At 37.7% G+C, this 72089-nt stretch overlaps 2 protein-coding genes and 1 long non-coding RNA gene across 4 annotated transcripts; 1 reads left to right on the forward strand and 2 right to left on the reverse strand.

Annotated features, from left to right (window-relative positions):
- Nucleotides 1-16144: 16144 nt before the first annotated feature.
- Nucleotides 16145-19476, reverse strand: LOC120078266. 2 transcript variants are annotated; one of them, XR_005481964.1, is made up of 5 exons: nucleotides 19172-19473; nucleotides 18445-18650; nucleotides 18166-18224; nucleotides 16703-16831; nucleotides 16145-16381 (listed from the first exon to the last, which is right to left on the reverse strand). It is a non-coding gene; the product is annotated as an uncharacterized LOC120078266 (long non-coding RNA). The 2 variants fall into 2 exon arrangements; XR_005481963.1 differs by having other exon boundaries at nucleotides 18445-19476.
- Nucleotides 19477-20731: 1255 nt separating this feature from the next.
- LOC120078495 (acetylserotonin O-methyltransferase-like) lies at nucleotides 20732-22676 on the forward strand. Its single transcript, XM_039032767.1, has 2 exons — nucleotides 20732-21499; nucleotides 22331-22676. The coding sequence occupies exons 1-2, from the start codon at nucleotides 20732-20734 to the stop codon at nucleotides 22625-22627; spliced, it is 1065 nt and encodes a 354-aa protein (XP_038888695.1). The 3' UTR covers nucleotides 22628-22676.
- Nucleotides 22677-38863: 16187 nt separating this feature from the next.
- LOC120077399 lies at nucleotides 38864-39259 on the reverse strand. Its single transcript, XM_039031282.1, has one exon. It carries the CDS (start codon nucleotides 39257-39259, stop codon nucleotides 38864-38866), a length of 396 nt encoding a protein of 131 aa, XP_038887210.1.
- Nucleotides 39260-72089: the final 32830 nt, after the last annotated feature.

Genomic DNA, 72089 nt, shown 5'->3' on the forward strand with positions numbered 1-72089 from the left:
GATTTTCTTATTTGTTTATAGTTTCATTGTTTCCAAAAATTACAAACTCAAACTCCATTTCCAATCCTTAGATAAATTTGACACAATTCTAAAATAGATAGACAAAATTGAATTTGATCTCTGAAGACGGTACTCAATCTTTCATGTCGTTTGCCTTTTGGTAACTTGTAGAAATACAAGTTATTGCTCTCTCAAAGTTGGAATAATTAGGATTAAAGTGATGTAAACGCATTAGTAATAAAAGAGAAATGCATGAAATTGTATATATATGATAAACTCATGCAAAAGAATCCTTTAGGTAAATCATGGAATTGTATTTCACTACCACTGTGCTCGCATGGGCTTGTTATTTTAACTAAGAAATCAATACATACCCCTTAATGCATGATCCATTCATCCACGTACCCTCTTCCCCTCTATCTAAACTCCTACTTCCTCTTGGAAGCGTGCTAAGTAGTTTAGTGGACATAACCAACACATATAGACTAATTAGTAAACTATTACAATAGATCAGTAGACCATCTTGCATTAGTCTACACTAGATTCTCCACGTTCGACCCTAGGCTTACTAGAACACTTATGTGAGATATATACTTGTGTCTAGCTTAAGAAAACTTGTATAAAACTGGCAAAGTGTGCTTGGATATAAATCTATCATCTGTCCAACGTATATCATCATATTGTTACCAAGAGATAGATCATTCATTCTCACTATCAAACATCTTTAAAAGCACACAACCAGAGCAAATACAATAAGTTTTTGGCATTGTAGCTGGGGATTCTAGCAATGTAGCTAATTTAAATTTTGTCATTGTATCTTTTTGTAGGACTTTCAATTGAAGGTGTATTACAAGTTAATCCTAGACTTGTAAATGTTTTATGAACTGAGCGAGAGCTCTGGAACTCAAATACGACCTATAGATAGAGAGGACCTTCAGACAGAGAAACATGTTAAATAAACGTTGAAGGTTAACACAACAACAAATGAAAAACAACAAAGATAACCAAAATTTGGCTCAACAACTAACCAATGTTGCCGCAAATCGAATCCCATGGTAAACAACAACATGCGTCTGATGCGTGAATATGTATCGCCCGTGTTGTCTGACTTTTCGCCCTGGATCATTTATCCAACGCTTGACGGGACCCGATTTGAAATGAAATCTATCATGCTATAAATGTTACAGACCGCAAGACAATTTGGTGGTGCCTGCGACGAAGACCCACACGCTCATATGATATGCTTCCTGGAGACCTATAATCCATTCGTGATTCCTGGAATCGAGTCAGAAGCAATTAGACTATCTTTGTTCCCTTATTCTCTCAAAAACGACGCCAAGCAATGGGCAAGCTCCTTGGAGCCTAGTGAGATAACGACGTGGGACAAGCTGGTAAAGAAGTTCATGCAAAAATACTTCCCTCCCACAGTCAACGCAAGGAGGTGTCGGGGGATTATGAAATTTGAGCAAAGAGACTCTGAGACACTCAAGAACGTGTGGGAAAGATTCAAAAGGTTGGTAAAAAACTGCACTAACCATAGATGGATACTTTCTATGAAGGATTGAATAGATCATCTTAGATGGCAACAGATGCAGCCGTCGTAGGCAGCCTTATAGACAAATCCTACAATGAAGCTAAAGAGATTTCAGATAAAGTGGGTTAACAATACATATGATTTCAGAACAGACAATAAAAGGCGACAACAGAATGTGATCGACACTAACGTAGTAACTAATCTTTCAATACAGATGGCTACAATGAAAAACTTGCTGAAGAACTTAACAATGAACAATGCAGACTAGACGCAGAGCGTGCATCAAATCGACGCATTCGGGCAACCCATGATAAGCTATGTGGTTGCAGAGAGCGCGTGCCTATAATAATTACCCCTAAAATTCACAATCAGTTTGTTTTGTGAAGAACAACCCATATTCCAATATATATAACCTTGGATGGAAAAACCATTTGAACTTTTCTTGGGGTGGTCACCAACAGAATTAAGATCAGACTGGAATGCATCAGCAACACAAGCAAGGACCATTGCCTTGCTTCCAGCCCATGCAATAGCCACCACAGCATCGGTCATTCAACCAATTAGGCAATGAGTTGAGTTCGTCTTCTCCGCTTAAGAACTTGTTGAAAAAGTACATAGCCCAAATGATGCGTTATTGAATAGCCAAGCATCATCATTCAGAAATTTGGAGATGCAAGTTGGATAAATTGCAAGTGAGCTGAAGAGCCAGCCACATGGCTCCTTTCCCAGCAACACCGAAGCACCTAGACAGAACAATGGAAAGGAGCAATTTCAATCAGTGACATTGCACAGTGGTAGACCACTAATGGAAGAAAGGAGAAAATACCCAAGAAAAGATAAACAATATTCTTCAACGCCTGCAGACACACCTGTACAAACACCTTAAGCAACTACGACACCTGAAAGAGTTGAATCAAAAAGAGCATTTGGCTCTATTAGTCATTCTTAACCAAGCACGTCCAATGCAGGGGTACCTGATGTGCGTCTGAATGCACCTTCCCCTGATGCCTATAGAAGAATGATGAAAACTAGTTCAAACACTTCCTCGATGTCTTAAGCAGCTACATTAACATTCCTTTCATTGAAAAGTTAGAACAAATGTTGAGTTATGTGAAGTTTCTGAAGGATATTTTATCAAAGAAAAGGAAGATCAACGAGTTTGAATCTGTGGCATTGACTCAGGAGTGTAACACACTGATCAACAAAATATTTCTGAGAAGCAAGGAGACCTAGGCAGCTTTACAGTCCCATGCTTGATTAGAGGAATATATGTGGGTCATGTGTTATGTGACTTGGAAGCTAGTATCAACTTGATGCCCCTCTCAATTTTCAAAAAGTTTGGGATTGGTGAAGTAATGCCTACCACGATAACACTACAGCTTGCTGAAAGATCCATCATATACCCTGAGGGGAAGATCAAAGATGCATTAGTAAAGGTTGACAAGTTTATTTTTCTGGTAGACTTTATTGTTCTGGACTATGAAGTTGATAGAGACATCCCAATCATTCTTGGATGCCCATTTTTAGCTATCGACAAAGTCTTGATTGATGTACATAAAGGGGAACTAACCAAGCGTGTAGATGATTAGGAAGTAAAATTCATTGTGTTAAACACATTGAAGTTCCCCGATGATGCAAAATCTTGTTAGTTCATTGAATCAGTTGAACTACTTGAGGAAGAGGAGAACTAAGAAGTGGATCAAGGATGTAAGGTCCATGCGTTGAGTGAGGGCACAAGGAAATTTGAGCCACTATGTCTGGATGAGTGGCAATCAAAGCCAATGCTCCCATCTTTGGAGGAGCCACCAATACTTGAATTTAAACCTCTTTCAGACAATCTTAAATAGGTTTTTCTTGGCAACAACAATACTTTACCTATTATAATTTCATCTAAACTTTCTCCTACTAATGAAAAAATTTTATTGCAGATACTAGAGAAGCATACGCACGCAATAGGTTAGACACTGGCTGATATCAGAAGGATCAACTCATCATACTATATGCACAAGGTCAGATTAGAAGAAGGAAAAACATGATCAATTGAGCCCCGACACAGACTCAATCCTCTTATGAAGAAGGTAGTGAAGAAAGAAATCATCAAAAGGCTTGACTCAAGGGTTATCTACCCCATTTCTGATAGTAGCTGGGTAAGCCCAATGCAACGCTGCCAAAGAAGGCAGCATGACTGTGGTCATTAATAGCAACAATGAGCTAATTCCATCCAGAACTGTTACTGGATGGCATGTTTGCATGGACTACAAGAAATTGAATGCATTAACCAAGAAGGACCATTTTTCACTCCCTTTCATTGATCAAATGCTAGAGAGTGATTGCAAAGTTGCCTGCCCTACAAATGTCAAGGCCCTGAGAAGCTTTTAGGCCATGTAGGTTTCTACCGGAGATTTGTCAAAGGTTTTTCCCAAAGCGCACGTCCATTGAGCGCATTGTTATAACATAATAGATCTTATGTATTCGATGAAAACTGCCAACCTGCATTTGAAACTCTAAGGTACGCATTAATAACAACTATATTGGTGGCTCCTGATTGGACACAACCTTTCATTTTAATATATGATGCTAGCGATGTAGCAGTTAGAGCAATGTTCAGTAAGAAGAAGAGAAATCTTATACACCCTATCTCCTATGCGTCCAAGATGCTTAACGTTTCACGAGAACATTATACAACCATAAAAAAAGAAATGTTAGTACTGGTGTTTGTAATTGAAAATTTTTTAGCATATCTGGTTAGTGCGTCTACAACCATTCATACTGACCATTCTGCCATTAAGTTCTTGATGGATAAGAAGGACGCTAAAGCCTAGACTCATTCGTTGGCTACTGCTATTACAAGAATTTGACTTGGAAATTAAAGATAGGAAAGGGATAGAGAATTAGGTGACTAACTTTCACACCCCTTCCCAGATTACCCTCTTAATCCGAGAAAAGACGTGAAGACTGTAGTTACCTTCCCTCTTGTGACATCAACTGCCCAACATACTCCTGTGAACCTGTATCCTTAACACCTATTAAACTTGATTAGTAGTTTATAATTCTCTAGAACTTAACATATAATCTCAACAACAGCTCAAACCATACAAATTACTGTTAATTATAATATCAACTTCAACATACTTAGTAGTTTCAGAAAATAAAAGCCTAATTGCAACATCAGTTCGACACAAGTTCTACCCTATCTCTCATGACATGTGCAGATAAAATTAGGATTTAAATCAGACATAGTGGACCACCTAAACTCAAATTTACTGAGGTTCTGAGAAGTGATTGACTGGCAGAACTGCTAGACCTCGGGACGTCAACTGTTACCTGGTGAGGAAAACATTAAAAAAGGTGAACGGGAGAAGCCCAATAAGTGACTTCTTTAAAACACTTAGAAAATATTTTGAAAACTAGTCACTCACTGTCTTAAGCTACATATCAAAGGGGTCTGTAGGCCTCTCTTATTTACGTCTACCCTGAAATAAGGAAAGGTCCCTTGGTCAATATAATTAGCTCTCTTTTGAGTTTAACGCATAAACTTAACTTGATCGCATACCATTAATTCATTGCATCACAATTAAGTTCGACACATAATCAACCACCTTCACCACATCAGCTATTCTTAGCCATCTTACCTTATGACTTGGCTGAAAATCGGAAATCTTGCCTTAAGGTGCTCGGATAAGCACTGAAGCACCTTCTTAGCCTAGGTGATGAATGTCTACTGTGCGACGTACTCAAAGCGCCTTAGTTGTGAACTATGTCTATGCCCATATGCGTCAATTGGTCAATTGCTTGCTTGTTCTTCGTATGCAGCTGTGTACTTTCATCCACAACACCATTTCAAACTCGATCTTTCAGATTTCATAACTTTATTTCCAACATTCATTTAGCTAAACTCCGTTCAACAATTTTCTTATAAACATCTTAAATTTCACTTACCTAAGAAATTGAGCCTTACTTCCCTTAGTCGTAATAAACATCCTAACTTTCACTTACCTTAAAAATTGTTCACACTTTTAAGTCTTTAGATGGCAAAAACATTCCTTCCCTTAGTCGTAAGAAAAATTTTGGCAAACTATTTTCCTTCTTCACCAAGTTAATTTATACTTAGGCTTGCTTGACATCCCAGCTTAATTAAATGCCATCTGACATACTTATCTAAGACTGCCACTTGATTGACATCTCTAAGACTGCCATCTGACTTACTTACCAGTTATCTAAGCTAAACTCCCAGCTTAACTTCATTGCATGGCCTTGCGGCCACTTAAGCCTTTTCCTGTCAGCATATACTTAAACTCATCGTCATATCCTATGAGTGACACCTTCAACGCATGATCCTTTTCCACCCCATTTGTCAACGTAGCCTTAACATTGGCAGACGAAGTTGGTTGCATACTTCCCTCATACCACATTGTTCAACTAAACTGGCCGGATGGCACCTCATAGCTCCAATGCGTGGAATCCTCTACTTTCTCTAAGTTTCCTTCCTACTTCACTCTAGAGCTCAACACTCCACACTCAGCACATTTTCTTGCCCTTTTTCCAGCTTGTCTTTGTTTAAACTTAACTTTCTATGCGTCGACTGTTCTTATAACTTGAGTGCATATACTCGTAACACTTAGAAAATTTTCCTTCTCTTCACATTACAAATGCATCAATCATTAAACATTCTTAGCTTACTTTTGCATTAATGTTAATACACATCTTTAACATATAATTAAGAGAATTCAAACTTAATTAACTAGTAAAACAAGTTTAGGGGTTTACACTAACCACCTATCAGGCTTGGAGAAGAAGGAATTTTAGTTGGGGCTGGCAGAAATTGAAGAAAAATTTCCTGACGAATGCTTGTTGAAAGTTGAAAATCGAGAACCTTGGTATGCTGACATTGTCAAATACATAACCACCAAATAGTTTCCTGAAGAGTTCAACTCCCAAAAAAGAAAAAGGCTCATAAACGAAAACAAGTTTTACTTTAAGGATGAGCCAATCTTTTACAAGAAAGGCCCTGATTTGATCATGCGTCGATGTATTCCCCAAGTTGAGGTACAACACATACTATCTGAATGCCATGACAGCCCTTATAAAGGACACTTCAGAGGACAAAGGACTGATGCAAAGGTCCTTCAAAATGGGTACTTTTGGCCTATGCTATTCAAAGACGTACGAGACTGTGTAATCGAATGTGACCGGTGCCAATGCAAGGGTAATATATCAGCTAGAAACGCAATACCCATTAACAACATACTTGAAGTGGAACTATTCGATGTTTGGGGTATTGATTTCATGGGGTCGTTTCCTCCCTCATATGGTTAGTAATAGATTATGTATCAAAGTAGGTTGAGGCAACAGCTTATGCAAAGAATGATGCGGTGACTGTTTCGAGATTTCTGAGAAAGCACATCTTCACAAGCTTTGGATGCCTAGGGTGTTAACTGGCGATGAAGGTACGCATTTCATAAATTGTAATATTTCTAAGTTACTTGCTAAATATAATGTTAGGCACAAGGTCGCCACCGCCTACCACCTATAAACAAATGGGCAAGCTGAAATTTCAAATAGAGAAATTAAAACAATTATGGAGAAGGTAGTCAATTTGTCGAGAATGGATTGGGCGTAGAGACTTGATGAGGCACTCTAGGCATACCAGGCCACATTCAAAACACCAATAGGAATGTCTACTATGCCTTAGTGTTTGGGAAAGCATGTCATTTTCCACTAGAGTTGGAACACAAAGCTTTCTGGGCAGTCAAGAAGCTAAACTTAGACCTCGATGCCGCTGGAGAGAATCGAAAGCTACAACTAAACGAGTTGGATGAATGATGGCTGAACGCATATGAAAATGCAAAGATATACGAGGAGAAGATCAAGCATTGGAATGACCAACTCATCGGTAAGAAAGAATTATTTGTCGGTCAAAATGTCTTGTTATTAAACTCATGTTTACGCTTGCTCCCAGGAAAACTAAAGTCTAGGTGGTCTGGACCATTCATTATCAAGAAAATTTTCCTCACGAAGCTATTGAACTCACTCAAGAGAATGGAACAAACGCCTTCAAAGTAAATAGGCAAATAGTCAAGTCATACTTTGATGGGGATGTGGAGCATTGTAAAACATCTATCGATCTACGCGAGCTTGCTTGAAGCTTGTATTGGAGCTGTCCTTGCATGCAATCAGATACTTATATCCTAGGGACACCTTCTTTCCATGCTTTATTTTTTTTTTCTGTATATTATACTTTCTTTAGGTTCTTATTTGAATTCATGTTTGGTAGCAAATTTTTTTGAGTTTGTGTCTTTTGATTGTGTGTTTGACATTGCTTGTTGATAAAAACATCCAAACTCATGGTTACCTTAAATTAGGAGACTTGAATTGGTGCATTAGAGTTTGGCCAATACATGAGCATGTATTGGAATAGGAAGAGTCGTTATATTGGGAGGTAAACCACTCGAGTATTTGAGTGGCCCTATGTGTGTCTTTTCAGGTCTACATTAAATGCGCAGACGAAACGTCACATGTAGCTAACACGAGTCACATTTGTCCCCTCTCTCTCCTCATGTATCTTTCTATCAAAGCTTAGGTCCTCTCTCTGAGTCTTCTTCTTCCTCGTGATCTTCTTTTACCCAAAGACTTTTTCAGCTTCCTTATCGTCTGTTTGCACTATTGTGGTCACCATCTTTCAAGAATCTCCATGTTTTTTCCCCGAAAACCATGTTAGATGCTTCTGATAGCTAAAACGACTCCACAAGCTTCGCTGGAGACAGCCTGGTAAGTTATTTCTCTTCTTTGTTTGGTCCACTTCTTGACCTTCATCCTCATCCCCATTGTCGAAGGTTGGTACCACTAACCGCCGGCCAACCGCTACATCTTCCTCCAGAAAAGCCACTACTCCACCCAAATCTACAACGTATGTACGACCCTCCAAAAAAGTAGTGTCGATGAAAATCTCCATCTCCCAACGACTGTCCGTCTCTTCCAAAACCCCTTTAAAATCCAGTTCTTCCATCTACTCTAAATCCAAAAATCATAAGTTCGTAACTTCCTCCAACCCGTCGTGGCAGCCTACGTCGAAAGGCCCAACCAAAACATCTGTCACCAACCCCTACAGACAATCGGCTCCCCCACTAATCATCCCAACCATCACAACCACAGCACCGACGCATGACCTTATGTCTTAACACTTAAGAATCGCACCATCACTTGTCATTCATCCGACAATACCCCTAGCCACTGAACCCTTAGCCACCATCTTCCCCATTGAGGCAACCTCTCTTTCTCCCGCATCCTCTTTAAGATCACCGCATACACCCTGTGACCCTCACTCTATTATACTACCACCACCATTAGTTGATCCATCAAGGTACAACAGTCCTGCATTGGAGCCTACTAAGCAGTCTGAAGAATCTTAGCCTGGTCTTAGTGAGTTGGCTCGAAGAGATGAGCAAGAGGTCTTTGGACCTATTTTAGCTAGCCTCGACCAAAGACAATTTCTGAAGTTGGATTAACCTATGCTCGAGAAGTGAAGTCGCATTGGCTACATATGAGCAAGAAAAAGAAAGAAATGGAGGTGCATCAACCCCAGTAGAGGAAGAACTAGATGAAGCTGATCGCGATCCTCTTAAATTGGAAGCGAAGATGGCCACTGAAGAAAATCAAGAAAGGCTACAAGGGTTTAGCCCTATAACAACTAACCCTAACGCATCCTTATCACGACCATCAAATCCAAATGAGGGGTCTTCAGTGTAGGCTTTAAAAAGAAAAAAGAAGGTTGATAATAGAAGAAGAAGAGAAGAAGAAGGAGAGGAATGAAGAAGTTACAACTAGCTCTGTGGTTGCAAAGCAGGAAGAAAGCTCGTCTGATTCAAACAAGTTGGAACGTAGGCTTGAGGAATATAGGCCTACAAGACATGAATAAAAAAAGGGAGCGCTCCAAAGAGAATTGGAGGAGGAGAAGAGAGCGTTGGCCCGAGAGGCTGAAAGTTATAAGAAGAACGAAAAGAAGAAAGGAAAAAGAATGGCACCTACATAACCCAAACAAACATGAGCATGGAAGCATCAGCTCAATGACATCTTCGTAGAGAATGGATTTTCCCCCAAAACATAGTCCCTTGCCAGAATACATCACAGACATCATCGACGCAATGGGTTGGTGTAAACTATGTGTTAGCCCATCAAGAATCTAGCCCTGTCTTATCAATACATTCTACAATGGCAAGTTCGATGAAGCAAGGAATGCGGCATTGGTGGAAGACTACGTTGTTCACTTCTCCCCTAGAATTATTAACGAAGTGTTCAATGCACAAGATAACTCTGATGTTGAGGGTAACCACAACATAAAGCAACCAACTCCAAGTCAATTGGAAAATGTAGTTAAAGTAATGGCCAAGCCCGGGAGCACATGACAAATTTCAAGATCGGGTGTCATGACCATGATACCCAAAAATCTTCTCCTCAATGCCAACCTGTGGCTATACCTAATTAAGAACCATATCATGCCCACAACGCATGATGAAATTGTATCGCAGAAGAAGGTCTTAGCCACCTACTATATAATGCAATGTATACCCTTGGATGTGGGACAACCCATTGTTGATTAGATTAGGGCGTCAAAGGGAAGCCACGCGAGCAGCTATATTTTCCATAACTTATTTGTGCATTGTGCGAACGCACTGGCAACCCAATGGGGATGATTTTGAGAAAGTTGATTTGATGGACATTAACCTCACCATACATTTAATAAGAGGGTCGCCCAATCAACCTAGCTTGCTTCTCGAGCCAATAACTTCTAGGCCTCAGCCTTCACAGTATGGAAAGAAGAAAGCACGCATCAACACTTCTGAAGATGAACCAAGCAATAAAGCCTCACAGCCCTAACATCTTCTGTTAATGAACCAACCGGTCCAGAGCATCATGATGAAACGCATAGGGACCAGATTAGTGAAACAATGAGCCCTAGGTGTTTTCCTCACCACTCTCCCTTGCTTCATGCCTTTGACCCTCCATTAGTCATCTATGAGCCAACTGGATTGGGAACAAGTAACGCTCACACATCTAACAATCCAATTGAGGAAATGCATGAACCACAACAACTTTTCCCTAGCTCCCAGTTCAACGCACCTACACTTGCTATTGCACCTGTCAATATGAATGATCTCAAACAGTTCATCCAAGCCTAATTCTGACCCCTAGCTGCATCTGTGGAAGCTCTTCATTTGCAGCAAGCGACTCTGCAATGCCAAAATGTTATGTTGAGGGATTACCTGTGTTAGCAAACACAAAGGAGTCAAGACCAGTTTGACTTCATGATGCAGTATATTAATCAAGTCTTAATGGGAATGTTTACCCTGCCTCCACTATCATAGCACTTGAGATATCTCTTTAAATTCATGGATGAAGACACTACCCCTAAATGTAGGGACAATGCACCGATCTTGTAATCAAATTTGGGGGTGTTGTCTTTTTTATTATATTATTTTTGTTAACTTTTGTATGTGTTTATCCATTTCGAATTTCATATACTTATCTTTTTCATGAATACAATATATATCATTTTGATCCTTGCATTTGTCTTAAATATTCCCTCTATTTTTCCTTATTATTATTCATTTGTCCTGCGTCGTGCATTGATACCTTGATGATGACACAAATTTCTGTTAACTTAAAAAGTGTTTAGGATAGGCATTAGAAATCTATGTTTAGAAACTTCACTCAATGAAACATATCTTTGATTTCCCATGTATGTAAGCCTCACTCAAACCTCCTTTTGAGATTTTCTAAGGCATCCTTGTAGTTCTTTTTCAGTAATGAAGACCTTGTTGATCTCCAAAATTTGGAGGTGGGGAGGTTTGAGTTGATGTGTTCTCCCGTTTATAAAAATCTTCACAATTTCACTTATTTAAAAAAGAAAAAGAAAAAGAAAAGGAAAGAGATAAGAGAGAAAAATGAGAGTTTTTGAACATAATAACAAAACTCCACCATTAGTGCTGGGTAAAACCCAACTTGATATGAGTTAAGTTAGGAATGTCACTTACTCATAGTTGGATGTATTCATGACACCTGTGAGAACAAGCCAAAACGAAGGTAAGTAACTAGGACCAATGCATCCCAACTCCACTGTCTAAGCCCATGGAAAGGAGAAAACATAAAGCTTAGACAAGGGTTTAGTCGTGAAGGATACTTGCTCGTAGTTGGATGTTTGCATGACATCCGTGGGGAAAAACCAAAATGAAGGTGAGTTACCTGATCGAAGCAAGGGTGATCAATAAGACATAAAAACTTACATTGAAAAATAGTTTTTATAAGGAGAAAACTGTCTAACGCATTATTAGACTTAAAAGATGAAAATTTTTTAGAAAGCAAAAGAACTTTTGAAGAATGTGCTTGCCTCATAAAAGATTGAGGATATATTTCTTTAGGAATGGAGCAAACATACCCTTCTAAATGCTAATCTAAGACATTCTTAGGTTAAATGATATGATGAGAGGTGGAGCTAGCTGCGTTGAGGCTATGTGAGTATAGTAAAGAAATATTTTGGGAATGTTTGAGGATAAGCATTGTTCAAAATTTGGAGGTGTGATAACTTGTAGAAATACAAGTTATTATTCTCTCAGAATTGGAATAATTAAGATTAAAGTGATGTAAATACATTCGTAATAAAATAAAAATGCATGGAATTATATATATGTGATAAACTCATGCAAAAGTATCCAAACTTATGCAAAAGTATCCTTTAAATAAAAATTGCATCACTAACTAATGTAGAAATCATGAAAACTTACTAACTGTTGCAGACAAAGCCAACGTAAGGAGCATGCGTCCAATAGGTCCGGCGCATGGTAGATATATTTAGCTCGTGCAATTAACGTCAAATCACAACTTGCAAGCATGAGCGTCTGATCAAGGTAGAATGGCAGGCAGCTGTCTCAAGGTATGTAACTTAATGCAATCACATCACCAAGTGGCTAAGTTGATTGTTTATATAAAGAGAAGTTGTCTGTAATTGAAGGAGTTAGTCAGTTAGAAGTTAGAGTTAGACATTTAAAAAATTTGTAGATCATTCATCTCTACTAATTGCAATAAAGAAAGAGGAGGAACGATTTCCATCTTCCACCGCTGGTAATGACATACTGCCAGAGAAAAGCTTGAGAGAGATATCTCCTTCATCCCTTCTACATGGTTGTCAATAGCAAGCACAAAAATGAGCCAAAAGGGACAAGAGATTAAACCCTACGAATTGACTTTTCTTCTTTCTTTAGAATTTTCATTCATTGTCTTACTTGATTGAACTGAGATTCTATGTATCAAAACATATTTCTTTAGTTTAATCTCCATTTCAACCATTTCCATATCTCCATGTGTTAAATTATTAAGTTGTTTGTGTATGTGAAGTTTACTTGCTTGATATTTGCATAAAGTTTGTTGCTTGAGTCCACTTGATCAGTTGATTGAAGTAAAAATCACTTAGTTACTAAAGAGAGTAGTTATTTGTGGAACTCATCAAGTTAAGGCTTCGAGTAATTTTAGAGATAAAGTTGTTTATGTCATTTGTCTGTTCATTTTGACTAATGCATGAAACCTAGAGATAGGATAAATGTGGCATTCATATCATGTGGCATTCACATCGAAAGATGTTGAACCTAAATCAGAGAACAGACTCTAAGTGCATCACACGCATACACCTAGATTCTAGCAGGAATCTTTACAATCTCCATTTCACTGTCACTGTGCTCATATAGCATTATTGTTTTAATTAAAAAATCAACGCATACCCTCTAACACATGATCTTATTCATCCATGTACCCCCTTCCCCTTTAGAACTCCTACTTCCTCTTGCAAGTGTGCTAAGCTAGGAAGCACAGATACTTCTAATTGTGCAGAGGATCGGTATCAAATACGAATACGATATGAATACGTCCAGATACGTGTCTGATACGTGATTTGAAGTATCTAATTTTTTTATTTTGATTTTTAATTTTCAGATATGCATATCTACTTTCAGATACGTGAATGGGATACGTGGGTCAATTTATTTTTCAAATTTAAGTCTAACCACCTAAAAAGCCCAACCCACAACCCATTTTATTTTAGTGCATGTTTAGGAGAGATTTTAAAATCATCAAAAATCACTTTTTTCATTTTTAAAATCACTCAAAAACACACTTTTAATTACTCAAAATTAATTTAGTTTTCAATTTTACACTTTTAAATACAATTTTCATATCATCAAAATTAGTTTTGAAGAATTAAACATGTTTCACAGTGATTTTGAAAATGACAAAAGTGCTTTCAACCATTTTAAAATCACTTCCAAACATAAAAGTCCACTTAAATCGAGCAATCCAAAACAAAATAAACTAAAAATAATAAAAACATAAAAAATTAAAAAAAAACATGAAACATAATTAAATCTTCATTCTTCCCTTCTCTTTCACTATTTAAATCATGATTCACATTTTCTTCATCCACAACTTCATCCTTCAATCTTCTTATTCTACTTCTTTCCTACTGTCTACTCCAGTTGCTCAACAATCACTCGACGTTAGTAGATTATTTTTCAAGTTTTTACTCTCTTCTTGAATATATTTTAATATAACTTAAAATAAGTATTATAACAATTAACTAGACATTATATATGTGTGTATGTGTGTGTGTGTGTGTGTGTGTATAAAACACGCATCTTCGATGTATCTGTATCTTATTTTTTTAGAAATTAATGTATCGCCATATCGTATCGTATTCGTATCATGTATCCATATCTGTGTCTGTGCTTCTTAGGTGATAAGTAGTTTAGTGTATATAACCAACGCATATCGACTAATTAGTAAACTACTACAATAGATCAATAGACCATCTTACGTGAGCCTACTCTAGATTCGTTGCATTCGACCTTAGGCTTACCAAGACACTTAAGTTAGATTTATATTTGTGTCTAGCTTAAGAAAACTTGTATGCAACTGACAAAGCGTGCTTGGATATAAATCTATCATCTATCCAACACATATCATCATATTTTTACCAAGAGATAGATCTTCGTTCTCACCTTCAAGCATCTTCAAAAGCACAAATACAAGCAAACGAAACAGCTTTACTATAACTTGACCATGTGCGCTTGTGTGCTTGCATCAAGGATTTGCTCATAGCTGCAAAGTCCAATTCTGATATCCAAAAGTTGAAGGATCTTCTCAGTGCCCAGTTAGAATTTGGATGTTGCTTAGAAAATTTTGGGTATAGGGATCTGTAGGGACAGAGATCAAAACAAGCTTTTCTTGTCATAGAAAGGCTATATTCAAATGATATTGCCCTAGTTTAGTATGTCATCAGCTAAGCTTATAAACACTCCTAGTACTACAAATGCCCGTTTATCCTCTATGCCTTCACCATTTTTCGAATTTGAGAATAAGTATATCTCTCGATTTTCATATGCTTGTGTAGTAAAAGGTTTGATGTATGTTATGGTTTGTACTAGGCTTGATATCACGCATTCTATTAGTATTGTCAGCAAGTTCATGGTTCAACCAGGAAAGGAAGATTCGCAAGCTATGAAGTGATTTTTTTATACCTTAAAGATACATCTGATGTTGGTCTCATTTATGAGAATGATACAAAGTATTTAGTGACTGGTTATTGTGGATTATGATTATGCAGGAGATGTTGATAGTAGGAGGTTTATGATTGTTCACTCTGGATGATTATGTTGTTAGATGGAATGCAATCTTGCAACCTACAATTACTTTGTCCACTATTGAAGCAGAGTACATGGCTCTGACAAAAGCTGCTAAAGAGAGAATATAGTTAAAATGATTAGTTGGTGATCTTGGTTTACATTATGATCAGGCTATTGTGTATTATGATAGTTTGAGTGCAATATGCTCAACAAAGGATCAAGTTCATGACGAGAGGACTAAGCACATAAACATTTGATATCACTTCCTCAGTGGGTCAAAGTGATGAAAATTGGTACTACTGATAATGATGCTGATATGTTCACTAAGCAGGTTCCACATGGCAAGTTTCAACATTATTCGGACTTGTTGAATGTTTTGAATTGTTAATGGCCCTTTCTGGGATGTTTAAAAGTATGAAAGACAAATCTAGGTACATCTACCAATGTATGTTTTTGTTGCATTTGGTACATCTATTATCTATGAGAGAATTAAAGTCAAGACACTACTACAAAAATTGTAGTACTTGTTTTTCACAGTCAAGTATCAGTGTTACTTGATGTTTTTAAAAGTGTTGAATAATCCCGTGTCTAGAATGAGAGAAAATTTTTTACGGACTAAAAGTGTCAAGCTGTAATTTACATGATATATTATAACTGTCAAGTATATGAGATTTATTAACTTATTTTAAGTGTCAAGTATTTAAATTCTTGACATCTATTATGGATCAAGACTTTCATAACTTAACAATTTTTACTTGTCAAATGTAATTTCTTCTTATACCACAACTTAAGGAATACTTGATAAGTTGCTTGTCAAGTTCGAATGTGTTCTTTTAAAAAAATACTATTAGAAATTACCTATATAATTGCTTCTGTTTTAAGGTCCAACAATCACAATTATATATATAAAACAAACAATATTAATCAACCAAATAAACAGCACACATATTTCCAATCTTGTCAAGCATATAAATAAATAATACATATTCAAAATTTTATGTCTACAACGTTACTAAACTAACATTTATATGAATAATTCCAAAATTACAATTCTACATAAATACAATTCCAGTACATGTAATAATAAGAAAGAGAGACAACACCCACCTCCAAGTATCACAACACTCTTAGGTGACTCCAAAGTCAAAGCTATCATTAGATGTTATCCTCAACTTTTTGAGATCTACCAACAAAAATAGAAGAGTATTAAAATCAAGAACTTTAAGTCTAAACAATGCCTAAGCTCCCGAGAAATTTTTAACAAAATCTTATGAACTAAAAATTTTCTCATTTCTCGAACTTATTAAAAAGGTTATATAAGTCTGGATGAATTAAAACTTATTAAAGGAATCAATAACGCCTTTTCCAATTAACATATTTCACAATATATTAATTATTAAGTAGGCTAAAATATTCTATACAAGTCCAACATTTTCAACCCGACAATTTTTATCTTTTTCATTTCCATCCATAGGTCTAAAACTCTCACGTGCAACCAAATTACCTTATATAGAATCCTTTCATTTTATCATTCAAGATTCTTTCAAAGTCCATACTCAATGTTCCTCATCAGTCACCGGTAGCGTCTCTGCAAACTTCAAAACTAAAATTTGGTGCCTGAAGGTTGGACAACCTGCACCAGCAATTGTTTGTCAAAGAAGCTCCAAAAGGAATTTTCAAATAATTTCAGATAAAATAGAAAATACATAAAAAAAAAAAATTACAAACTTTCATAGGAAACGCACGACTGGCAATCACTTTTCTTTAGAAAACATATTGAACTACTGTTCACATGACTTGTAGTCGACAGGACAGTTGATGGGTTTTATATAGCCCATTAACCAACGAAGACATCATTACAGATACCGATTTTCAAAATGCTCAAAGGAAACAATAAAATGGCAAGTAAGAAACAGAAATATTATCCAACAAACAACATTTGATACCTATAATGAACCCAAAAAAGAGAGTAAAGAAAAAAAGTGCGATAAAAATGATTTGGTGATGATGTGAGTTATTGATATATGAATTATGATGACCAGTGAGTGAGTGAATGAGCCAAAAAGAAAAAAAGGAAGCTGTAAAACTTACGGAAAATGACTTTTGAGTTCAAGCTGAAAAGTGATTAAAGGAGCCCAAAACTAATCCAAAACTACAAATAGAAACTTCAAGTGCATGCGATGATTACCATTAAAAAATCTTGAATCTGTTCACCTACAACAACTGAATCATATGTTCTCTAGGTGCATCCAAACATGATTACATGCTTTTCATTTGTACCCACTAATGTATAAATTCAAGAGCTCGATTTTTTACCATTGAAAGTTTGTACAGAATAAGTGTATCGATATTTTCAAAAAAGTAAAGGGGGGTTGGCGTATTATGTTAAGGAAAATAGAAAAGAGAAAAAAAGAAGAAAAGGAAAAGAAAATACCTGGAGGGAGTGACCTGATGGAATCATAAATTTCATTAAAGCCTAAGGGAGAGACTATTTCTTGGGTTATTATAAATTTCAAATCTGTTACAACTATCTTCTTGATAATAGGGTGCAAATGTCAGAACAATGACTTGAACTAAAGTTCATTAAAGCCAAATTGTAAACTGAAAATACATATTGCAGACATTTATGGAACAAAACCTATAATATTAAGATCTAATAGTCTCAGTGTTCATGTCTTTTGAAGCCATAGCCAATTTAATCCCAACAAACAGAAGAAGAAAACTAAGAACCCCCCCAAAATTGCGAATTGACTCAAAATTTGTGCAAACGAATTCCCAGACAGCAATCCCAAACGCCATAAAGACGTCATAAAACGCCATCAAACAAGAAACAACACTATCAAACAAGAAAAACTCCATCAAACCAAAACGAATTTCAGAAAAGAACAAAAATACAACCAAAAGTAATCCCAGCACAAATGAGAAACAACAATCCAAATCTAATCTCAAATTAAAGCAAAAACTAACCTCAAATCGAAGCTATGTTGGTAAGACCATCAAATTTCATCCTCGTTACTCCTTCAAAGCTAAAATGTATTAAAACAAAACAATCAGATTCTCAACAGTTCTCATTTCCATGGGGGGTTTTACAATCTCAAAACATGTGCAATTTGCTAGTTTTTGGGATAAAATGCACTTAGTCCACAAACAAAAAATTATCCATTCCAAACATTTTAGCCATAACCAACGGTGTAATAACAAAATAAAGAAAAAGGGTTTAAAAAGAAGTTGTTTTGTACTACTAACCTCATCTGACACGTTTCCCAACAAGCACAATATATTGTTGTCCCTTCGATTGTCTCATAAGCCTTTCGTGGAACACCTTGAGGACAGTTTTTGTTTGTCCCCCATAAATGATTGATTTTGATCATTGTTCAGTGACCAAATCTTTTTCAAGTAAATACTTGGGGAATAAGAAAATCTATATGTGTGTATGTATGTGGCACAATGAACTGGAAAATGGGAGAGAAAGAAGAGATAAATGAGTAGAAGAGTTGGTGATGGAATTTAAGGACCTGTGAGTTGCGATGTATGAATTTCTCGTAGCCTTTCTAACAAAAAAAAATCCACAAATTCATGAATTAACATATCAAAATGCTAAAAAAAACACAATTCCAAAGAAACCCTCGATAAAAGAAAAATAACAAATATCAAACTAACATTTGTTGCATTAGGGCAACAATGCAGCGACTAAAATTCCAATGATTCTTCTCAATTCAACAATATAAAGCTATTAGCAATGCAGAAAACCAATTCCATAAAAAATATCGAGAATGCAAAATTGAAAACCAGAAAATGGACTCGAACAAACAATGAAGCGAAAGAAAAATAAATAGGTTTTTGAACCATGAATTGTTTCGGTTCGACCTTTCCAGTTTTGGTATTTGATGGAAAAAGATTGGATAGCGTCCGTAAAATGAAAGGGGTGGTGGCCGGATAGTTATAGGGAGAGCCAGAGATAAAGAGATCAAACCTCAGGTCACGCCAGAGATCAAGGGATCTAGCCAATCTGTGAAGACACGTAATTAATCGGTTGCTGCTGATGCCAAGTACTCACCGGCGAGAGTGGCGACTGTGCTTGAAGGAAAACTAATATTTGATATTTGTTACCAGTCAAAATAACAAATATCAAATTAATCCCACCACGACGGCGTTGCACAACTGACGGCGGAAGTCGGAGGAAGGATGGTTTTGTCTCTGATTGAGAGAAAGAATGGGGGAAGGGGAGGAGAGGGCTAAGGAAAATGAAGAAAGGAGGGAGAAAATTCACATTTGAGAGGGAGAGCAAGAGGCATAGATTTGTTGGAATGTCTTGAATCTAATGTCTAGGACTTCAAACGACCAAGTAGGAGATCTTGCCCCCAAAACCTAAGTCGTATTCATATTTTATCATATTTACGTAATAGGGACTAGAGAAGTGAACTAACTCTAGAGGCAACTCTGATTTATTTACGTCTTTCTCTCTTTTGTGGATGGAGTTATCATATTTTATCATATTTACGTCTTTCTCTATTGTGCAAATCTTTGTATCTATTCTCTACGGTTTATGTTTTTCTATCTTTCTTTATTTGTTGATTTCATAACAAGTATAGTGATTTAGTGTGATTGGTGTCATCCCAAATATTGTTGTTCTAATTTAATAGAAGGTATGTATTATATAATTGAATATCTAAGGGTTTGTTTGGTCGATAATGTGAGTTATGTTTCGTGTTTCTAGATTTTCAATAAATAAGTGTTTAGTAGACAATCTGCATTATATTCTATTTCTTAAAATTATCTTCAGATTATGTAATCCAAATAGTGTAAATTCTGAAAAACTAACATTTTTGTGTTTTTAGTATATCCAGATTAATTTTGAATTTTAAATTTTAAAAAGCATAATTATTATTTTTTTAAAAAAAATTAAAAAGATGTTTTAGAAATATAGTATTTTATATTATAAACTCCTATATATATATTTTTTAAAAAAGTAAGTATTATATATATAATTTTACAAAACAATAATTATATAAAAAATTAACCAAAATGTGTTTATAAACTAATTAGTAATAGTTTATATTCAATAACCTAAAATTTTGTGGGTAAACAGGCCTACCACTAGTTTTACGGTTTATAAATATAGTATCTAACACATTTAAAACAATGTTTTTTTAATTTACAATCAAATTTCTCAATTTGATTTGCTAAATACAATTCTAAAAATATGAAATACAACTTTATTTTTATTGAAACACTTATCTTCAAATTTTCATTTCTGGATTGCCTACCAAATTTTAGCTCTAAATAATTTGACATTAAATTTTGTGACTTATTAATGTCACTTTATAAATTAAAGAATTGATATGTCATTGCGTTCAAAATTCAAAGACTTATCGGACCTATCTTAAAGTTTAGAAACTAATTAAATAAACACAAATTTCATAGAAGCCTTCCTTTTTACACTCCCTCCCATTCTCTCTCTCTCCATCTATATATATGAATGTGAAAGAACAAAAAGGCATATCATTCAAATAGAGAAAAGATACCATCCCAAATGGATTTTGTTTCCAAAGAATCCCTACCAAAGAAAGAAGAAGAAGGACAAGCTCGTGTTCAAATTTGGAAATACATATTTGGTTTTGTGGAAATGGCAATTGTAAAATGTGTCATTGAACTCAAAATTGTTGATACAATCGAAAGCCATGGAAGCTCCATGACACTCTCCCAATTATCTTCAGCTTTGAACTGTTCTTCCTCACTCCTATACCGAATCATGAGATTCTTAGTCCCTCGTGGAATTTTCAAACAAGAAATCACTCAAGAAAATCTCACTAGCTATGCTCAAACACCTTTGTCTAGGCTGCTTGCAAGTAGCAGCAAGAACAGCATGGCTCCATTTCTTCTATTGGAAAGCAACCCAGTGATGTTGGCACCATGGCATGGCCTCAGTGCTCGCATTAAAGGCACTGGAGAAACCCCATTTGAGGCTGCTCATGGCAAAGATGTATGGAGCTTTGCAGCAGCTGATCCAATACACAACATAGTAATCAATGATGCTATGTCATGTACTGCAAGAGTTCTTACTGTGCCTGCAATACTTGAAGATTGTCCAAAGATTTTTGAAGGAATTGGAAGTCTAGTTGATGTGGGGGGAGGAAATGGAACTTGCTTGAGCATGATAGTCAAAACTTGCCCTTGGATTAAAGGCATCAACTTTGATCTTCCACATGTCATTTCTTCTTCACAAGAATACGTTGGTGTACAACATGTTGGTGGGAATATGTTTGATTCCATTCCTAAGGCTGATGCTGCTTTCTTCATGGTTGGTATTCACACACAAATAAATAAATAAATATATATATACACACACGTATACATACACATATATATTATATAGGTTAAATTATAAGTATACTTATTATTCGAACTTCGAACTTTAAAAACTATCTAACATATCTTTAACTTTCAATTTTGTGTCCATAGATTTTTAAATTTTAAAAAATGTTTAATAAAATTCTAGAACTCTTAGTTTTATGGGTATGTGGTATCTAAATTTAATGTGTCTAATAATATAGATCCTCACACTTTTAAATCTTTGTCTAATAGGTCCATAAATTTTTAATTTTAGGTCTAATAGATCTTTGACCTATATTTGGCGTTCAATAAAATTTACAGACCTACTAGACAATAAATAAAGATTAAATTTCAAGGATCTATTGGTCATTTTAATGTTTAGTGGCATTTTTAGACAAAATTGAAAAATAATTATTAGATATAGCCTAGGCTATACCTATGTCCATACAACCCCTCTAATAATAACAATATAATTTTTTTTATAAAAAAAAGCCAAAATATTTTGTCACAATGGTAATTTTTAATTAAACAATTGGAGGGGCAGCATAAAGATAGGTACAGTTCAACGAACACCGAATTGATTTTCAAAATAAAAGTTTAGAGATCTAGTAGATACTTTTTAAAAATTTATATGAACTATATATTATTAGATGCAAATCTAAATTTATGAACTAAACTTTTAATTTAACCTAAAATATTTTAGAAGATGAAAGATTAACTTCCCATTGCATGCATTCTAATATGTGCTGAAATTTATAGATGAAAACTAATATTAATTTTGTGATGTCATTTTATACAGTGGGTCCTACACGATTGGGACGATGAGACGTGCATCAAAATTTTGAAGAATTGTAGAGATGCAATTCCAGAAAAGACAGGAAAAGTAATAATTGTAGAAGCAGTTATTGAAGAAAAAGAAGAAAATAATCTATCGGATGTTGGATTAATGCTAGATATGGTGATGATGGCTCATACCAACAATGGAAAAGAAAGAACAGCTAAGGAATGGGGTTATGTTCTTCACCAAGCTGGTTTTACTCGATACACCATCACACACATTCCAGTTGTCCAATCTGTCATTCAAGGTTTCATTTGATATATCTAGGTCGATAAAGGTCGTTTTTTAGTTCGTACAATAATGTGGAGGTGGGGAGAATTGAAATTCTGATCTAAAAGTATAACGACTTGTATCTACTTATGTTATGTTATGGTTGACTTTTATGAAGGCAGTTGATTATAATAACAACGGTGTAATATGACGAGGAGAAATAAAAGATAATTATTAAGTTTTAGTTAATATTTATGGTGTATTTGGAATATATTTTCGTTATTTAATTTAAAAATAAGTCATTGTGGAAGAAATTGAAGTGTTTGTCAATCATTCAAAATTGTTTTTCAAGTGTATTTAAATCAGTTTTTATCAAAAGTTTTTAAATAAAAATGAGAATTTTGAAAACATTTTTTTCTCAAGTCAATTTCGCCAGCATTTTAAGTGACATCACGCTAGGGATGAACTTCCCAACATAACAAGGTGGCTTATCGATGTAATAGACCAATACCATATCACCTTTTTCATGTTTTTTCTATTCAACATTGTCTTGTGTGAGGGAGGCCCATCCTCGATGCTTTTTCTATAGTCCTATCCCGATTTTAAAATAAAAGGATGATGAATAAATTAAATAGAATCAAAAGTCCGTTCAATGTTTTCGTAGTTTTCGACCGTTGTGCATCTCTTTTTTTCTCTCTCTTTATTCTCTCCACTCATTTCAAATGTCTTCACCCAGGCGTTTCTAAGTAGCTTCGGTTGTGAACCTCTCTTTACTGCGGTGGGTATTTCAAATTTCCATTGTTCTCTTCATCAAACTTAAATGTTGTCTGTGGTACACCTCTGTTAATAGAATTAGCATTTTCAGTTTGCAAGACCTGTGTTGTGCGAAATTATGTGTCTTTTGTTATATGTTTCATGTTTTTTCATATGAAAGTAGGGTGGGGCGGTATCTTAATGCTCATATTTTAAGGCACAATCATTGAGTTAATGGAATCCAAATTCCTTAGTATTCCCTAAATTACTCAATTGTGGTGTCTGTTTGGGTGAATTCTAAGTAATATATGGCACTAAATTAAGAATTTGTCTCCCATTAGGCAAATAAAATGCCCTAGTTGTATGTCAACTACATACTATTCATATTACATTAAATAACCTTGGATATTAATTTACTGGATTTTGAATTATGCAAATAATAGAATACTTTTATTCATGAAATAAACAATTTTCTTATTTATTAATAATTTATTTACAATTACACAGACTACGAGATTTAGGACACAAATCCTAACACGTTTCACCCCAGTAATTACCTCTTTTTCTTAAGTACCACTGATTCCTCTAATGAACAACTTGTTTATGGCCCAACCATAAACTCAGTCTCTCACGCCCCCTGAAATGTTAGGCTTATTGAGTCGGAAACTTGGGTGAGGCCACTTGTTCAAGACTCGAAACCAATATTTAAGGGAACTACTCATTTACTTGCCCTATGCAATAAAGAGTTGAATTCCATCTTATGAAATTATATTCCCAACTTCTCATTTAGTTATGCCCCTTAAAATGTTAGGCTTGTTGAGTCGGAAACTTGGGTCACTCTCACCCATGTAAACCAAAGGACTAACCTCACAGACAGGAGTTCATAAATCACTCAGGATTAAGATCGAGTCCCACATGATTATCCTATGAAATATTAATCTCATTAATTAACAGAGTTATAAAGAGAGATTAAATATTTCATAGTCCGGTACTATACAAACTCTTTGTATAAGATATCTCCACTCACATGTCTCTACATGAACGATCTGGATCAATCTATTTGTAAATATTATAAAGTAGGTCGTATCCATAGTGTCACCAAGATAAGGCACCGAAGCATATCCATATACTATATATCTTTAGGTTATTTCTTGGACATGATCCACCCGTGTGTCAACTGCATACATGTTCAAGACTTCATGCAATAACCTTGGGTTTTTTTGGTTAATAGATAAATTAATATTGTATAATTAATGATTAAATTAGTCAACTAATAAATTAAGATGCTTTAGGACATAAATCCCAACAAAGCTTTCGTTAACACGGTTGGACATATTTAGGCAAACCATCTTTGTATGTTTGCTTGACCTGGACTTGGTTTTCAATTGTCCTCTTATCCATTACATACTTCAAATAGAATGTTTGATGATCGACTAGATGTTATGAGTTTCCTTATAGGTGGCAAAGTTGTCACATTTTGTAAGAAAAAAATTCTACTCATTATGGGATTATGGCAGTCCTCGAATGCTAGTGAAAACATTTTGTTAAGTACAGGCATCGGTTATCTACAAGATCAATACTTTAAAAGCATAGACACCAATGGGTCCGACAGATATAAAAGTCAAATATGTGGAGTTTGGGTTTGATAATGATGAGAGTGTAATGAAGGTGTCTCTTGTGTATCATATTGAGATCCCAATGGTTGGGAAAGATCGTGTGAAAACGAAGCTGGATACATCTTTACCTAGTGTATTAGTTCAATCCAATAAATTAAGATCCAAGGTTATATGATGTCACTTGAAAAGTATGTGGTTGACATACAGATGGTTCATGTTCAAGTAATAACCTAAAAGGTATGCAGTAATGGATGAAGGTTGAGTGCCTTGTCCTGGTAATGCTACGGATACGACCCACTTTATAATTGTTACATGAGATGTAAGTGTTACAAACAAAATGAACCATATTGTTCATGTGAAGACATGTGAGTGGGTGTATCCTATATAAAGGAGTTTATACATAGATCGGACCACGAAATAATTAGTTTCTCTTTATAACACCGTTACTTGAAGAAACTAATATTTCACTAGGATGACCATAGGAGACCTGACCTTAATCCTGGGAGAGTTGTGAACTCCTGTTTGTGACGACAGTCCTTTGATCTGTATGGGTAAGAGTGACCATGATATCTGACTCAATAAGCCTACCATTTTTAAGCTGGGAACACAACTACACAAGATGGAATTCACTTATTCCCATTCATTGGGAAAATAGATAAATTGTTCCCTTAGCTGGTTTCAGGTCTTGAACAATGAGACCTCAAGCTCTCAGTGGTCCAAGAGGTGTTGGTTTATAGTTGGACTATAAACTGTTTGTTCATTAGAGGAATTAGTGATACTTAAGAAGTTAGATATAACTGCAGGTATAAAACTGTATTTTGACCTAGCTGTAGTTATGAACATTTGTAAATGGTCATCGCTCTGTTGATTGGTCATATCCATGAACATAGAAATATATCTACAGTGTGAAGAATGTAGCTATCAGTCTTCAACAAAATGATCGGTAGTTAATGAATATTTGATAAATGGATTAAAGGAGTTTAATCAATTAATCTCATATCTTTGGAGCTTCTAATTTGTACGTCATTGAGGTCCCCTTGTTAGCTCACTAAAGGATAGTAATGTGAAATGATTTAAATTGTTCAAATAAAATGAGGAAATTTTATATTAATGAGTTTAATATATAATGGTTAATTATAGATATTATCTATAATCCAAATTATGCAACAGAGATATATTTGAATAAAATTTGAATATTAGATTTATATGAATTAGATTCATAAAGAGATGTATACATATAAATATGTGATATTTATAACTAAAATCAATAAGAAAGAGTTACATGTAGACTTAGGGTGAACTCATGTTTTAAAAGGGTTTTAAAATTGGATTGAGATAGACCTAAGTTCAAAGGTTCTAATGGGATTAGCAACCAAGTTTAATCTTTTTAAATCGATTTAATAGGATTAAATTGATTGGCATAAAAGATTAAAATTGTATTAAATCTATCTATAAGGGACCTTTTGTCTAAGGCGGGTTCTATCTAGGCTGGGGTACTTAAGCTGACGGAAACGGAACACCCCTACCTGGGAACCTACCTGGAAAGGTGAATTAGATAGATTTTCTGCAAGCATGCGACAGTTGGTCAAGAACTTCGTTAAAGAGTTTAATGGATAATGATCAAAAGTTGTTTCAACTATCGAAGGTAACAGTTACTCTTAGGCAAACCTAAAAAGTGACTTAGTTAAAATTCTTAGCCATGTTTTTTCTAAGTAAACTAAACTCTAAGTTATAAAATACTTAGTGGGAGGAAGAGATGTATCTGATATGTCAATGATTTCACTCACATTTCTCACTGAATGTTCACACCGTGAGATTCATGCTTGGCTTCATGGTGCCCTAGGAGCATCCCCCTTCGGATGGTATTTGCATGAGTCAATATCAAGATGGACAAAGAGTGTATTTGTAGTAAGTGGGTGAAGGTGTGTGTCAACATGTCCTACGGTCTCTATCATTTGTTTGCACCATGAGATCATTCTGTACTCCCTCGTGGCACCCTAGGAGCCTCCCTATTCAGATGGGTTTTATGCAGTTGGTCAAGATCAAGGTGGACTCTAGAAATGGATAGGGTCGCTTTAGGTTTTACCCCAATCCGATTTTTTCCCTTCAGATTGGCTACTTGGGGTAGATCTCTAGGGCCTAAAACCTGTCTCTTATACACATCTAGATGTGTATAAGAGACAGGATTAAGGTGGACTCTAGAAATGGATAGGGTCGCTTTAGGTTTTACCCCAATCCGATTTTTTCCCTTCAGATTGGCTACTTGGGGTAGATCTCTAGGGCCTAAAACGGCAGGTCACACTTACGGAGATTGTTAAGTAAGTTAATGATCTCTTGATCAAATCAATGATGGCTAGTCGTTATAGGAGCAAGAGTTGTTCTGATATTAATAACTGGTTGAGAATTTCTCAATTTAGATAAGGGATAATTGACCTCCCTTCGGTAGCCTTTGTACTAAACATTTGAAGCGTCATTGCGAAACTAGATGTCACACGGGGTTCATGTTAGTTTTGCTAAACCTTATTGGATGTTGTATGTTTTTTCAACGGGTATTTGCTTAAAACCTAACGTAGGTCAATGTGTTTTTCTTTTCAACAACTTTTAGTATTTCCGTGTAATGTCTTTAATTTGACCAATTACATACAGTGGAAAGAGTCTTATAAAATGTATTTCTTGATAAATGACCTCAAATTTCTCATGGTTGGGGAATGTCCTCAAGTCCCGACCTTTGATGCACCACGAAGTGTTTGTAATGCATATGAGTTGTGGATGAAGGCTAATTCATTGGCCTGAATTCACATATTGGCTAGTATACCTAATGTTTTGGCCAAAAGGGTTGAGAACATGGTCATTGCACGTGACATCATGGACTCGATGCAAGATTTGTTTGAATTTCACCTCTTACTTTTCGAGCATAAAGGGATGGATGAAAAAACCAGTAGTTTCAATTCCTAAGTTAAACTTCAGGAAGAGGAAGCAAGTGTTGCTGACTTTGTTACATTTCATAGAAGAGAAGTTTTTTCTGACATGCAACTTGGAGCTTATTTAGGTTCTGATGCTGATCCCACTACTCTCTAAAAGAGGAGGATGTCTAAAGACAGTGAATCTGATTTATTGGTCTTAGAGACGTGTTTGGTATAGAATGATAATTCTGCCTGGATTCTAGATTTGGGTGCTACTAATCACATCAGTTCTTCTCACTAAGGATTCAGTTTCTGGCAAACATTGCCACAGGGAGAGATGACTCTTCGAGTTGAAACTGGCGAGGTTTTTTCAGCTGTTGCTGTAGGCAGGCTGAAGTTATTTTTGGAAAAGAAACGTTATCTGTTACTGGATAATGTTTTTGTAGTTCCTCATATCAAAAGGAACATAATCTCGGTTTCTTGTCTCATTGACAAGGGTATACCGTCTTCTTTTCTAAGAATAAAGTGCTTATTTTCAAGAATGGTATGGAGATTGGTTTTGGTTCAATGAAAAGTAACTTATATGTACTAAGGCTATTAGTCATAAAAGCCTTGTTTAATACTGAAATGTTCAATATAGCGACAACAGTTAAAAGGCCAAAGGTTTCTCCTAAGGAAAATGCCCATCTTTGGCATCTATGGTTAGGTCACATCAACCTCAATAGGACTGAGCAGTTAGTGAAAATTAGACTTCTAAAGAGTTAGAAGAAAACTCCTTGCTGGTATGTGAATCATGCCTCGAAGGCAAGATGACCAAACGACATTTTATTGGAAAAGGTTATAGAGCCAAGGAAGCCTTATAGCTTGTACATTCTGACCTTTGTAGTCCGATGAGTGTTAGGGCTCGAGGTGGGCATGAATATTTCATCTCTTTCATAGATGATTATTCAAGGTACGGGTATCTCTACCTAATGCAACGTAAGTCTGTAGCCCTTGACAAGTTCAAGGAGTATAAGGTTGAAGTTGAGAACTTGTTAGGTAAGAAGATAAAAACACTACGATCTGATCGTGGTGGAGAGTATATGGATATCTAATCCCATAACTATATGATAGAACATGGGATTGCGTCCCAACTCTCGGCCCCAGGTACACATCAACAGAATGGTGTATCAGAAAAGAGAAACAGAACCTTGTTGGACATGGTTTGGTCTATGATGAGTTATGCTCATATTCCAAACTCGTTTTGCAGTTCTGTAGTGGAAACTGCATGTTACATTCTGAACAACATTCCCTCAAAAAGTGTTTCAAAAACACCTTTTGAGTTGTGGAGAGGCAGTAAAAGTAGTTTATGCCACTTCAGGATTTGGGGGTGTCCGGCACATGTGCTTGTGGCTAACCCGAAGAAGTTGGAACTGCGTTCGTAAGTTTGCCTCTTTGTAGGCTACCTTAGGGAAACGAGGGATGGATACTTCTATGATCCGAGTGAGAACAAAGTGTTTGTTTCTATAAATGCTATCTTCTTGGAAGAAGACCACTTGAGGGATCATAAGCCACGAAGTAAGCTTGTTTTACGTGAGATTTCTAGTGAGACTAAGACTACTGAGGGTTCAACAAGAATCGTTGAACAAGCCGACAGATCAATAAGAGTTATTGAGGTCCGTACACCTAGTCAACCAGCTCAAGAGTTGAGACTGCCTTGACGTAATAGAAGGGCTATGAACCCACCGGATCGCTCCATAGGTTTGACTGAAACCCAGAAAGTCACTTCTAATGATGGTTTCGAGGACCCATTTTCTTTTAAGAAAGCAATGGAGAATGTTGACAAAGATGAGTGTATTAAAGCCATAAACCAGTTGATGGAGTCTATGTACTTCAATAACATTTGGGAGCTTGTGGATCCACTTGATGGGGTAAAACCTATTGGGTGTAAGTGGATCTATAGGCGAAAGAGAGGTGTAGATGGAATGGTGCAAACCTTTAAGGCTCGACGCGTGGTAAAGGGTTATACCCAGGTCGAAGGAGTGGACTATGAGGAAACTTTCTCATCTGTTGTCATGCTCAAGTCTATCAGGATACTCCTGTTCATAGGCACATTTTATGATTATGAGATATGGCAAATGGACGTCAAGATTGGCTTTCCTAATGATAATCTTGAGGAGACCATCTACATGACTCAACTAGAGGGTTTCGTAGTTCCAGATCAAGAGAAAAAAGTTTGCTAGCTTAATCGGTCCATTTATGGGCTGAAACAAGCGTCTAGATCATGAAATATTAGATTTGACACCGCGATCAAGTCATTTGGCTTTGATTAGAACATTGATGAGCCTTGTGTTTACAAGAAGATCATCAATAACTCAGTAGCTTTCTTGGTATTGTATGTGGATGATATCTTACTCATTGGGAATGATGTAAGGTATCTAACTAACATTAAAAAATAGCTAGCTGCCCAGTTCCAAATGAAAGATTTGGGTGAGGCACAGTACGTTCTAGGGATCCAGATCATTCAGGATCATAAGAACAAAAGGTTAGCCCTGTCTCAGGCATCATACATTGATCAAATGTTGATCAGGTACAGGATACAAGATTCCAAAAGGGGTTTGTTACCCTTCAAACATGGAATCATTTTATCTAAAGATCAATGTCCTAAGACACCTCAAGAGGTTGAGGAGATGAGACGGATTCCCTATGCTTTAGCTATAGGAAGCTTCATGTATGTAATGTTGTGTACCAGACCCAACATTTACTATGCAGTAGGAATTGTCAGTTGGTATTAGTCCAATCTAGGATTTGATCACTGGATGGCGGTCAAGACGATCCTCAAGTATCTTTGACGAATGAGGGACTACATGCTCGTGTATGGAGATAAGGATCTGATCCTTACAGGATAGACAGACTCTGACTTTTAGACCGATAGAGATTCTCGTAAATTGACATCAGGGTCAGTGTTCACTCTGATTGAAGGGGCTGTAGTGTGATGAAGCACCAAGCAAGGATGCATCGCAGACTCCACTATGGAAGACGAATACGTACCACTTGTGAAGCAATTAAAGAGGCTATTTTGCTGAGGAAATTCCTTACAGATTTGGAAGTTGTTCCAAGTATGAATTTGCCTATCACTATTTATTGTGATAATACCGGGGCTGTGGCAAATTCAAAGGAATCTTGGAGTCATCGTCGGGGCAAGCATATAGAACAAAAATACCACTTGATCAAGGAGATTGTGCATCAGGGTGATGTGATAGTCACGAAGATTGCATTGGAGCACGACGTTGCTGATCCCTTTACAAAGGCTCTCACAGTGTTCGAGGGTCACCTGGAGAGTCTGGATCTGCGAGACATGAGGCATCTTGTCTAGGGCAACTGAGAGATGATACTGGGGTATGCCCTAGTTTATTGTATATTGTACATGTATTTATCTTGTATTGTACATTAGTCTCCCGTGACATTAGGACAAGTGGGAGATTGTTGGGATTGGTGCCCTAATTCTCTCGGAGTCTTGTTGTTTGTAATATATACATATTATTATGAATAAAATAAGAGTTATTTTATCTGACTTTTACTCATATCCAATAAAAGAAGCTCTATGGTTATTGTATGTACTTAAGCATGTATATGAGATATAAAAGTGGATCATGCCTTAAGTAATAACCTAAATAGGTGTGCAAGTGTTAACTTGTAATATAAGAATTAAGGTGGGATACCTAATCCAGGTAACACTACGAATACATACCGCTTTATATAGGTTTGCAAGTGTTGTAAACTACTATAGATGGTAGATCTTGACCATTCATGTGGAGACATGCGAGTAGAGGTGTCTTATACAAAGAGTTTGTATGAGACCGGACCACGAGATGACTAGTCTTTGTATATAACGTCGTTGATACTAGAGACTTACATCTCACCTAAAAGACCATAGGTGACATGACCTCAATCCTGAGTGTTTTGGGAACTCCTGCCTTTGAGGGCAGTCCTTTGATTAGTATGGGTGAGAGTGGCCAGATTGCCAACTCAACTTGCCTACCCTTTTGGGGACTTGACTGATTTGGGAGCTGGGAACTCAGTTACACAAGATGGAATTCACTCTTTCCCCAAAGCAGGGGTAAGTAGATAGATTTCTCCTTAAGGGCTGATTCTAGGGCTTGAACACAGTGGCCACAGATTCTCTTTGGAAGAGAGGACTCAGTCATAGTAGCACTATGACTTATATTCATTAGAGGAATCACCACTCGTTTAGGAAAAGATGGACACATAATATACGTATAGGTCGATGCCTAACTGTTTACGAAAAGCTATGCGATCGTCTAACTAAAGCCATGCGATCGTTTAACTCATCGCTTAGTTGAGTGTCTATCTCCGAAGAACACTCCACGATCATTTAGCTAACTCCAAGATGTCGCTTAGTAAATCTTATTTACTTGACAACTTCCCGTGAGTAATTTCCGAGATTGGAAATCTCAAATTCACTTCTTACTAAAATTAGGAAAACATTTCTCCTTTTTAATTCACGGTTACTATGAAACCACTAATAACCTCCCACTCAATTGTTTATTAGAGAAAAAGAGATAATTATCCAATAATTAATATTATTATAAATATAATGAAAACCAACTTATCATACTATATTTATAACCTATAGTTTTAATATTTAATCTCATGAACATATCAACCATAGATCTTTTTCTATTGCATGGTACTTAATGTAAATCTAATTTACATTAATCCTCCACTAAATGTATCTCATACACCATACCAATCATATCTTATATAATCAAATTACCTCTTGTAAATTTGAACATTTCAAATCAACACCAAGAACTGATCCTCAACTTGAATCCATTGAGCTACCAAGGGGATCTTATGGACATGTAGCTCGAAGCTCCAACGGTACGTGAATAACTGGCTAAACTCTTTAGTCATGGGATCCACCATCTGTTAATTGTCAGGCACTCCACTAAAGACAAACAATTGAACTCTCCCTACCATAGATATATTATGTGTCCATCTTAACCAATCAATAGTGTGATAACCCTTCACAAATCGCTCGTAAGTACAGCTCAGCCAATAACCATTATGCTCTTGTAGTTACATCTAACTCCTTAAGTACCACTGAATCCTCTAATGAACATAAGTCATAATCCTACTATGACTGGGTCCTCTCTTCCAAAGAGAACCTGTGGCCACTATGTTCAAGCCTTGGAATCAGCCCTTAAGGGAGCAATCTCTTTACTTACCTCTACTTCGGGAAAGAAGTGAATTCCATCTTGTGTATTGAGTTCCCAGCTCCCAAATCAGACAAGTCCCTAAAAAGGTAGCATGTTGAGTTGGAAATTTGGCCACTCTCACCCATACTAATCAATGGACAGCCCTCAAAGGCAGCAATTCCCAAAACACTCAGGATTGAGGTCGTGTCACCTATGGTCATTTAGGTGAGATGTAAGTCTCCAGTATCAACGACATTATATACAGAGTCTAGTCATCTCGTGGTCCGGTCTTATACAAACTCTTTGTATAGGACAACCTCGCTCACATGTCTCCACATGAATGGTCAGGATCTACCATCTGTAGTAGTTTACAATACTTGCAAACCTCTACAAAGTGGGTCATATCCGTAGTGTCACCAAGATCAGGTATCCCACCTTAATCTTTATACTACAGACCTATTTAGGTTATCACTTAAGGCATGATCCACTTGTATATCTCATATACATGCTTAAGTTTACATAAGATAACCATGAAGCTTTGTTTATTGGGTATGAGTAAATGCCAGAATGAAATAATAGTTATTTTATTCATAAAACAATGTGTATCATTACAAACAACGAGACTCCGAAAGAATTAGGACACCAATCCCAACAATTCTTCCATTTATCTTAGTAAAGCATGCTGTAATTTCATTTTCATTTTGTGCATAGCCTGTATGTTTTCGTTTCTTAATTGTAATTGTTAATGTTGTCGTAGTATGGGGGGAAGAGACGTATTCGGATTATGTCATGGGTAAATTTGACATCAAGTGGTCAGATGTGGACTTTGTGTATACGGCAACAAACATCGATTAATATTGGATGTTGATTACATTCGATCTAAATAAAGGCCAATTGTTCGTATTCAATTCATTACCATCCATGACATCAAAGAAGAAGCTGGAGTCTTGCCTTGAACCATTGAATTACACCCTAGCATTGCTTCTTCACTATTGTGACTTCAAATGTTGGAAGCCGAATATAGAAACGTCTCATTGAAAAATATCCCGACCTACTGCTAGAACACACAACATGGATCACTAGATTGTTGAATATTTGTAGAAAAATTCTTAGAGCATAGGATGTAGTTGTCATGTCAGCTGTGGACGAACACTCCATATTATTGATGTAATTTTACTAACATGTTATTTAAATTGTCAGTGTAGAACTAACATGAATAGACAAACATTTGAGTAAGATGAATAGATAAACTTGATCAAATTCCAAAAAAAGGTTCATGAATAGACAACCACTTGTTTAAATTTATAAAACGGAGAATGAGATTAGCGAGAGTGAGAATGGCGAGACATTTCCAAGGATTCGTGAATAGACAAACTTGAGTAAAGTTGTGTAAGTGATAGCGAGATGAACCAGAGTGAGACATTTCCAGAGATTCGTGAATAGACAAACTTGAGTAAAGTGGTGTTAGTGATATCGAGATTAGTGAGAGCGAGATCGAGATAGAGCGAGACATTTCAGAAAGATTTTTGAATGTATAAAGAGAAAAAAGTATACATTTGAAATTGATAAGTCTGACTATGTACATTGAGGATTACAAGTGGCACATAGAAAATCACACTCGACCGACATTTGAATCATTTGGATTTAATTTGGTAGGTCACCTGGACGTGAGCGGTTCACTGCAATTTTATCGATTATGCCCATAATTCCCACACCTACCACATTTTATTTGTCGGTGTTCTTCTCTTGATGGTATTCGTCGTACTTTTCATCGCCCGACCTGTACCACTCTTCTAGGAGGTGCAATGTACTTTTCCACATATCTCGGAGGTCTCTTCCATTTAGATATGTGACCTAGTGGATTTACAGGCTCTGTATAAGTAGCCATGAGGGAGTCAACACTATAAAATGGACTGCACAAAACTCGGATGGGGATGTTTCAATCTCGCGCAGCCAAAATTGCATGCAAACATGGTATACCGAATGAGTCAAATTCTTTGCACGTGCATTCCTTCGTATGGAGGTTCACAATACCTTCCAATCAATTGTCCTGCACATGGATCCTATAACAATCAATCGGTTCAACTCGATATCATGTGCCCTTGTCACACTCACTTGCTAATCAATTTTCATAGTAGTCTGAGTGTGATGTCGTTCGAGATGCCTAATAATTTCCTCGTTTATAAAACCATGATTGGATGAGGCCTCGAACATGTAACAATAAGCACATTAGGGACAACTGTTGATATTCTTTGGTCAATGAATTTAAACACTATGCATTATTGGACGTCATGTTATCATATCTTTATTTTGTTTTGTAAACACACGCCCACCATTCAAGATTAATATCCTCCAAATATTTTGATACAACACCATTTCGAAAAGTACGTAGTTGGTCCCAGTGTGATTGGAACTCAGACATGCGAAATGCCCTGGCTGCATCCTTGAACATTCCAACAATCGTATTGTCCTTCAAGTTAGAAAGATTATTATTTTCTATGTGGTATGTACACAATCCATAAAATGTCATAGGAAAAATTACACAAGTTGAATTACCAATAGATACCGCTCGATCGGACACACACACCAAGTTAATGGGTTCTCCAATGGCACAATTCAAATTCAACATAAACCGCTTTCAAGCTTGATCAGTTTCATTGTCCACTATGGCATATGCTAATGGATATACTTGGTTTTTACCATCCATGGAAATGCTTACCAACATGATCCCTTTGTATTTTCCTTTCAAATGCGATCCATAAAAAATTATCATAGGTCGACAACTTGCAAAACCTTTAATACAAGACCCTAATGTCATAAACATGTACTTGAAATGCACATCATTTTCAAGTTTGATTTCAAACCTTGTACTTGGATTCTCCATTTTTAACATTTCATCAAATGCATGTAAAACAACGTACGACTCTTCTAGAGTACCCCTAGCGAGAACATAAGCAGTTTTCCTTGCACGCCATACCTTATCGTAACTTATGTTTACGCCATACTCTATTCTCATATCCTCAATGATGTGACAAGGTTTATAAACACGTCCTATGCCTGTAAACTTCTCTTTGATTAGTTCACCAACTATCACAGTCGTTGCTTGTCTATGGTCATGATTTAAAATTCCAATAGAACATGTGCGCGACCGCATTTACTTCGTGATCTTAAATATGCCATACCCTGAGATTTTCACTGCACGGAGGCTCCAATTATAATTATCCTCAATACATTTGACAGTAAACAAAGACTTAGTTGACTTCCTTACCTTATATACAAAATTATTGTTTATGGACAAAATAGAAAATCTCATTTTTAAGTCACTCTTACTAAAAAAAAAGTTGGTGAACTTCAACATTTGTCTCGGATGAAGAGGTACCATGAATAATCAATTCCCCTCTATAGCATGAAGACATGGAATTCGATCATGTTGATCTCTCATTAACAGCCACTGCAGGTGAAGGAACTCTAAATGTTGAGAACCAATGATTAGAAGTAGATCGTTCCAAATCCAATTGTGAAAGAACATACACATTTACAATCAAATAGAACAGTTATGCATCAAGTCTAAATTACAGCATGCTTCAAAAAATTGAAAACAAAGGATCGAGTAATCATACCTTTGAAGAACATTTTATTCTAGTATTTCCTTGATCAATCAACAAAGCATCCAACACCATGAACGCAGTGAGCCTCTGGAAAATCCTCAATAAACAACGAGTGAAACTCGATCCTCGACCCTCGAACAGAACTTGACACCACAACTCGGTTACCTTGGTATTCTCGGTGTAAGAATCCAGGAGTTGTGGGCTCTAAATGGATTTGGAAGAGGGATGGAGGAACTGGACAATCGAGTAGACGATCAAGTAAGTGGGAGAAGGAAGAAGTCTATCGTTTAGACCTGGGTACTCGATCGATTAGTAACGAGTATCTATCATATAGAAAAACTCGATTGATCGTTTCCTCTCTCAACCAAGCTATCGTATAACTTGATGCTTTTTGCACGCGGAGAGACAAAATGAAAACAATTTTAACTTTTATCCATTTGATTGCCATAAACTTACTAAAACCACCCACTAAGGTGGTTATTTGGAGAAAAACCGAAATTAATTACCTTATAATTAATTTATTATAAATAAATATAATAATTAATTTATCATATTATATTTATAAGCCATAGTTTCAATATCACATCATATGCAACATATAAACCATAGTTCTTTTTCTCCTTTATCGCATTTAATATAAATCATATTTATATTAATTCCTCCAATCAAATAATGTATCAAATACATTATATCATATATCACATATTTTTGAATTAATTTAATTATACCACATATAATCAAATTCCCTCTTGTTAATTTAATTATACGATCGCTTAGATAATAGCGATGGTGTAATCGGTATGCGATTGCTTAACAATGCCATATATGTAAGCGATTGAGCAGTCACTATCGTATAGGCATTAATTTTCTAAATGATGACACTATCTTTTCACAATGTTCGCGTACCCTTGTCTCTTGCACACCGTCAGCTATTTATATCCGTTATTTAGAATAGAAAAGGCACCTTCCTATTTCCTTTATAACCATCTAGTTAATGTGATCTTATCACATTCATAGCATATAATTAATATCATATATTGATTATAATATTTTCCTCTACTAGATATAAATCATAAAGTTAATTAACTCGTTCAATTATATCATATATAATCGAACTCCCTCTTGTCAATTTGAACATTTCAAATTGACCCAAAACTTGACTCTCAACTTGTATCCAAGCTACCAAGGGGACCTTATGGACCTATGGCTCAAAGCTCCAATGGTACATGAATAGCTGACTAAACTCTTTAGTCACAATATCCACCATCCGTTAACTGCCAGACATTCCACTAAAGACCGATAATTGTACTCTTTTTGCCATAGATATATTTCTATATCCATTGGATATAACCAATCATTAGTACGATGACCCTTCACAGATGCTCGTAATTACAACAGACCAATTTACCATTTCGTCCCTGTAATTACATCTTCCTCTTTAAGTACCACCGATCCCTCTAATGAACAATACAACATAGTCCTACTATGTATGAACACCTCTCGAGCCATGAGAAGGTGTGTGGCGCCACATCATTCAAGCCCTGGATTCAGTGTTTAAGGGAGCTACCTATCTACTTACCCCTACCTCGAGGAAGGAGTAAATTCCATCTTGTGAAGTTGAGTTCCCAGCTCCCAAATTAGACGAATTCCCAAAATGGTAGGTTTGAGCTGACGTTCTGGCCACTCGCACCCATGTAAATCAAAGGACCGCCCTCAATGGAAGGAGTTCCCAACTCACTCAGGATTGAGGTCATGTTACCTATGGTCATTCTAGTGAAGTGAAGTCTCAGTTATGAATGGTGTTATATAACGAGACATTAACAATTCGTGGTTAGGTCTTATACAAACTCTTTGTATAGGACGCCCCCGTTCGCATGTCCCCTACATGAATGATCAGGATTAGACCATCGGTGACAAGTCACAATACTTGTGGCCATTCCACAAAGCGAGTTGCATCCGTAGCATTACCAAGATAAGGTATCCCTCCTATATCCATATATTACAGACCATTTTTGTTATCACTCAAGACATGATCCACTTGTATGTCACCACATACATGTTTAAGTTACATACAGATAACCAAGGATATTAAGTTTATTGGTTTGTGGTAAAATGAAAAACATCTAAATTTGCAAAGTCAAGTAGTGAAGTAAATATCATTTACATTATACATCACAAGTGTTCGTACAAAGTTGTTTACAAACTACTGGACACGAGACTTTAGGGTACAAACCCCAACAGTAAGGGTGTAGTCAACCCTGTTTAGAAAAGCATTGCTAACAAAATGGAGGAAGATTTTTGGCAACGTCTCTAGAATTATGCTAACCTGGCTAACCACATCAATTCGAGACCCATCCATCTCCGCCACATTAAAGTGGACCATCATGTGCAGAACATGAACAAAGGTTCCCTCCTTCATTTTGGAGTTAAAGATGAACTTCAGAGTGTCATGTTTGAGTTGCGCGAACGGTTGTCTGAACATTCTGCTCAGGGACTTCATGATCTCACATGTAGTGACCATAGGCTCACGCTTCTTGGCCAAGACATCGTTCAGGCTGGCCAAGATGTACGCTCGGGTATTCTCGTTTGGCCTATCCATTTCTCATATGTCTTTCGAACATTTCGAGCGGCGTTTTTAGGTGGAATAGGAGGACACTCCTCCATAAGGATGAACCGAAGGTCATCGATGATAAGTATTGTGTTTATCGTGTTCTTCTAACTAGTGTAGTTTTCGTCAGTTAGTTTGTCGACAGCTAAAAGAGCTAAAGTAGCGCTTGCCATTTTAAAAGATACTAAAAACAAGAACAAACTTAATAAGTCTACTTGCATTACCACTTTTAACATCAATTTTTAGGTTTTAGCAAAATAGTTCTATTGTACCCTAAGTGACATCTATTTTGCAATGATGCCCCAGCGAGCTAGAACAAAAGTCACTGTTGGGGTGATCATGTGCCTCTTCACTAGGATGAGATATTCTCAACCATTAGACAGAAAAAACTCCTTGTAATTGACTCTAACAGTCACCATTGTTCGATCCAAAATTTGTTAACAACCTTAATAATTCCGCGTAAGTATAACCCCTCATTTTAGGCCCTAAAGTCTTGTCGTAATATGCTCACCGTAGGAAAAAAAATAGATTAGAACAAAAGATTAAAGCAACCTTATCCTTTTCAGGAGATCAGATAAAGAGTTGTGCAAATACAGCCATCCTATAGGGGGACACTCCCAGGGTGCCTCGAGGCAATGCACAAAAACATTATCCAACATAATGAGAGAGACAGTGGGATATGTTGTCACATGTCCCGCTCCCACTTACTATGAACATTTTCTCCATTCACCTTGGTATTGACCTATCCAAACACCATCCTTTAGGGGGACACTCCTAAGAAGCCTTGAGGCTGAGGATAGATCTCATAGTGTAAACTTTTAGTGAGAAACGTGTAGAGGTTTAAGTGAAGTATCATATACCCCAAGTACCTCCCACTGAATGTTCTACCTAGGGATTCATTAACTTAGTCAATCCGGCTACTGATTTTAACTAAGTGGGTGTTTAATTTACTCAAAAACAACTCTTACTTTTAATAATTAAACAAGTTTGATTCCAATCTTATTAAACACTTTAACAGATTATCATTAAATTTTCATGCATGCAGCAAATCTATCTAATTCACTTTTCCAGGTAGGTTCCCAGGTAAGGGTATTCCGTTTTTGTCAACTTAAATACCCCAGTCTAGCCAGAACCCGCCTCAGACAAAAAGGTCCCTTATAGATAAATTTGGTACATATTTAATCTTTTATTAGTCAATTTAATCCTATTATATCGAATTAAAAGATTAAACTTAGGTTTCTAATCTCATTAGAACTGTGATCTTAGGTCTAGTTCAATCAATATTTTAAAACTCCTTTAAAACATGATTAAAGCCTAAGTATGCATGCATGTCTTTCTTATTGATTTTAGTTTTAATTTCATTAATTATAACACTTATAAAAAATGAAACAACTAAAAACATCCCCATTGCTAAGCTAGATCAGGTATTTATAACTTTTATAAATTAGCCTAAGTGTCATGCTTCATGCAATGTTCATTCATTACTATATATAACTTTTATATAACTTATAATGAACCATGCATACATGCTTACATACACCCTTATACTATAACACTTATAATATAAAGATGATGTATGAATAAATGCATAACCTATGGTGGGTTTTAAAACTATATGACATACTTTGGTATTCTTTGAATGGATTCAGAAGAGGGATGGAGGAACTGGACGATCGAGTAAGTGGGCGATGGAAGAAGTCTATCGTTTAGACTTGGGTACTCGATCGTTTAGTAACAAGTATCTATCATATAGAAAAGCTCGATTGATCATTTACTCTCCCAACCAAGCTATCGTATAACTTGATGCTTTTTGCGCGTGGAGAGACAAAATGAAAATGATTTTCACTTTTATCTATTCTATTGCCATAAACTTACTAAAACCACCCACTAAGGTGGTTATTTGGAGAAAAACCGAAATCAATTGTCTTATAGTTAATTTATAATAAATAAATATAATAACTAATTTATCATATTATATTTATAACCTATAGTTTTAATATCACATCATATGCAACATATAAACCATAGTTCTTTTTCTCCTTTATGGCATTTAATTTAAATCATATTTATATTAATTTCTCCAATCAAATAATGTATCAAATACATTATATCAATTATATCACATATAATTTAATTAATTTAATTATATCATATATAATCCTGTCTCTTATACACATCTAGATGTGTATAAGAGACAGCATTATATCAATTATATCACATATAATTTAATTAATTTAATTATATCATATATAATCAAATTCCCTCTTGTTAATTTGAACACTTCAAACTAACCCAAAAATCGATTCTCAACATGAATCCATTGAGCTACCAAGGGGACCTTATGGACCTGTAGCTTGAAGCTCCAACCGTAAGTGAATAACTAACTAAACTCTTTAATCATGATATCCACCATCCGTTAACTGTTGAGCACTCCACTAAAGACCGACACTCTTCGCACTACAGATATATTTTTGTGTCCATCGGATATAACCGATCAACAGTACGATGACCCTTCACAAATCGCGCATAAGAACAACTGGGCCAATTTACCATTTTACCCCTATAGTTACATCTAACTTCTTAAGTACCACTGATTCCTCTAATGAACAATACATCATAGTCCTACTATGAGTAAATCCTTCTCAGGCTAAGAGAAGGTGTGGCGCCACATTGTTCAAGCCCAAATCAACCCTTAAGAGAGCAATTTATCTACTTACCCTTACTTTGGGGAAGGAGTGAATACCGTCTTGTGTAGTTGAGTTCCCAGCTCCCAAATCAGACGAACCCCCAATGTGGTAGGTTTGAGTCAGCGATCTGGCCACTCGCACCCATGCAAATCAAAGAACCGCCCTCATAGGCAGGAGTTCACAACTCACTCAGGATTAAGGTCATGTTACCTATGGTCATTCTAGTGAATTGAAAATCTCTGTGATGAACGACGTTATAGAATGAGACTAAACATTTCGTGGTCTGGTCATATACAAACTCCTTTGTATAGAGTATCCCTGCTCGATTGTCTAATACACGAATGATCAGGATCAGACCATTTGTAACACTTTACAACATTTGTAACATCTACAAAGTGGGGCACACTCGTAGTGTCACCAGGATAAGGTTTCCCTCCTTTATCCATATACTACAGATAATTTAGTTTATCACTTAAAGCACAATCCACTTGTATGTCTCCGCATACATGCTTAAGTTACAATGATAACCATGGATCTTAGTTTATTGGTTTGTAGTTAACACAACTAAAATATCTCGTATTTTATAGACGAAAGTGAATAAAATATCTCATATTATATATCACAAAACTGTTTGTTAATACATGTGTTTCCAAACTATAGGACCCTCGAGATTTAGGGCATCAACCTCAACAACAGGTCTACACACCTCTGAAGGACCACAGTCTCTAGAATTCAATCCTACTGATCTCTTATTATCAACTACGAAAGGATCACACTCTTCTGAAGGACCTAAATCCATAAAATTCAATTTTGCAGATCTCTCATTACCTACCACAAAAGGATCACGCTCTTCTGAAGGACCACAATGAAGGAACTCTTAACGAAGAGCACCAATAGGTGCATTCAGATCTTTCTGATTTCATTGTGACCGAAATGACCACACACACATTCTATCAAATAGTTATGCAATTCACAATAATTAACGACATGCTTTGATAAATAAAATACAAGGGATTGAGTTCATATACCAGTTGAAGACTCTCTTAACTTCGAACTCAACGCAGCGGAAGCATCCTCTACGTTCTTTATCGCCCAGCAAAACAGTCGACTATGACAGCACGATCGTCTACACGAACAGTAGAAACACGAACAAGCACGAGCAAGCAGAAGCGGGGACGACACCATCACTTAGAGCCTTTGATATTCTTGGAGTGAGAATCCAAGGAGTGGTCTTTGTTGAATTTAGTAGAGGAAGAAGGAACAAGCTGATCGTGTAGAACGATAGACAAGTAGAAGAAGGCTATCGTATAGCGGATGCTTATCGTTTAGAGAAAGCTACACGATCGAGTAGGTTTTACTAAGCGGTTGTCTAGTAATAGGTAAACGATCATTTAGAAAACTCGACACGCTAAGCGATTGTATAGAAAAGCTAAGAGATCGTTTAGAGAAAAGTGTGCAATTGTTTAGACGTGGGTGTACGATCGTTTAAGCGATGGGGCTCTATCGTATAGGCTCTCAGCTAAACGACCGATACGTTTTCACATCTTCTGCGATTTTTGTGAACTCTTTGCTAAATGAAACAAATTTTCATTTTATTCTTCAGTTACAATAACCGAATAAGGATTCTCCAACTAATGCATGATCTAGGAAGGTTTTTCGGCCAATTATGACATAATTAACCATAAATGAATATAATAATATTATATTCTTACCCTATAGTTTGATATCATATATCTACTATAGTAATTTCTCCTCTACTTGATATAAATTATATTTATATCTAATTTTCTCCAAAATAATGTATCTCATACATTTAGTCAATTATATCATATATAATTAACCAGTTCAATTATATCATATATAATCGAAATCCCACTTGTTAATTTAAACATTTCAAACTGACCTAAAAATTGATTCTCGACTTTATCCAAGCTACCTAGGGACCTTATGGACTCGTGGCTCGAAACTCCAACGGTATGTGAATAGTTGACTAGACTCTTTAGCCACGAGATCCACCATCTGTTAACTACCAGGAATTTCAGTAAAGACCAGTAGCTAAACTCTTCTTACCACAGATATATTTCTGTGTCCATCGGATATAACCAATCATGAGTACGATGACCCTTCACAGATGCTCGTAAGTACAGTTAGGCCAATTTACCGTTTTTCCCCTGTAGTTACATCTCACTGTTTAAGTACCACTGATTCATCTAATGAACAATACAACATAGTCCAACTAAGTGTGAACACCTCTCGAGCCAAGAGAAGGTGTGTGGCGCCACATCGTTCAAGCCCTGAAATAAGCCCTTAAGGGAGCTATCTATCTACTTGTCCCTGCCTCGGGGAATGAGTGAATTCCATCTTGTGTAGCTGAGTTCCCAGCTCCTAAATCAGACGAATCCCCAAAATAGTAGGTTTGAATCGACGACCTGGCCACTTGCACCTATACAAATTAAAGGATCGCCCTCAATGGCAGGAGTTCCCAACTCACTCAGGATTGAAGTCATGTTACCTATGGTCATCCTAATGAAGTGAAGTCTCTTTCATGAACGGTGTTATATAACGAGGCGTTAACATTTCGTGGTTAGGTCTTATACAAACTCTTTGTATAAGACGCCCCCGCTCGCATTTCCTCTACACGAATGATCAGGATCAGACCATCTGTGACAAGTCACAACACTTGTGACCATTCCATAAAGCGGGCCGCATTTATAGCGTTACCAGAATAGGGTTTCCTTACTATATCCATATACTACAGACCATTTTGGTTATCCCTCAAAACATGATCCACTTGTATGTCACCACATACATGCTTAAGTTACATACATATAACTAGGGATTTTATGTTTATTGATTTGCGGTAAAGCAAATAAAACAAACAACTGAGCAAAAACAAGATGTGAAGTAAATATCATATATTATACATCACAAGTGTTCGTACAAAGTTGTTTACAAACTACAGGACACGAGACTTTAGGGCGTCAACTCCAACAATCACCCACTTGTCCTAAAGCGAAGTAGGGTGTACATAAAACTAGTAGAAAACAATAAACTAGGGCATCAAAGCCTAGTACAAGAAAATCTCCCACTTGCCCTAGTCCAGCCACGGGCAATCCTGTAGACCCATGCTCTAAAGGCTGTCTCTTATACACATCTAGATGTGTATAAGAGACAGAGTATAGAGCATCGCGTACATGAAACTGCCCACGGCAGACGCATATGGGACTCGTCTCATTTCCTCAACCTCTTGAGGCGTCTTAGGACACATGTCCTTAGACAAAGTGACTCCATGCCTGAACGGCAGTAGGCCCCTCTTGGAGTCCTGCATCGAGTACTTGAGCAACATCTTGTCAATGTACGATGCCTGAGACAGTGCTAGCACATTGTTCTTACGATCCTGAAAGATCTGTATACCTAGAACAAACTGAGCCTCTCCCAAATATTTCATGTGGAATTGGGTCACTAACCAGTTCTTAACTGCAGTCAGTAGATCTACATCATTCCCAATGAGTAATATATCATCTATGTACAACACTAAGAAGACTACTGAAGCGTTGATGATCTTCTTGTAGACACAAGGTTCATCAACGTTCTGGTTAAAGCCATACGACTTGATCGCAGTATCAAACCATATGTTTGAAGATCGAGATGCCTGTTTTTGTCCGTAAATGGACGGATTCAGCTTGCAAACCTTTTGATCTTGACCTTGGGCTATGAATCCCTTGGGTTGCACCATGTAAATGATCTCCTCAAGATTTCCATTTAGAAAGGCTGTCTTGACGTCCATTTGCCAGATCTCATAATTATAATAAGCTACAATAGACAAGAGGATGCGGATCAAGTTTAACATGGCAATAGGCAAGAAAGTCTTCTCATAGTCGACTCCCTCTACCTGGGTATAACCCTTTGCCACAAGTCGAGCCTTGAAGGTTTGTACCTTCCCATCAGCACCCCGTTTATGCTTGTAGATCCATTTACAACCTATATGTCTTACCCCATCAGGCCGATCTACAAGATCCCATATTCTGTTGAAGTACATCGACTCTATCTCGAGATCCATGGCCTTGACCCATTCATCCTGGTCAACATCCTCCATTGCCTTTTGATAAGACAATGAATCCTCAACGTTGCCATCTACAACCATAGCAAGGATTTTCGTGAAACCCAGATAGCGAACGAGCGGGTTCGCAACCATATCACTATGTCGAGGTTCCCTCAACTCTTGAGGTGGAACCAACCTACTAGATGAGCTCGCATAAACAACTCTTGCTGATGTAGTAGGCTCTTCAACAACTCTTGTTGAAGTTTCAGTACTTTAGTTGGAAAGCTCACGCAACACGACTTTACTTCGTGGACTATGCTCCCTTATATGATCCTTCTCCAGGAAAGTAGCGTTCGTGGAAACAAACACCCTATTTTTCGTTGGATCATAAAAATAACCTCTTCGTGTACTTTTGAAGTAGCCTACAAAGAGGCATAACCTCGACTGTGGTTCCAACTTCTTGGGATTAGCCTCAAGCACATGTGCAGGGCAACCCCAAATGCAGAAGTGACGTAAACTAACTTTACGCACGTTCCACAGCTTTAAAGGTGTTCTCGTAACACTCTTGGAGGGAACACAGTTGAGTATGTATACCGCAGTCTCCACTACGAAACCCCAAAATGAATGCAGTAAGGAAGCGTAACTCATCATTGAACGAACCATGTCCAACAAGGTTCTATTTCTCCTCTCCGTTACACCATTTTGATGAGGGTACCCGACGTTGAGAGTTGGGAAATGATTCCATGTTCTATCAAATAGTCCTGGAATCCTGAGTCCTTCCACCTCAATTTGATCGAAGTGTTTTAATTCGTCTATCCAATGAGTTTTCAACTTCAGCCTTGAACTCTTTGAACTTTTCAAAGGATTCAGACTTCCGTTGCATAAGATAAACATACCCATACCTAGAGTAATCATCAGTAAAACTGATAAAATACTCATAGCCACCTCAGGCTCGCACATTCATAAGACCACAAAGGTTAGAATGTACTAACTCAAGAGGCTCTTTGGCTCTATAACCTTTATCAATAAAAGGTCATTTATTCATTTTACCCTCAAGGCAAGACTCGCACACCTGTAAAGAATTTTCTTTTAACAAACTTAAAAGTCCATTCTTCATCAATCTCTCAATCCCATTGAGATTGATGTGCCCAAACGAAGATGCCAAAAATGGGCATTTTTTTTTTGGAGAAATATGTCGTCGTTTTAATTGAGATACAACAGTTTTAAACAATTCTATGTTATGGGGGGAATTAATGGCTAATGGCCTTAGCACATATAAATTACTTTCCAGATATGCTGTACAAATATTAACACCATCTCTATGAATAAACGTTTTATCCACATTAAAAAGAACGATGTATTTACATTGTAACAAGCACTTTATAGAAATGAGGTTCCTCTTAAGTTTGGGAACAATATATACATCATTCAAAACTAGAAACCTATTCTGTAAAGCTAACTAGAGCTCTCTCATTGCCACAGCTGAGACGACGTGTCCGGTGCCTACTTGCATCATCATCACACCAGCCTCCAGTTGTCACCAGGATCTAATCCCCTGAAAAGAAGAACAAACGTGATTAGTGGCACCCGAATCAATTATCTAAGTAGAATCATCATTCTCCACTAACCAAGTTTCAAGTACAAGTAAATCATATTTACCTTTATCTGCCTTAGCCTTAGCCTTGGCGGCCTTCCTTTCCTTCAGTCAACGAGGACAGTTCCTTTTCCAGTGTCAATTCTGGTTGCAGTGGAAATACTTTCCCTTTTCAACCGGTGGTGGACGCCTTCTTTCGGCGACAGGCGGAGGGTTAGCAGACACCTTTCCTTTTCCCTTACCACTTTTCTTCTTCTTCCCCTTTCCAGAGTTAGAAGTTGAAGGTGCAGACTTCATTCCTGAGGTCGAACCTCTATGGAACATCCTTAGAGGATGAAGCAACATTTGCCTCACCCTTCTTTCTTTCCTTACTTTTCAGTAAAGATTGGTAGGTCTACAACTCACTGAGGGAAGTTGTAAGGTTATATTTCACTTTGTTAAGAATCACATTGCTAACAAAGTGCAGGAAGCTCTCCGGCAAAGAATGCAGGATTATGCTAACCTGGCTGCCCTCATCGATGGTAGATCCATTCAACTCCGCCACATTGAAGTGGACCATCATGTTAGCACATGTTCACGAATAGAGGTGCTTCTTCCATTTTGGAGTTGAATATATACTTAAGAGCCTCATGCATAAGCTATTCAGATGGTTGTCCGAACATGCCCTGTAGGGACTCCATGATTTCACGTGTTGAGACCATGCGCTCATGTTTCTTGGCCAAGACTTTAGAAGACTTGCCATGATGTAAGCTTGGGCCTTTTCATTCGCTCGTGTCCATCGTCGTATGCCTCCCGAACATTTCGAGTGTCATTGGGAGCTATAATAGGAGGACAGACCTCCGTAAGGGCAAACAGTGAGATCCTCGATGATAAAAATCATTGTGATCATGTGTTTTCATGTTGAAAAGTTATCGCTAGTTAATTTTTCGGCCCTAAGCAAAGCTAACGCGGCTGTGGCCATTTAAAAAACTTGTTGCTGAATACGAACAAAACTTTATTATATTTCCTAAACCATTATTTAAACAATAGTTTTGCAAGACAGTTTCAAGTGCCCTAAATGACTTCTATTTTGCAATGATGCCCCAGTGAGGCAGGACAAACGTCACCGATGGGTGATCAGATGCCCCTTCACTGGGATGAGACATTCTCAACCATTAGGTAGAACAAACTCTTGGAACTGAACCTAACAACACCATTTATTCGGTCCAAAACTGTTAACCTTTAACAATTTCTGTGTAAGTGTAACCCCTTGCTTTCGATGCCAGAGTTCTGCCCTAATGAGCCCTGATAACGGGCAGAAATGTACATTATTATAGTGCTAAGTTCTTAAACAATGCTGGTTTGTGTGGATGAAATATGTTAGATTGCATCCAAAAAGCATCAAATTCATAATATTGCAGTCGCATTCGTTTATCGCATAGAAAAAGTTAATTTTTGTGTTTTTATGCTGAATATGAGTTGACGCAAGGCGGAAATTGCGATCATAGGAAATCATTGGTCGAGCACAGCATTACCGCATGAATTTGCGGTGATTATGTTTGCAAACATTTGTTTAAGAAAGATTGCCGCAACCTGTGCAGCGCATCTTAATGGGCGTATCTGGGTGAAAGGCACAATTAATCGCGATGGGACAGAAAGCTGATGACAATCAAATCTGAATTAAGCTGACAGCCGTTAACGATAACAAGTACATTCAGTTTTTTGGTGAAAAATAATTGGCGCATCAGTCAGTGAATTAAAACCATCCCATCCGAGCAATCATAAGAGAGAAGCTGCCTTCACCCCGAAGCTCTATAAATACTAGAGGCATCCTTCAAAAAAGGGGCTCACCATTTTTACGAGTTCACAGTTCTATTCATAGTGCAGCCTTGTTCTTAGATTTTATTTTACTTTAAGGCGGACGCGAGAAAAGAAGGTTGTGCCGACAGATCGTTCCGGTAAGCTTGAGAGAGCGTCGAAAGCTTCAAGGAAAGATAGAGGGCCGATGCCTGTGGAAGAAGGAATATCTTTTGTACCGAATAGAGATTGACAATGTAAAAGCCTCGGTCAACAAGGAATTGCTACCAGGCTCTCTACCTTTATCTTCCATTGTTATTTTGTACTCAACTCATTTATACAAATGGAATTTTCTTCTCTATATCTGTTCACTCTCTGTTATTTACGCATGAGTAGCTAAATCTGTTGAATGGGTTGAGAAGTATTTAGCTAGCGCAACTGGGAATCTTCATTTTATGCGATTATGTTGTATTATGTATGCTTCATTCGTCCATTAGAGATACTCGGGAGGGTAGTCTAAGGACAGGATCTAGGCTTGGGAAAATCAGGTTAGAATCTAGGCTCGGGAGAGTCAAATTAGAAGGAATAATGAAGAGATAGAAGCTTAGGAATAAGCACTATTTACTATCAATGCATCGCATGCATCCTAGAGATAGGATATGAATGTGTGCAGTCACCTTGCCTTTATGCATCTTGCATCATCGCATAGGACAAGAATAGAGACTTAGGAATAAGCTCTATGGACACATTTGAAATCAACACATGCGTCTTAGACTTAGGAGCATCGCATTTTCATTGGAAAATGACTTGCTGTGCATGGTTGTAGCTTGATCGCATAGTCTGACGCATTCCCAAGTAATGCTAGCTAAAGACTCTCTCAACCCATTCACCCGCATACTCATTGCATCTATCACGCAATCTGACTTTTCTTAAATTCACTGCATTTACTTATTTTTCATCACCACAAACAATAACCTCAACAACTATTTATTTATTTGCTTACCGTAAAGTTTTCCTAAAAATTACCAACGCAATCTATTTTCACAAGTCCCTAAGTTCGACCCTAGGCTTACCAGGAAACTCTGTGGAGTTTACACTTGGATTCTACTGAGGAAACTTGAGTGCTCAACGCAATTTTCACCATTGCATTTCAACCACAATTTCACTTCATAAAATAATGCATCAAGCCCACCATAGGGAAGAAGTAGATTAGAACAAGAGACTAAGTTACCTTATCCTCTTTCAGGAGATCAAATAAAGAAACGCGCATCCTTTAGGGGGACATTCCTAGGGTGCCTCAAGGTGATGCGCAGTAACTTTATTCAATCCAATGAGGGAGACCGAGGGATATGCTGTCGCACTTCCTGCTCCTACTTACTATGAACACTTTCTCCATCCACCTTGATATTGACCTACCCAAACACCATCCATTAGGGGGACACACCAAAGGTGCCTCTTGGCTGAGGGTAGATCTCATGGTGTGGACTATTGAGGAGAAATGTAAAAGGTTTAAGTGAAGCATCTTATGTCCCAAGTACCTCCCACTGAATGTTCTACCTAGAGGTTCATTAATTTAAACAATCCGGCTACTGATTTTAGTTTAAGTCGTCTTTTTAAAGTTCGCTCATAAACAACTTTTGTCTATGAAATATGAATAAGTTCAAGTAGTCACATATAAACACTTTAATGGACTGTCCTTAACTTGCATGCATACATCAAATCTATCTAATTCACCTTCCAGGTAAGTTCCCAGGTAGAGTAGTTACATTTCCGTCAACATAAGTACCCCAGCCTAGACAGAACCCGCCTTAGACAAAAGGTCCCTTATAGATAGATTTGTTACACTTTAACCTTTTATTAGTTAATTTAATCCTATTAAACTGATTAAAAGATTAAAGCCTTAGGGTTGGTAATCATATTAGAACGATGATCTTAGATCTATGTGATCCAAGTTTTAAACATTTTAAAATATGAATTAAACCTAAGTAAGCATGCACGTCTTTCTTATTTCTTTTAGTTCTAATTTTTTTTTAACTTTTAAAAAGAAACAACTAAACAACATCGCACACAACTAGATGTTTATAATGCTTATAAAGAAACCTATGTGTCATGCTTCATGCAATATCCGGTCATTACTATACATAATTTTTATATACGCGTAATAACTAAGCAAACATGCTTTCCATTCACCCTTATACTATAACAATTATAATATAAAGATGATACATGTCAATGCTTTTTATGCATGTATAAATATAACTCTTATATTATATGATGCATGAGCATGCTCTTACATAATTAAATCATGCTTCTCTAAATTCTAACATTTACAATAAAGAGATGATGCATGACCAATACATAACCTAAGGTAGGATTTACTATATGTGCATACCATGATATATAAAAAACATACATCGCATGTAATAAACCAAGGATTAATGGACCGGGATGAGCCTTTACAAAAAATGGGAATGAAATAACCCTAGCTATTACATTTTCTATCGAGAAAATCGGTTCACAAGCGAATCGGGTCTTCAATCGCCAGGAGAACTCCATCGTTTAGTAAACGCTGAAGGTAAACGACCGCTCAACACACACTGGACGATAGGTGCAAAACTTAAACGATCGTTTAGATGACAACGAGGCTATGAAGCGTGATCATCTAGGCGATCGCTTAACATGGCGAAAGGTAAACGATTTACCGTGCGTTGCTAAGTGATCATTTAGTCAGTTACTAATCGATGAAGCTTGCTGAGCTAAACAATCGTCTAGTGCGCGTTCGTGTTAAACGATATATGAGCATCCAATACTCAATGATCGCTTACCCCATCGTCTACACGACCTGATCAACCCTTGATCGTCTTCTTCCTCGAAGAACAGCAACCCTTGCTCTAATCTTCTTATAACGACATAAGCTATACAATGATGCATGCAAGGTTCAAGTCCATGTCCTTGTTACCAGTTCCCCGACAACGGCGCCATAAACTTGATGACATTAAATTTGATCTAAACTACAAGTCAACGCATGGATGATTGTGATGATATGCGATACTATTTCTATATATGCATTATTAATGAATGTTCTTGTAGTATGTTGTGCATTGTCACAAGTTTCCTTGCGTTGAAACCAATTATAATTTCACTGCAAGTTTCTCGGTGTGATCCGAGGTCAAACACAAGGATTGTTTTAGGTTAATTGTGTTATATTTGTGATATATGCGATCGGGAATTTTTCAATTTAATAAAAGTGTTGTTTGTACAAGTATTTAAAAATGCGGTAAAGTAAATTGTACAGTAAAGTAAAGGTAAGCGATAAAAATGCGATAATAAAGTAAATTGCGTTGAAAGTAAAGTGCGATAAAATGAACCTAAGCTATGATGATACAATATACAAGTTACATGATACAAGATACCGAGGTTGAGACTAACTGTGAAGATTATACGAAGATCGTGTTATGCGGTGGCAAGGCTTATGTGTTAAACATAAAGAGAAAGGATAATTAATATAAACAGCGCAAGTTTCTTAATTGCGTTAAATGTATAAGTACGGTTCCACTTTCCCTTAACGTACACCTCTCGGTGATCGGCCGCGTTTCCGACATCTCTGTGGTGAAACAGGGACGAACGTAGTGAACGCAAGGTTGCTTCCATCTCTGGAAGTACTTCTTTCTTTAGTTAATGCATTCTTCTAACCTTCTCTCGACAGATCAGAATGGCATATTCACTTCTGCTCTCACAGGTGAAGATGTAGTCTAGCATGCTTTAGCTAAACATCTTTATTTCTTTAGCACAGATTAAGTTACTTGTTTAATTCATATTATCACCAAGGGATTAAGAAAACATCGTGGAAAAAGAGATTAATGGAGGAACGGAAATAGACAGAAATTTGGAAATGAGAATGATCATGACAATTAATTATAAAATCAAGCGTCTGATACATGGTTGTGAATGATTTAGACTAAGAAGATGAACTACAATGGATGAATAAGAGTTAGAAACAGATACAGAAGAGTGCCAATGTCTTGACACTGATCTGGATGGAGAGATTGCTTGTCGTAGATGGAGTGAATGGAAGGATGAGCTTCCTTCTCAGGCTTGCTCAATCGATAGAGTTGATGTAGGTACAGAGCTTCACGGTGGGGATTTGGAATGATTCACCCTGAGACTCACCTCTCGGCCTTGTCTATTTTCTTCCCGAATCTTCTTCAATTAACACTCAGATCAGCATCTCTTTCAATAGCCTCGTATCAATTATCCCCCGTATCAAGTATATTTTTTCATTGAATTCTTTGAGGGTATTTATAAATGAAAGCTTTGACTCTCTAACTTGTGTGGTCCCCACTTTATTGTTATGAAAATTCCGAAAATGGTGGAATAAATATTCCTTATGTTATGCAATCAGTCCGTTGAAAATGACAACGGTTAGTTTTATACGTGTCAAAATCCTCCACGATTGCGTTGCTCATTTGCATCTTTCGATCGTGTGCTTGCATGCGGTGTTGTTTTTATTATCGCATGCGGTTGAAGTTCAGCTCTGGATCTATTGTCGAATTTGTCGTCATTGCGTTGATCGTCTATTCATTCCTGAATGATGGGCGCAATGCAACTTAGATGCGTTAATCTTTTTCTCTTGAGCCATGAATGCATACGGTGACTGAATTCCCTACAAAACGGACTTGAAATATTCTTTTCTACCATCTCGATGGTGTTAGTGGGTGTATTGACGACAATTTATAATTATTGTATTTCTTAGCTAATTTTCATACAATCGACGCATATTTTCTCTCTTTTGGCTGCAATATCTGAATAAGGCAGCATAAATAACTTGTATTTCTACAAGTTATCACACCTCCAAATTTAGATATATGCTTGTCCTCAAGCATATCTTCGACTAAGGCAATACAGCTCAATTCCTATCCTATATTTTTGCGTCGATTAGTTGCTCTGAATGCTCCACTTAGGCACATTACTTGACAACGCAATTTCCTTCTATTCTTGTTAAGTCGTATCAAAGCCCTACTTTATTCTTCTATACTACAAATTTCTACTAAAAAATGCTTTTCTAGTTTCAAAAAGAATGTTTACCTCTTCTTTGTCAAAACAACTTGATGCGTCAGTATGCGGTGGTCAAATTTTGCATCATTTATTAGAGACCGTTTATCATGGTTACACTCTTTGTTTTGGCTTGTTCCCATGGGTGTCATGCGAACATCCAACCATGGTTGTGTGTCAATTTCAACTTTAACTCATGAATTTCCGAGGAGTTGTCTCTTGCAGTCTTTTATTTTCTTTTGCATTTTTCTCTTTTCATATTGTGTTGTTCTTGGAAACTCACCTTCGTTTTGGCTTACTCCCATGGGAGTCATGCGAACATCCAACTACAAGCAGGTTTCTTTCACAACTTACTCATATCAGGTTGGGAATGTTTTTGAAGTTTTCCCTTGCGCTGACATTGGAGTTTTGTATGAAAATTTATTATTATTATTTTATTTTTTTTGTGGAATGAACCCATTTTCTTAATGACCGCATAATCTTGATGTTATCTTCTCAGACCTTTTCCACCTCAAAATTTAGAGATGCGCAAGGTCCTCATTGTGTTGTTTGGACAGAATAGACAAACACTTAGAAAAAAGTTTCAAAAAGAAGGTTTGAGTAGAATCTTGAAAGATAAAAGGTAAAGTATTGCTAAGCTACGAATTAACTAAGTGTTAGTTAGAATTTACAAAGTGTGAGAAATGTTTCTAAGTGTAAACATATTATCATCATGGCAGCGCAATGAATAACACAAAAAATAAATAAATAAAAGATCAAGAACATCGCAAATATTGACAAAGGATGATAAAGAAAAAGGCACAGGCAAATAGAGAGAATATTTACTCAATTGTATTGAATATTAACTAATTATACAAATAATTAAAAATTAACGCAATACAAAAATTGTTGCCTTATACAAAGAATCAAAGAATTTTGTTAACTCGGAAAAATAATGAATTGAATACAAATATAGAATGGCCGCATAAAAATGTAAAGTTTATTATTGAGGAGCAGGAGGGTCTGGAGGAGGGTTCTGAGGTGGTACTGAAGAAGCCTCTTCAAAATTCAAGTGTTGCCTGAGATGCAGAGGTACCATGAGACCATGAAGATATGCGGTGAGAAAATTAAAGTACTCATGGTTGCGCTCCGCAATCTGTCTTTGGTGCCAATGGACCTTATAAATGTTGCGTTGAATATTGATCAACGCCTCCCTTGACGTAACAGCACTGTGTTGTATATCGTCGACTTGCTCCATTACCACATCAAATTTCTGGTTAAAAAAGGCTTTTTGCTGAGCGAAGAGTTGTTGTTGTTTTTGGGAGAAGAGAGACCGCATTCCTGCTAACGCAGCAGCTAAGTAGGCGACAGTGGGTAGTGCCTGCGATGTCTCGCCATTTTGGGGTTGGGCAGAGGTGCCTTCACCCAAATCGTGTGGGTCATCAATATGCGGCAGTGGAATGGAAGGTTGCGGTGATGATGTTGAAGGTGAGGATGAGGCTGCTGGATAGGCGATTGGAGAATTTGGGGCAAGAAGAAGGTTGGTAAAGTGCTTAGGAAGGGAAGAAGAAGAAAGTTGTAGGGGAGGGCTTGGAGGGCTCGGAGGGCGGATTACTAAGGGTAAAGGATCCAAAGGTTTTGTCTCTTGCGGTGGCAATTCCTGGACCTTTTCTTTTCCCTTATCATCTCTGCGCTGTCTCTTTGGCCTGGGTTCTTGTGGCGCATTGAGATCGATTGCGAGCCTCTTTAAAGGTAACTCTAGGCAATATAGGGAGTCTTTGAGCAGCAACCTCAGAATTTTGATATTGATGACGTCGTGGACTTCTTGCATGGGCTCTTCCTCGATGCCTACACCCATTGACAGGCACAGACTTGAGATAGACCATGGAAAGAAGTATTGTCCTCTAATGTGCCCCACAAAGCCTCGAATTTAACTTGCGATCAACCGGCCTACACTGATTGGAATGTTGCACGCAATGTAATATGCGGCCATAACTTGATCCCTTGAAATTTTCTTGTCATAGGAAGTTGGGATCAGCCGCTTTTTAACCAAATAAACCCAAAGCCTAGCCTCTGGAAGCAGAGTCTTGGACGTCAGGGTCTTGATGACTTTTAAAGAAACCGACCACTTAGTGTCCGGTTGCGTTAATACTCGCAGCACATCTTCCAACTGTTTTTCCATGGGATCATCAATGATTTTGTTGCCTAGTGCATCTGGGTTATCCTTCATTTGGTGTAGTTCATTGATGTCCCTTGTGCTGAAAGACACCACTCGCCCTTTTATGGTCACCACATCCTTGGTGCCATATAGCCGTCTATGGTAGAAGTCACGCACTACCTTTGGAACAACAATGGTTGGGCACTAGCAAAATGTGTCCCAACCATGCTCCACGATCACGCTCGTGATTAGATCTGGTAGTGGCATTGGCGTAGGAAAAAGCCCATCTCTATCAGTAAATTGTCGTTTTCTTTCTTTCTTGATGGATGCATGAACGCATATGGTGACTGGATTTCCTGCAAAACAGACTTGAAATATTTTTTTCTACCATCTTGATGGTGTTAGTAGGTGTATTAATGACAATTTATAATTATTGTATTTCTTAGATAATTTTCATACAATCGACGCATATTTTCTCTCTTTTGGCTGCAATATCTGAATAAAGCAGCATAAATAACTTGTATTTCTACAAGTTATCACAATCTTCTTCACCAACGACTCAAGACTCTAACTAACTTTGAATTACAAACTCGATAATGATTAATAATGCCCAAAAAACGCAGGGGTCTTTACAATCAATCAAAAATGTAAAAGAATTAAATGAAAACGAGGCTAACATCCCAGATAACTCCATTAATCCGCACATCCACAATAATTTAACAATTAAACAGAGTAGATATGAACCCACCAAGAACTTATATGCAGTTCGTTGCAACAATGAAATTGGAATATTAGAACCTGGCTCTGATACCAATTGAAGGAACTCTTAACGAAGAGCATCCATGAGCGCGTTTGGATCTTTCCGATTTCATTGTGACCGAAATTACCACATACACATTCTATCAAACAGTTATGCAATTCACACTAATTAACGACATGCTTTGATAAATAAAATACAAGGGATTGAGTTCACATACCAGTTTAAGACTCTTTTCACTTCGAACTCAACGCAGCGGAAGCAACCTCTACGTTCTTTATCGCCCAAAAAAACAGTCGGCTACGATAGCACAATCAACTACACGAATGGCACCAACACAAATAAGCATGAGCAAGCAGGAGCAGGGACAACACCAAAACTTAGAGCCCTTAGAATTCTCAGAGTGAGAATCCAAAGAGTGGTCTTTGTGGAATATGGTAGAGGAAAGAGGAACAGGTTGATCGTGTATAACGATAAACAAGTGGGAGAAGGCTATCGTATAACGGATGCCTATCGTTTAGAGAAAGCTACACGATCGTGTAGCTTTTACTAAGTGATCGTCTAGTAATAGGTAAACGATCGTTTAGAAAATTCGGCACGCTAAGCGATCGTATAGAAAAGCTAAGCAATCGTTTAGAGAAAAGTGTGTGATCGTTTAGACGCGGGTGTGCGATCGTTTAAGCGATGGGGCTCTATCGTATAGGCTCTCAGCTAAGCGACCGATATGTTTTCACACCTTTTGCGATTTTTACGAACTCTTTGCAAAATAAACAAATTTTCATTTTATTCTTCAGTTACAATAACCGAATAAGGATTATCCCACTAACGTACGATCGAGGAGAGGTTTTTGGCCAATTATCATAATTAACCAATTTAATTAATAAATGAATATAATTATATTATATTCTGACCCTATAGTTTGATATCATATATCTACTATAGTAATTTCTCCTCTACTTGATATAAATCATATTTATATCTAATTTCCTCCAAAATAATGTATCTCATACATTTAGTCATTTATATCATATATAATTAACCAATTTAATTATATCATATATAATCGAACTCCCTTTTGTCAATTTGAACATTTGAAACTGACCCAAAAATTGATTCTCGACTTTATTCAAGTTACCTAAAGAACCTTATATACCTGTGGCTCGAAGCTCCAACGATATGTGAATAGCTGACTAAACTCTTTAGCCACGAGATCCACCATCCATTAACTACCAGGCATTCTTCTAAAGACTGATAACGGGGTTATTACAGCGCAAAGTCATAAAACAATGCAGGATTGCGATGATAAAAATATACAATATTGCGTCCAAAAGCATTAAGTTCACAACATTGCGATCGCATGCATCCATCGCTTTAAAACAGTTAACTTATGTATTTTTGTGCAAGAAAATGCGTTGACGTAAGGTGAAAATGCGATCCAAAGAAATTAACGTCCGAACGCATAAGAGATTATGACCGCAAGGTTATGCGATCCTTTGCGCTCGCGAAATCAAGATTGCGACCACAAGGCTATGCGATCGTTTGCGCTCGCGAAATCAAGATTGTGACCGCAAGGCTATGCGATTGTTTGCGTTCAAATATTTGCTCGAAAAGGTGGCCGCATAGAGCCGACGCATCAAGTTGGGCGCATTTGGGTGAAAGCTTAATAAACCATGATGGGACAAAAAACTGATAATGGTCGATTCCGAATTAAGTTGACAAGCCGTTAATGACCACTATAGCAAGTACACTCAACTTTTCGATGAAAAATATTCAGCGCATTAGACAGAGAATTAATGTCATCCTATCAGTGGAATCATAAGAGAGAAGAAGCTTCTCACCCTGAAGTCTATAAATACCAAAGGCCACCTTTAGTGAAGGAGTTCGCCCAGTTTTTAGAGTTCACTATTTAGACGATACTTAGCCTTGTTCTTAGTTTCATATACTTAAAAGGCGAGGCAAGAGAAGGGAAGAGGCGCCGGAAGATTGCCCTAGTCAGCTCGAGAGAGTACTAGGGAGTGTGGAAAAACAGAGAAAGGATCGACTCTTGCGAGAGCAAGAATATCTTTTGCGCAGAGTAGAGAATAACAGTGTAAAAGCCTTGGGAAGCAAGAAATTTCTACCAGGCTCTTTATTCTTATTTCGCATTGTCATTTTGTACTTTGATTATAAATTTATAGAATGGAACTTGCTTATCTACATCTGTTCACTCTCTGTAAAATACGCATGAGTAGCTAAATTTTTCGAATGGGTTGAGAAGCACTTAGCTAACATGACCTAGGATCTTCATTGCATGCGATCATCTTGTCTTATGTTGCGCCCATGACCCTTTAGAGCTACTCGAGAAAGAGTCTAAAGAAAGAACCTAAGACTTCAGAGAGCTAGGTTATAATCTAGACTCGAGAGAGCAAGATTAGATCTGTATAAGCAAGAGATAGAGACTTAGAGATAAGCTCTGTTTGTCAACATGCATCGCTTGCACCCTAGAGATAGGTTATGGTATTATGCGGTCACCTTGTATGTCTGTGTGTCAATCGTCATCGCATAGACAAGAATAGAGGCTTATGTGTAAATCCTATAGACATCATCGCATATATCGCATGCGTTCTAAAACTAGAAGCCATAGCATTTGCGTTGAAAGATGATTTGCTGTTGTATGTGTGTATCATGATCACATAACATGAACGCAATCTTAGAAAGTGTTAGCTAAACCCCTTCTCAACTTGTTTCCCCACATATTCATCGCATCTTTCGTGATATTAACTCTTTTCTTAACTCCGCCACATACATTTTATATTGTAAACAACAAACCAACCAACTTTTTGATTTATTGTTACCGCAAAGTGATCTATAAATTACCATCGCATATTGCTTTCCTTAGTCCCTGAGTTTGACCCTGGGTTTACCAGGCAACTCAGTAGGATTTATACTTGAATCTTATTAAGAAAACTTGCATGCTCAATGCATTTTCCATCAACGCAATCCCTACCATTATTTCATCGCATAAAACAACGCATCATGTTTTTGGTGCCGTTACTGGGGACTTCGGCAATACAGTGTGCTAACAATAATTTTCTAATTTTCTTTGCAGCTTTCAATCTTTGGCGCATTATGATCCAGAGATTGAAAGAACGTTCCGACGAAGATTGAGAGATAGCTACCAACAACAACAACAAGAGAAAGATAACATGGCGGAACAACCAGGAAATGGAGCACCAAATGAAAATAATGTCATGGCGAATCCCATCCTATTGGCGAATGACCGCAATAGGCCCATTCGAGACTATGTGTCACCAACCTCTATGATTTTCTCCCCAGGAATCATAAGGCCCGCGTTTGACAGACCGAGATTCGAAATGAAACCAGTGATGCTGCAGATGATCCAAACTGCTAGACAGTTTAGTGGTAGGCATGGTGAGGATCCGCACGCCCACCTCGGAGTTTCATTGAGATCTGCAACAGTTTTGTGTTCCCTAACATCTCCACTGAGGAGGTTCGACTAACTTTGTTTCCATTTTCGTTGTGTGACCAGGCACGAAAATGGGCTTATTCTCTTGAGCCAGGGGAGATTATCTCATGGGAGCAAGTAGTAGAGAAATTTATGAAGAAGTACTTCTCTTCGACAGAGAATGCCAGAAGAAGGAAGTTGATAACCAATTTTGAACAGGATACTGATTCATCGCTCAGCGACGCGTGGGCGAGGTTTAAGAGGCTGGTAAGAGATTGCCTGCATAACGGTTACTAGACTGCTTACAGATGGAGATTTTTTATCACGGATTAAACCCTGCATCGAAGACTGCTGCCAATGCGGCAGTAGTTGGAGGTCTGCTGGATTAAATTATGATGAGGCCAAGAATATCCTTGATCGCATTTCTAAAAATCATGAAGCTGAGAGAAAGCATTCAAAGATTGAGAATCAAGGACAATGACGCGAACAATAGTGCCATTGCATCCCTTCAGAGTCAAATGACTGCGATGATGAACTTGATATAGGGAATTGCAATCAATAGCCCAGCAACGCATAGTGGGCAAGTGAATGCAATCAACCAGACGACCGCAAGTTATGCTACTTGCGGAGAAGGACATCAAATGGATGAATGCCCGCGAAACCCACAATGAATTTATTTTGTGAAGAATAATCCATTTTCTAACACGTACAACCCTGGGTGAAGAAACCACCCCAACTTCACGTGGAAAAACCAGCAACAAAATTTTCAATCAGTGGCACAAAAAGAAAGGCCACCCGGATTTTTCCTGCTCCAATTGTGTTGGAACCAGAGATTGTGTTAACTCAAGAAGAAACAGAAGAAAAAGAGGCGATGGAACCAGAAATTGCATCCACCTTGGAGCCAAAAGAACAGGGGACCGTAAGAATACAGCTACCACCATTCCCACAGAGACTCAAAAAAAAAGAAAAGTGATGAGGTACAGTATTAACGCTTCATGAATATGTTAAAACAGTTGCATATTAATATTCCATTCGCTGAAGCAATTGAGGAGATGCCCGCATTTGCGAAGTTTCTAAAGGATATGGTGACAAACAAGAGAGGCACTGGTAAGTTCGCAATGGTGGCTTTGACGCAGAGTGTAAAATATATCATCCCACCGAAAATGCGCGACCCTAAGAGTTTCACTATACCTTGCTCTATTTGAGGGTTATACATCGGCCAAGTGCTATGCGATCTCGGGGCCAACATTAACTTGATGCCCCTATCAATTTTCAAGCAGCTAAATGTGGGGCAACTTGCACCCATGACGGTGACTCTTCAATTAGCGGATAGATCTCTTGTGCATCCAGAGGGGAAGGTGAAGGATGTTCTATTTACAATCAACAAATTTATATTACCAGCAAACTTCATCATCCTGGACTACGAAGCAGACAAGGATGTGCCTATCATCCTGGGCTGACCATTTTTATCCACCGGTCGCGCCCAGATTGATGTGCACAAAGGAGAGATCACGCTGAGTGTGAATGGATGGAAGCTCAGGTTTGACATTATCCGAGTCATGAAGTATCCTGATGAAGAAGACCTTAACGAATCTGACGATGAACAAAGTTTGAATGACAAAGAGAAGCCTGAAGATAAAAATGAAGATGAGGATGCGATCACATCCATTGTAGCATGCAATGCGATCTCAAAAAAAATAACCAAAGAAGATGAGATGATCGCATCCCAAGAAGATAAGCCGACAGTGAATGAAGAAAGAAAACAACAAAATCGTCCTTAGAACAACCACCAACGATAGAGCTGAAGACCCTTCTTAACCACTTGAAGTATGCATTTCTGAGGCAAAATGAAAAGATACTGGTAATCATTTCCTATGCACTTAATGAAGACCAAGAAAATGCGCTGCTGAGCATTCTGAGAAAGTATGTAAAAGCAATTAGCTGGACGCTCGCAGACATTAGAGGAATCAGCCCCGCATACTGTATGCATAGGATTTGTCTCGAAGATAATCACAAAGGATCGATCGAACATTAGCACAAACTCAACCCTGCAATGAAGAGGTTGTAAAGAAAGAGATAATCAAGTGGTTAGATAGGAGCATCATCTATCCAATAGTCGACAGCATGTGGGTCAGCCCCGTGCAATGCTTGCCAAAGAAAGAAGGGATGACAGTAGTCTCTAATGCAAATAACGAACTGATATCGCAAAGGACCATCACCGGATGTCGGATTTGCATGGACTACTGCAAATTAAATGCGACAATGATAATGGGCAGAAATGCACGTTATTACAGTGCTAAGTTATTAAACAATGCAGGTTTGCGTTGATAAAATATATAAGATTGCGTCCAAAAAGCATTGAGTTTATAACATTGCGGTTGCATGCGTTCATCGCATAAAAATAGTTAACTTTTGTATTTTTGTGCAGAATATGCGTTGACGCAAACCGTAAATGCGATCACAAGAAATCAACGGTCGAACGCAGCGTTACTACAAGGCCTTGCAGTGATTTGCGCTCACAAGTATCTGCTCAAGAAGGATTGCCGCATAGAGCCGGCGCAACTTGGTGGGCTCATCTAGGTGAAAAGCATAATTAATCACGATGGAACAGAAAGCTGATGACGGTCGAGTCCAAATTAAGATAATAAGCCGCAAACGATAGCAAGTACACTCAGCTTTTCGGTGACAAATATTTGGCGCATCAGACAGGGAATTAAAGCCATCCTATCAGTGCAATCATAAGAGAGAAGACGCCTTTCACTCTGAAGCTCTATAAATACCGAAGGCAACCTTCAGAAGAGGAATACGGACAGTTAGAGAATTTTCCCTTAAATAAAATAGCCTTGTTCATAGTTTTCCTTTTTATTTTAGAAGGCAGAACGAGAGAAGGAAAGAGACGTCGGAAGATCGCTCAGGGAAACTCGAGAGAGGACTCGGAGGCGTGGAAAAGCAGAGAGCGGGACGACTCTCATGAGAGCGAGACTATCTTTTGAACAGAGTAGAAAAGACAGTGTAAAAGCCTTGGGAAGCAAGAGATTACTACCAGGCTCTTTATTCTCATCTTGCATTGTTATTTTGTATTTCAACTTTATATCTATACAATAGAACTTCTTTATCTACATCTGTTCACTCTCTTAAAAGCATGCATGAGTAGTTAAATTTATCGAATGGGTTGAGAAGAACTAAGTTAACATGACTTAGGATCTTCATCACATGCGATTATCTTGTTTTATGCTGTGCCCAACATCCCTTTAGAGCTACTCGAGAGAGAGTCTAAAGAAAGAACCTAAGACTTGAGAGAGCTAGGTTAGAATCTAGACTCGAGAGAGCAAGATTAGATCTGCATCAACAAGAGATAGAGACTTAGAGGTAAGCTCTGATTGCCAACCTTCATCGCATGTACCCTAGAGATAGGTAATGATATTATGTGGTCGCCTTATTTGTGTGTGTGTCATTTTGTCATCGCATAGATAAGAATAGAGGCTTATGTGTAGGTCTTATAGACTCATCACATATATCGCATGCGTTCTAGTATTAGAAGCCATAGCATTTGCGTCGAGTGATGATTTGTTATTCTATGCATGCTGAATGATCGCATAACACGAACGCATCCTAGGAAGTGTTAGCCGAAACCCTTCTCAACCCGTTCCCCGCATATTCATCGCATCTTCCATATTATCTACTCTTTTCGTAACTCCGCCTCATATATTTATTTTACACCGCAAACAATAACCCAAAAAAACTATTTGAATTATTTGGTTACTGCAAAGTCTTCTTGAAAATTATCACCGCATACTGTTTTCTCTAGTCCCTGAGTTCGACCCTAGACTTACCAAGAAATTCAATAGGGTTTATACTTGGATTCCGCTGACAAAACTTGTTGTTCAACGTATTTTCATCACCGCATTTCATTCCATAATTTCACCTTATAAAACAACGCATCAGGCAACAAAGAAGGATCATTTCCCTTTACCTTTTATTGACCAAATGTTGGATCGCCTAGCTAAAAATGACTTCTACTACTTCTTGGATGGGTATGCTAGTTATAACCAGATCATGATCGCTCCTAAAGATTAAGAAAAAACCACATTCACCTGCCCGTATGGAACATTTGCTTTTCGACGCATGCCGTTCGGCCTCTGTAATGCGTCGAGCACTTTCCAAAGGTGTATGATGGTCATCTTTTCGGAATATCTCAAAGACTCTATAGAAGTATTTATGGACGACTTCTATGTGTATGGGCAAACGTATGAAGTCTGTCTTAAAAACTTGGAGAAGATATTGAAAAGATGTGAGGAGACGAACCTCGTGCTTAATTGAGAGAAATGCCATTTCATGGTGAAGGAAAGCATTGTCCTTGGGCACAAGGTCTCCAGGGATGGGTTGGAGGTGGACAAGGCAAAAATTTAAGCGATTGAAAAGCTCCCACTTCCAACGAATGTAAAGACTGTCAGGAGCTTCTTGGGACATGCTGGATTTTATAGATGTTTTGTCAAAGACTTTTCAAAAATTGCACGACCACTGAGTGCGTTGATGGAGGCAAATAGAAAGTTTGACTTCAATGACCAATGCCTCAACGCATTCATAATTTTAAAGAACGCATTAACGACCGCACCTGTGTTAATCGCACCAGACTAAACACTGCCCTTTGAATTAATGTGCGACGCAAGCGGTTATGCGATAGGAGTAGTATTGGCGCAGAAGAGAAAAACAATATTACATCACATCGCATATGCGAGTAAAACCTTGAATCCTGCTCAAACAAACTACACCACCACAGAAAAAGAATTGCTTGCTGTGATATTAGCATTGGAGAAATTCAGAGCTTATTTACTGGGAACTAAAGACAGTACCAGAATTTTGGCCTTTAATGACAGTTGAAAAAAATGAAATCGGATGTATAATGTCGGTTTTGTATTTTTTTAAAAAAGTGGATCTTTAATGTTGGTTTTAAACCGACATTAAAGACATACTTAATTTTTCCCTCTTCACTCTCCCCCTATTTTCTATTTTCCCCCCATTTTTTTCATTTTTCCCTCTTCACTCTCCCCCTATTTTTTTTTCGTCTCATTCTCACACTTCCCTCTTCAGACCCTCTTTTTTCTCACATATATTTTCCAAACCCTTGCCAATGGGTAGCATAACCCACACCACCGTGCAACCCGTGCAGCTCTGTTGTGGTGTAGATCTGGCTTCTGTGCAGGTCTGTTTGTCGTGCAACCCGCGCCGTCACACCCAGTCGCCCGGATCTGAAATCGTATGGATCTGTGTGCCACCGTTCGTCGTTCGTCCAGATTAGTATGCTCTTCTTCTCTTTCCTCTCTTAAACTCACGACAATTTTTGTTCTTATGTTATGCCTCTCAATTGTTTATGTAAATGTCTCAATGTTACGCCTCTCAACTTTCCTCTCAGCACTAGACGATCGTGTAGATATACGCAGGAGCTGGACAATCATGTAGGCGGGCATTGGACGATCGTCGATCGTGTAGGCAGGTGCTGGACGATCGTATAGAAGATGCGCGGGCACTGAAAGATCATGTAGGTGGGCGCTGGACGATCGTCGATCATGTTGGTGGGCGCTGGACGATCGTATAGCAGATGTGTGGGCGTTGGATGATCGTATAGCAGATGTGCGGGTGCTAAGCGATAGACTACAAGATGGTGCTACGCGATGGGCATGAGCACTAGACGATAGTCATGCTATGCTAGAAAATGAGCAGACGCGCTGATTTGTGTGCCGCCCTTCGTCGTTCGATCTGAAGTCCAGACCTGAAGATTTGAAGTTCTTCGTTCATCGTTCATCCAGATAAGTATGCTCTTCTTCTCTTTCCTCTCTTAAACTCACAACAATATTTGTTCTTATGTTACACCTCTCAACTGTTTGTGTAAATGTCTCAATGAAAGCCAGCGGTGGTTTCACTTCAATATGTCTCTCTGCTCCTAGATTTGGGCCTACTTTTTATGTGTCTATGGCCTTTGAAATTTGATTTGATTAATGGTTTTGTTGTATATGATAATTTGTTGAAGTATTCGCAAGAGGCGTTGCCAAGAGTGGCTTCTGCGTTAGGTATGCGTGAGCAAGAGAAGTGAAAGGGAAATGTCGAGTGCAAGGCACTGGGTAGACGATCGTGTAGCAAATGGGTAGCGCTACACGATGAGGTAGACGATCGTGTAGGCTGGCACTAGATGATCGTATAGTAGATGCACGGCACTGGACGATCGTGTAGGCGGGCGCTGGGCGATCGTGTAGGCAGGCGCTAGATGATCGTATAGAAAATGCGCGGGCACTAAGCGATAGACTACACGATGGCGCTATGCAATGGGCATGAGTGCTAGACGATAGTCGTGCTGAGCTGAACGATGAGCGAATGCACTACACGATATGCGGAATGCTAAACAATAGGCGATGAAGTTAAGCAATAGGCAAATGCGTTAGACGATAAGGTGTCAGTGCTAAATGATGGAGATAAACGAAGGGCACGGTAGCTAAACGATAGCCTATGCGCGAGATCGTTTACTAAATGATTGAGCTACACGATGGGCCGCTGAAGCTAAGCGAACGATGCAGGAACTAAACGTTTAATTGGCTTGAGGACATGTGCATTATTCTAATTAAATACACTAAAAGAATGTTTGACTAACAGTTTTAAAAAGAAGATTCTCTTATTTATTCAACTATTGAGTTTTCTTGTTTTGCAGGTGCAACAAAGGAGTAAAAATTTGGTTTCACAACCTCTTTATGGTTTTTTTTGGGGAACTCTAGTAAAGAATTTTCCTTGAATGTACAATTTATACACATTCCCAATAAACACGGTTAGTTGAGTATGAATTCTGGTCACATTTTCACTTTCAATCCTTTATCTTAAACCTTTTTTGTTTGTGATCCTTTGAACAACAATGGTCAGACAAAGATGCCTATAACCAGAATCTGCTGAAGCTGGGCGGGTCTGTTCAAGAAGAATTATGAAGGGATCCATAATTACCAAGTGGAGAGGAACAGTAAACTCATAATGTTTGTAAAATCATAATGTTTGTATTACTTGTAATTTGTATTTTCAAGGATTGAATTATTGTACGGCCTTTTAAATTATAATTTTATAGCAAAATTTATGGATTAAATGTAATAGATTTGCAATCCATACATAAATAATATGTCATAGCCACAGAGTTCGATGATGATGTGTCATGTTATACTTTTTGACCAAAAAAAAGGGATTCGGCAACGGAATTTAGAAAAAAACGGACAGATTCGGACTTCAATGTTAGTTCAGAATTAAAAAAAACGCAGGCTTTAATGTCGGTTGCAACCGACATTAAAGACCTTTAATGTCGGTTGGAAATTTCACTGAAGACCTTTAATGTCGGTTGCAACCGACATTGAAGGCTGTGTTATTGAAGCCCTTTAATGTCTGTTTAAAACCAACATTAAAGGGAACCGACATTAAAGGGCTTTAATAACACTATCTTTAATGTCGGTTTAAAACCAACATTAAAGCCCGAATTTCTTCTAGTGAGTACTCATCCACACTGATGAATAAAATATTTGATGACAAAGAAAGATGCGAAGCCGAGATTGATAAGATGGATTCTCCTCCTCCAGGAATCGATATGGAAATAATTGATCGCAAAGGGACAGAAAACCAAGTTGTGGACCACTTATTCAGATTAGAAAATCCAAAAGTTGACCGCAATCATCAGAGGTGAGCGCAACGTTCCTAGACGAGCAACTATTTCAGATTGAAGAATTACCATGGTATGCAGACGTGGTAAATTATCTGGTTTGCGAGCAATTTCCCAAAGATTAACCGACCACCAAAAGAGGCGGATCAGACATGAATGCAGATCATATTATTGGGATGAGCCAAATCTTTATAAGAGGGGGTCAGACCAGATTCTGTGCTTGTGTGTTCTAGATGCTGCTCACCAACGCATTTTATCACAGTGTCATGGCTCGTCTTATGGAGGGCACTTTAGAGGCCAGCGCACAATAGCAAAAGTATTACAAAGTGGGTATTATTGGCCAATACTATTCTAGGACGCAGGAGACTACGCGATGAAGTGTGACCGGTGCCAACGCATGGGTAATATTTCATGGAAACATGCGATGCCCATGAACATCATTTTAGAACTGGAATTCTTCGACGTTTGAGGCATTGATTTCATGGGACCATTCCCACCATTGAATGGTCACAAATATATTCTGTTAGTCGTTGACTACGTCTCCAAATGGGTAGAAGCGGTAGCATGCGCCGCAAGTGATACGGCGGTAGTCTCCAAATTCCTGAAGAAAAATATTTTCACTCGTTTTGGCACTCTACGTGCCATAATAAGTGATGGAGGCTCCCACTTTGTCAATCACACTGTCAAAGATTTGCTGTGCAAATATATTATCCTCCATAAAGTGGCCACCGCATACCATCCATAGAAAAATGGTCAAGCTGAAGTGTCCAACCGGGAGATCAAGTTGATACTAGAGAAGGTGGTGAAGCCTTCACGGAAAGATTAGGCAACAAAGCTGGACGATGCGCTATGGGCATACAAGAACACCTATAAGATACCCATAGGCATGTCCCCGTACATTGGTATTTGGAAAGGCATGTTATTTACCACTCGAGCTAGAGCATAAAGCACTGTGGGTGGTGAAAAAGGTAAACTTTGACTTAAAGACCGCATGAGAAGTAAGGAAACTTCAATTGGTCGAGCTAGAGGAATGGAGAACTCACGAATACGAGAATGCAAAGATCTACAAAGGGCACGCAAAGCGCTGGCACGACAAATAATTATGCGAAAAGAATCTCCAAGTTAGATAAAAGGTCTTACTATTTAATTCATGACTACGACTCTTCCCTGGGAAATTAAAGTCACATTGGTCTGGACCCTTCATAGTGTGAGAGGTATTCCCGCATGGCATGATTGAGTTATCCAATGACGACGGGACCAACATATTAAAAGTTAATGGGCAACGAATGAAAATATATCGCAGAGAAGACTGGCATCGCAAGGTCGCCTCCGTACACCTGAGAAACTCTAACTGAAAAAGAAGTGGGCGGTCCCTGCGCAATCATCCGATTCAAATTCATCAGGGACACAAGTTTTGTGAAGTATCCATTGAACTCCCGAATTCATGAACTTATGTCTATTCCCCTTTAGTATTTTCATTTCGCTATTTACTTGCTTAAAAAAAAGGATTTTGCTAACTTTATTTTATTATTATTTGACCCTCTCATTGTTTTTTTGCAATGATCGAGGTGAACGATTGCGGAGGCGCTACATGAAGATGCAACTACTTTATTTTATCACCGCAATAAAAGAAAGCAGTTCACCGCAAAGCAGGATGCGTCCACAAATAATGCGGGCAACAACACAAATTTGGGGGTTGTATCTCTCCTTGACTTTATTTATTCCAAATTTTGCACTATCGCATCGCATTTTAACTTTGATGATTTTAGTATCGCATCCTCTTTAGTCGGCACAATCATGTAACATTGATTAATTTAGTAAGGCACCGCAATATTTCTCTTTGCCAATTATGATTTTAGTGATGAAATGCATGCCTTTATTTTTTCGTATATACTAGAGTGGACTTAATTTTAGGACAATCAACTCATAAAACATTTCTAGAAGTTAGTGGTCTGCTAGCTTTCTTTCAAACTGACCCTTTACGAAACTTCTTAAGAATATCGCATGACTTCTTTCAATCCTTTAGCAATGAGGACATTGACACATTTTAAATTTGGGGGTGCAGTATTCAATTTTGACCTTGCTATTTGTAGCTTTTTTTTTAAAAAAAAATCATCATAGCGTTGCGTTCGGATCCTACTCGTAGTTGGATGTCCGCATGACACCCGTGGGGGCAAGCCAAAACGAAGGTAGGAATCATGATCAACGCATAAATAAATGATCGCAACTCCGCTACCAAGCATGAGTTTAGACTGAGAAAGAGCGCCTTGCTCATAGTTGGATGTCCGCATGACACACGTGGGGGCAAGCCAAAACAAAGGCTAGACACTTGGATCAATGTAAGCTCATAAAAAAACTTTTTTTTAAAAAAATTCATTTGAGAAAACCCAGTGAAAAAGTTTTTTATGAAATAAATCATGCGATGCCCTGGAATCTAGTAAAGTCTTTTTGAAGGTTAAACTTGCAGTCCCTAAATTTTAGAAATATTTTAAGAAAAGACCTGGATAAGAATTAAGGAGATTTTGTGTATAAGATTTGAATAAGGCATCCTTGAGAAATCTAGGAAAGAGAAGGCGATAGACTTTTTAAAGGAAATCTTTAGCTTATGCTTGAGGACAAGCATTGTTTAAATTGGGAGTGTGATAATGGGTAGAAATGCACGTTATTATTTAGTGCAAAGTCATAAAAACAATGCAGGATTTAATGATAAAAATACACAATATTATGTCCAAAAGCATTAAGTTCACAACATTGCGATAGCATGCGTCCATCGCATTAAAACAGTTAACTTATATATTTTTGTGCAGGAAAATGCGTTGACGCAAGGCGAAATGCGATCCGAAGAAATTAACGTCCGAACGCATAAGAGATTGCGACCGCAAGGCTATGCGATCGTTTGCGCTCGAGAAATCAAAATTGCGACCGCAAGGCTCTACGATCGTTTGCGCTCGCGAAATCAAGATTGCGACTGCAAGGCTCTGCGATCGTTTGCATTCAAAAATCTACTCGAAAAGGTGGCTACATAGAGCCGGCGCATCAAGGTGGGCGTATCTGGGTGAAAGCTTAATAAACCACAATGGGATGAAAGCTGATGACGGTTGATTACGAATTAAGTTGACAAGCCGTTAACGACCACTGTAGCAAGTACACTCAACTTTTCGGTTACACTTATTCGGTGCATGAGACGGATAATTAATGCCATCCCATCAGTTGTATCATAAGAGAGAATAAGTATCTCACCCTGAAGTCTATAAATACCAAAGGCCACCTTCAGTGAAGGAGTTCGCCCAGTTTTAGAGTTCACTATTTAGATGTTCTTAGTTTCATATACTTAGAAGGCAGGGCAAGAGAAGGGAAGAGACACCGGAAGATCACCCTGGTAAGCTCAAGAGAGTCCAGGCAGTGTGGAAAAACTAGAGAGAGGGCCATATATCTATAGAATGGAACTTGCTTATCTACATTTGTTCACTCTCTGTAAAATACGCGTGAGTAGCTAAATTTTTCGAATGGGTTAGAAGCACTTAGTTAATATGACCTAGAATCTTCATTGCATGTGATCATCTTGTCTTATGTTGCGCCCATCACCCTTTAGAGCTACTCGAGAGAGAGTCTAAAGAAAGAACCTAATACTTGAGAGAGCTAGGTTAGAA

This window comes from Benincasa hispida, chromosome 5 (genome assembly GCF_009727055.1).
Source record: "Benincasa hispida cultivar B227 chromosome 5, ASM972705v1, whole genome shotgun sequence".
In the NCBI taxonomy this organism is placed as follows: domain Eukaryota; kingdom Viridiplantae; phylum Streptophyta; class Magnoliopsida; order Cucurbitales; family Cucurbitaceae; genus Benincasa; species Benincasa hispida.

Bases quoted from the DNA above. Each gene is read 5' to 3' on its own strand.
- LOC120077399 (XM_039031282.1), bottom strand. From the start codon at position 39,259: ATGGATAGGCCAAACGAGAATACCCGAGCGTACATCTTGGCCAGCCTG.
- LOC120078495 (XM_039032767.1), top strand. From the start codon at position 20,732: ATGGATTTTGTTTCCAAAGAATCCCTACCAAAGAAAGAAGAAGAAGGA. The intron at 21,500-22,330 runs GTTGGTATTCAC...CATTTTATACAG, and splicing joins CTGATGCTGCTTTCTTCATG to TGGGTCCTACACGATTGGGA.